The 72089-nt window shown below is 39.5% G+C and overlaps 1 protein-coding gene across 1 annotated transcript; it reads right to left on the bottom strand.

The window, feature by feature from the left end:
• Window positions 1-45598: 45598 nt before the first annotated feature.
• On the bottom strand, window positions 45599-46360 carry LOC133747287 (keratin-associated protein 24-1). The gene has a single exon (XM_062175633.1). The coding sequence runs from the start codon at window positions 46358-46360 to the stop codon at window positions 45599-45601; it is 762 nt and encodes a 253-aa protein (XP_062031617.1).
• Window positions 46361-72089: the final 25729 nt, after the last annotated feature.

Below are 72089 nucleotides of genomic sequence, written 5' to 3'. Positions count from 1 at the left end.
CAATCCTTTTAAGGAACAGAGTTCTCATAAGTTCAGGTCACTTTACATTTCTTAACTTGGTGTACATAGACCTATTAAAACTAAGCAAAGAGGCCGCACCGCACCGTGGCTCAACAGGCTAATCCTCCGCCTAGCGGCGCCATCACACCGGGTTCTATCCCGGTCGGGGCACTGGATTCTGTCCCAGTTGCCCCTCTTCCAGGGCAGCTCTCTGCTATGGCCTGGGAGTGCAGTGGAGGATGGCCCAAGTGCTTGGGCCCTGCACCCCATGGGAGACCAGGAGAAGTACCAGTCTCCTGCCTTTGGATCAGCGCGGTGCACTGGCCGCAGCGCACCAGCCGCGGCGGCCAATGGAGGGTGAACCAACGGCAAAAGGAAGACCTTTTTCTCTCTCTCTCACTGTCCACTCTGCCTGTCAAAAAAAAAAAAAAAAAAAACTAAGCAAAGAAGGTAGAAGCATTATTTCATTTTTAATTAATCTTTGCTAAAGATTACATTAGTCAAGTTATGTTTCTATCAGCTTGTTTCCAAAGCCCAATATGGAAATCATCTTTAAAATGATAAATTACATTCTGAAGCTGTGCATGAAGTAGAGAAAAGTAGGACAAATGAATTCTAAAAATGATTGTAATTTATAATCCATGATTATTTTACTTAGTTTCTCAAAATCTTACCCATTTAAAAAAAATCTACATAGCCAAAGAATTTCATGTTAAGGGAACAGGGCTGTGTCCACTTAAGTACAAGAGAGGACATTTTTCTTTTTTTTCTTGTCAACACAAGTCCCTCAGAGAACATTCTTTTTTCCTTTTTTAAGCCAAGTACTTAATTACGTCCTTGTAATTACTTATCCTTGTCAATTCACATTAAAACAACATAGCTATAGGGATCTTTCCTTAATTTTAGACGTTAGTTAACAGCATCCATTCATGAGCTACAGATCTTGCCCAGTGGCCATTCAGGTCCTAAAGTATAATTAACGTCAAACAAATTTTTTCTGGCCTGGAATGTCATTTGGTGCATTGAATCAATCAACATTGCTTGTGGAAACAGATTAACAATGTAGGTCACATATAAAATAAGTTAGTCATTGGGCCCTTTGGAAGGGTGTGTTTTTCTGAGTACATTCGTTTGGCAGGAAAGGGGTCAAGGTTAAGAACTGGGTGATGTGGGAGGGGTATAGGTCTACCAAATTAGTGTAGGCTGTTTGAATTGAGGACTATTGTCACAAGGTAACCTCATGGAAGCACTTGAGCACCTGTTTAGTATCTTGTGTAAGATTGTTTTATTTCCTTCAGTTCGCTTAGTTAACCTAAATTCTACAGGGGATTCCCTACTTTTGATTAGACCCAAGTATTTCCTGATGACATTTCAATAGCCAGTAGTAGGAACATTGCCTTTTTATAATTGCTAGGACAGAAATTTAAATATTTAAAATGTTTCCCTGACTGTGGAGACTGGAATGTATCCTTGAGAATAGACTGCTCCTTTGTTTGGAGAGATGGGGTGGGGTGAGAGGATAATAAATTTTAATGGGAATTTAGATTAGATAAAAGTAAAGTCTTCCTGGTGAAATTGAGATTCTAGAAACAGAGGACTTGAATCATTTCACATAATAATGTAGAAGTTATCTTTTCTCCTAGAGGAGATTATGTCTCACAACATTGTGATTCCTCTTAGGAAAACTGTTTTGTGCAGGTTTATGGTGCTGAGGGACAGGGAGATTTCATTTTGTATAGAAGAAAAATATTTAGTCCATGGTGGCCAAAGCTGGCTACAACAACAGAACCGTGGATTGGAGTCTAAAAAGAGAAGGTTAAGAGAGTTCTTTAGAGAAAGATGGATGCACCTTGTAAGTTGTTATTTCATTTGTTGATTTTACTGTGTTGCAATTCCTGATATTCCAGAACACACACACACACACTGTTCTTTGTTATGTAGAGACTCAAGAAAATGTAGCTGTCCTTAGCAGAGCTGAATTATATTCTGCTGCTAGTGAGATTCTGTACAGCCTGAAGTGTCCAGAGTCCAGTAGGACTCCCAGACAATTGAAATTTATATTTGAAAGATACCTGACTCTCTAAAACTTTCTGAAGCCTTGGAAGTATAGAATCTTAAGATTAGAGTCAAGAAACTAGCTAATCAGAAACTCAGCAGTAATAGCCTTATTTCACATCTTAATTGCCAAATTTGAGTCATATGATGATGGATTAACTTGAAGCAGAATATCCTCATACAACTTGATTAATTGAATTTAAAAAACTTAAATCTTTTTAAAGGCAGCTGAGTGTTACCATGGCAGCCAGGACTTATGTGGTCAAAATCCTGGAGAGAAGAGGAGCTCATTAGAGTGAAAACAAACTTCTATGTCCTAATTCTGCCCCAGGTATTTGACAGATCATAAGAGGAGTGAACAGAAGGACAAGAAGCTAAGCTAAGCTTAGGGCTGAAAGGTGAAAACACTGAGTTGAGATTGTGGCAATCTTTGAGTTTGGAGACTCCAAATGATATTGGGCACTACTGAAGTGTTCAGTAACTGAGAACCCAAGACCTAGGAGGGAGAAGAAGCACAAGAGAATTGAGGTCAACGGTGGAGCCACTATTCCCCTTCAAGCACTCATCTGTTTAGCAGTGGGTCAAGTTGGGAGATGGACAAACATTGTAGAACAGGTGTTTTAACAGGCTGAAAAGCTATGCTGAACTGCTGGCAGTTCTCATTAGTGAAGAGAAAAACCCAGTGTCAGTGAGGAAATTATCTGGTAAATAACCCAGGCTTTCAGTCAGTACCCTAATGAAGGTCTACACTTTACATGTTATCATCTCAAAGACTAAGAATATTGATGTAGCATTTGTCTACCTATCAGAAACTCCAATCATTGTGGCCAACTGGGGAGTGAACCAGCAGATGGAAGACCTCTCTCTCCCTCTGCCTCTCCTTCTCTGTCTCTGTAGCTCTGCCTTTCAAAGAAATAACTAAATCTTGTAAAGATTCATTTTCAATTCTCTTTGTATACAGAAGATCAGTTTAGTATATATTAGGTAAAGATTTCAACTTTTTGCCCATATAGCAACATCAAGTGAAAAAACTACCATTGGATTACTAATTATAGCATTAAATAGCAATGTACAGCACATTAAAGACAGAGATCCTACAGAATTTTTTTTTCAAAGTAATTAATTTTCTATGCCATTTCCATTTTAACACCAGGTTATTTTTTTTTTTCATTTCCAATTCTCTTTATATACAGAAGATCACTTCAGTATATAATTAGCAAAGACCTCATCAGTCTGCGCCCACACAGAAACGCAAAGTATAAAAATACCGTTTCAGTACCAGTCGTAGCATCACTTGGCTTTAGACGACACATTAGGGACAGATCCCACATGGGGTGTAAGTACACAGTGACTCCTGTTGCTGATTTAACAATTTGACACTCCTGTTCATGGCGTCAGTAATCTCCCTAGGCTCTAGTCATGAGTTGCCAGGGCTATGGAAGCCTTTACATGAATGGAAGGGGAAAGGGAGCGGGAAAGGGGAGGGTAGCGGGCGGGAGGGAAGTTATGGGAGGGGGGAAGCCATTGTAACCCATAAGCTATACTTTGGAAATCTATATTCATTAAATAAAAGTTTAATAAAAAAAAAAAAAAAAAAAAAAGAAATAACTAAATCTTAAAAAAAAAAAAAAAAAAAAAAAAGGTATGTCACCAACAGAGGCTGAACCAACAAGGCCTCCCCTGTTTTGGACTGGGCACCTCTAGAGTCATTAGCCAAAATTAACCGTTTTCCTTTATAAAGTTAAGTTCCCCTTAGTATTTCATTACAATAATGAAATCTGACTAAAGAGATAGAAATATGAAGATAACTGAATATTTTTCCGGCACAAAGAGGATACTTTGTAGAATAAACAAATATCAGGAGCTGAGGAACATCTCAAGATAAAAAATTCTGGCAATGTAGCATTTCCTGCAATTGTTGAATTAATTGCTGACATTTTCCCACTTGGAGTCCTTTATTCCATTTAATCAATCTATGGAACAGAAATGCAGTGAAAGATAATCTGCTTTCCAGGAGGCTGATTATCCATTGCCTACCTCCTGCTATCTACCTGCCATACATGTGGTCACTCATTATCCCTTAAGGGAGAACTGTGGAAAGAAAAAGGGGAAAAGTCAAATTGGTTAATGAAGCGGTCCTGACTAAAGGTTGGGTAGTGGGAGGAGGGTGAGACTAATGGCTAAAAAGAGATTGTTAGATTTAATGAAACGCTTCGTTTTGGCTTTCCCAGGACTATATGGTGAAATGGCTTTAATTTGCTTTTTAATAGTGTTTCATTGAACACAAACTCTTGTATACTCAATGTAATAATTACAAGTTTTAATGTATAGAATATGCTAAGGAAAATAATGCTTATTTAAAATTTATGCTTGGATTCCATAAACAAATGCAAAATACGAAAACAAAAACATTACTTTAAGAAGTCAGTTTTACAACAGCAAGCCATTTGTTAACCAACTTGATCTCATCATCACATGTTGTACTTGGTTTGAATTGTCACATTGTGCTCTATAAATATGTACAGTTAAAATAATAATAATAAAAGATGCCATGAAAAACAAATGTCATTGATAGTCATTTAAAACTACCAGTTTTTGAAACAATCAATAACTTTCCTCATGTGAACTGCCTCCTGGATCATTCAACTTTAAGCAATATCCTCTGGAATGGACAACACCATTTCACTCTCCTTTTGCAACCGTAGTTATATTCAACAAAGATGTAAGAATGTTTGAACTAGCCTATTGACCTGTCTCTACCGTTAGTCTGTCTCTGCTACTTTTTATTTTTATATCTGCTACCAAAGTCATATTTATAACAGTTGCTTGACTATACCACATTTATTTCTCAAACTCCTTTGTAGCTTCCCATCAAAGACCAAATAAATAAGTTTTTAACACTGACGTATTTGTGGGGGTTCTTCAGAGAAACATAACCAAATATACAGTCTTGTGTCACTTAACAACAGGGACATGCACTGAGAAATCCACATTCAGGCCATTTCATTATTGGGGAGCTGTCATACCATATATTTATAAAGACCTGGAGGGTATAGGTCAGTATAGGCTCTTTTTTATTTTTTAAATATTTATTTGTTTGAAAAGCAAATAGAGAGAGGAGGAGAAACACACAAAGAGAAAGATCTTCAATCCATTAGTTCACTCCCCAGATGTCAATCCTAGTTGAAATCAAAGCCAGGAGCCAGGAGCTTCTTCTGGATCTCCTATGTGGGAGCAGGGGTCCAATCACTTGAGCCATCTTCCATTGTCTTTCCAGGCCATTAGCAAGGAGCTGGATAAGAGGTGGGGCAGCCAGGACATCAACTGGCACCCATATGGGATATTGGCACTACAGGTGGTGGCTTAACCTGCTAGGCCACAATATGGCCTCATGATACAACCAAGAGAATCAGCAAGCACAAAATATATGAGGTTGGTGCTGGTATAACATGGCATACTGTTTTTCAGTAAATTAACTTGTAATTAGAAGGAGAATACTTTAAAACAAGGGTAAAAATGTAACATAGTACATACAAAAGCCAATCACAAACATTTATTAACATTATCAAGCATTATGTACTATAAATAATAATATGTGCTGTATGTATATATGACTGACAGAACAGTAGTTTTGTTTGCACTTGCATCAGCACAAACATGTGTAATATAGTTCTCTATAATGTTATAAAAGCTGTTATGTTACTAACCCATAGGAATTTTTTAAACTTCATTATAGTCTATGAGACCACTATCAAATCTGAAGCCGGACAACCAAATTATCTGTAGGCAGTGCATGACTCTGGATAGACAGACATAAATACACAGACAGACAGAGATAGATATATGCTTATAGGAAGGTACATTATGAGGGACTAGTTTCTGCCTTTATGGAGGCTGGGAAGTCTTATGATCTGTCATCTGCTAGCTGTAGTGTCAAGAAAACTGCTTCTGTAATTTCAGTCCAAACCCAAAGGCCTGGGAACCAGGGCTACCAACAGTATGAGTCTTAGTTGGATCCAAAAGGCTCAAGGACTAGGAACTCCAACTTACACAGAATCAACTACGTGGCTCTTCCTTTACTCTCTGTCTTGTTCTTCCTAGTGGAAGAACTCCAGTGGCCACTATGTCCATCTAAGGGACACAGAAGTCCCACATGGAGTCTACCTCTGTCCCCTCAGCCTTCAGCAGTCCTTTTTATAACATCACTTCTTGAGCTTCTCCCAGCTTTTAGAGTTGCTTGGGCACTGGTATGAGTCTGGTGGAGAGCTATGTTGGGCCTGTTGAACCAGAACCTTCTGCACCCTCTTAAGCTGGAGGTGAACTCAAGCATCCAGGCTGCTGAAACATAGAAGAAGCAGAAGATCAATACCTTTACTAACAAATTAGCCTTATTTATTAATAAAGTGAGATTCCTGGGGCAGGAGAACAAGATGCTGAAGATAAAGTGGAACCTTCTGGAGCAGCATAAGATAGCTTAGGACAATAACGACAACATGATATAGAGCTACATCAGTAACATTCCTTGCAGGTGGATATCATGGCCCAGGAGAATCTAGAATCTATGGCTGGAGTCAGAGCTGACAGTGTGCAGAGGCTTGGGGAGGACTTCAAGAACAACTACAAGGATCAAATCAGCAAGTATTCAAGGATGAAGAATGAATTTGTCTTTATCAGGAATAAGGTGAATGAAACCTCCATGAACTGGAGTTTCATCTTGAAGGGCTGACTGACAAGATCAGTTTCCTCAGTCAGCTTGAAGAGGAGATCTGTGAGCTGTAGTTTCAGATGTCAGATATATCTGTGTTCTATCCAGGGAAAATAGCTACTCCCTGGACATGGGTGGAATCAGCACCAAAGTCAGTGCTGAGTGCAAGGACATGGTCAACTGTATTTGGACCAGACAAAAAGTAGGTACCACAATTGTGTAATGCAAACAATGGCTGGAAGAAGGGGGATGACCTGCATGAAACAGAGGTGGAGATCTCTGAGATGACCTGGAAAATCAGCCAGTTCCAGGCTGAGACCAAGGCCCTCCGAGGCCAGGGGGCATCTCTGGATGACAATGAGCAGCATGGGGAGTTGGCCACCAAGGATTCCAATGCTAAGCTAGCTGAGTTGGATGCCACCCTGCAGCAGCCCAGGCAGGACATGCTGCAACAGCTGTGCTGATTCATGTCAAGTTGGTTCTAGACATCAAAATGACCACTCACCATGAACTGAGAGCAAGGAGAGCCAGATGGAGTCTGGGATGCAGAACGAGGTTCTATACAAAGACCACCAGTGACTACTCAGGAAGGCTGAGCATAGCTTACGGAACCTCTGGGAGACTTTGGACACAACCATGGCCTGACCTTCTTCTGGTCCAGTTTTGGCCGTGGCAGAAGCTCTGGTTCCTTCAGCTGCACCTAAAGCTATGGTTATGAAGAATATCAACATCCGTGAGGGGACACTGAGTCTTCTGGTAATTTGTCCAAGTGGCCACTGCAGTCCTCCCAGCTGACCTCTGTCTGACTTATAGTTCCCTGCTGCTTCAATGTGAAAAATCTTGGTGAAAATTTCCCTTATCTCCCCGGTTAAGACAGTTGCACTGTCATCATTTACCTCACAAGATTTCTTTCCTTTCCTGCTTGTTCCATCTTTCACTCCCCCTCCCCCTCTCTCTCACCTTTTCTTCTTTCCTTCCTATCTCTATAGCTATCTGTCTCTGTCTCTCTTTTTTTAAAAAGATTTATTTATTTATTTGAAAATCAGAGTTACACAGAGAGAGGAGAGGCAGAGAGAGAGAGAGAGAGAGATCTTCCACCCACTAGTTCACTCCGCGATTGGCCACAAAGGCTAGAGCTGGGCCTATCCAAAGCCAGGAGCCAGGAGCTTCTTCCAGGTTTCCCACTCAGGTGCAGGGGCCCAAGGACTTGGGCCATCTTCTACTGCTTTCCCAGGACATAGCAGAGAGCTGGATTGGAAGTGGAGTAGGTGGGACTCGAACCAGCGCTCATATGGAATGCCAGCACTGCAGGCAGCAGCTTTACCTGCTATGCCACAGCACCAGCCCCATCTGTCTCTCTCTAATATCTTCCCTCCTTCCTTCCTTGCTCACCTACTTAATTAAATTTACTCATTAATATATAATTACTTGCTAACATATTTTTGTTTCAAAAACATCTGTGAGTTCCTTGCAGCAACAGGTTTTGTTAGGAGATTTTGTTAGACTTTTAATTGAGAGAATAGGATTTAATTTCATAACATACCAGGAACAATTGCATTCAACTAATGGTTGAACCCTCTGAATCCTACAAATGTTAGTATTATTATAAGAATACAAATTACTATAACTGGGGGCTGCAGTTGTGGCACAGTCGGTAAAGCCTTGGCCTGTGACACCAGCATCCCGTATGGGCACTTGTTCATGTCCTGGCTGTTCCCTGCCAATGGCCTAAAGAAAGGAGCAGAGGAAAGCTGAAGTGTTTGGGCCCCTGCAGAGACCCAGATGAAGCTCTTGCTCCCGGCTGCCATTCTTATTGTGGCCATCTGCGAAGTGAACCAGCAGATGGAAGATTCTCCTCTCGCTCTCCCCTCCCCCATAAAGCTGACTTCAAATAAATAAATAAATCTTTAAAAAGAGAATAAATATTGAATTACTATGTGATAAGCTTGTGTGAGTAAATATTCAGTGTGCATTTGGGTGTGTAGAATTTGAACAGTGATAAGTATTTACAATATATAATTATATGGTCCTATACATTATATGATAATAAATGCAAAAATTTAAAAATTTATGATTCTTTTTTCTGAAATCTAAATGCTAAATTTGTTTAAATTAAATGCATATATGGTGTGACTCAGTTATATTCTGTTTTATATTATCCTAAATTTGATTAAAACTAATTCTTTAATATTTCTGCAGTGGATTCAGTGTGTGGGATCAGAGATAAATCAAATAAAGCTATTCAGGCTTCATCAGATTTTTCTCATCATACTTCGTAGTCCACAAGCTAAAAACCAGAGCAAAAGCTACACACTAAGCAATAGAATTTCTTTGCCTGAGCCTGAATCTCAAAAACAAACACATGTGTTTATGAGTTATTTCCAAGGCTGTGTAGAAAAGCTAATAATTGCCCCCTGGTGGCAAGATGTGTGTACCTTTACGAAAACTAAGGCGTGATTACCTTCCTAAGAGTGTTGAAAAGTTTTCATGCCTTTCGAAAGAGATCATAGACGCAGAAAAACAAAGCATGAAGCAATTTCCCAGGAATTCATCCTGAGGGTTTAAACTCAAAGTTACTCTCTCTATTCCTGGCTGTTTTGTTTTTTTTTTTTTTTTTTTTTTTTTTTTTTTTTTTTTTTTTTTAGATTTTATTTATTTATTTGATAGGTAGAAAGGGAGAGACCAAGAGTAAGATCTACCCACTAGTTCACTCCCCAAATGGCCACAACAGTTGAAGCTGAGCTGACCTGAAGCCAGGAACCAGGAGCTTCATCCAGGTCTCCCACACAGGTGCAGGGGCCCAAGCACTTGGGCCATATTCTACTGTTTTCCCAGGCCATAGCAGAGAGCTGGATCTGAAGAGGAGCAGCCAGGACACAAGCCAGTGCCCATATGGGATGCCAGTGCTGCAGGCAGAAACTTAGCCTACTACGCCACAGCACTGGCCTCTCTGTTCTTGGCTTTTAATCCTGATTCAGGTATTCTGATTACCTGCTCAAAATGATGGGGCCAAGGTTGGGAGCAAACAAGCTTGGGAAAGCACAATTGTAACGGCCTGTCAAAAACGCTGGCCACAACACTCGATCAAATCCTGTTTTCCTGAATCCCAAACTCACAAGTAGCATGGAATTCAGGATCACAGAGAATTTAATTAGGTGCTCCTCACAATTCCCAAGACATGGTTGGGTCCTACTAGCTAAAATTTTCAGTAGCTACTGAATTATTTTTGCTTTACTTTTCAGTTGGAAAATTATCAGAGAAAGCAATATGTTGTCCAGTAGTGGTTCTCAACCAGAGTAATTTGCTCCTCCCACAGCAAATTTGGCAATTTTCACAACTTGTTTGTGAAGCTGGTAATCCGAAGAAGAAGAAGAAGAAGGAGGAGGAGGAGGAGGAGGAGGAGGAGGAGGAGGAGGAGGAGGAGGAGGAGAAGAAGAAGGAGAAGAAGAAGAAGAAGAAGAAGAAGAAGAAGAAGAAGAAGAAGAAGAAGAAGAAGAAGAAGAAGAAGAAAGAGAGAGAGAGAGAGAGATCTTCCTACAACTGGTTCATCCCCAAATTGCTGCAAATGTTGGGGACAGGCCAGGCCAAAGCCATGAGCCCAGAACACCATGTGGGTCTCCAGGCTGTCCCCATGCTGTCTTCTCTTCCATTCCCAGGCACACTAGCAGCAAGATGGGTCACAAGTGGAGCAGCCAGGACACACACCTGCTCTGATATGGAATGCTGGCATCACAGAGATTAGCTTAACTCACTACACCACAATGCTAGCTCCATCATTAACAATTTTCAATTCAAGAAAAAATATTCAAGTTGAAGTTTGAAAAAAGTATGCTCCAATTGCCACCACAGATGTTGTCTCTACTGAAATCTCTTATATTTGTGCCAAGCTTCCTATCTTTAGGTGCTCATAACGTCACTGGTGTCCGAGGAGACAGGCCGTAGCAGGATTTTTCACCAGTACTGATCAAATTTTTGTCACTTGCACCCCAGCATGTCGCACAGTCTATTATGGAGGTGTTCCTTTTTTTCTTTTCTTTTTTTTTTTTTAACAGGCAGAGTTAGACAGTGAGAGAGAGAGAGAGACAGAGAGAAAGGTCTTCCTTCTGTTGGTTCATCCCCCAGATGGCTGCTACGGCCGGCGCGTTGTGCCGATCCAAAGCCAGAAGCCAGGTCCTTCCTCCCAGTCTCCCATGCGAGTGCAGGGCCCAAGCACTTGAGCCATCCTCCACTGCCTTCCCGGGCCACAGCAGAGAGCTGGACTGCAAGAGGAGCAACCGGGACAGAATCCGGGACCCCAACCGGGACCAGAACCCGGGGTGCCGGTGCCGCAGGGAGAGGATTAGCCAAGTGAGCCGCAGCACTGGCTGGAAGTGTTCCTTTTGATGTGTTCTCTGCTCCTTATTTTTTCTAAGCAACTTGTATATTTGAAAAAAACTTTCTTTTCACAGCAGAAACAAATAACAGAAATTCCTTTCTTTGTCTACACCCATTTAGAAAGCTTTTCTTCATTGCAGCAGCTCATCCTATTAAAGAAAAACGAACAAAATAATAACTCTAGATATTTCATTAACATAAGGACTTATAGTCACAAGCAGTATATATATATATAATATGTATGTATTTTTGCTATGAACTGCTAATAAGATCACAGGGATCTGTTTTATATTTATATATTGAAATTATATAGCCTGGCTAATTATAAAATACACTCTCCTGAAAGCACATTGAATCTGCTGTGAGGACAGAACGTTGATAACAATTTCATTCTTCCCTTTCCATACTTCACAAACCTAATTCCAATGTAAGAGACTACATAGCTACAATATCTTCCTAGGTACAGCATAAATTCAGAATGTGCTCTTATGGATTGTGTTCATTGTCTTGACTTTTGATAGCATTACAATAACATTTAAATCCATGTTAGTTTACAACTCTTGCTCGACAAAGTCATTATATCAGAGAACTCTTACTGGAATGAGTCTTGTTGATCAGAGAACATTGAGTTGGAATGTATTTTATAGGCTATTGCATTCTAAATTTAAATACAAGGAAAACAAGTCAAAGAAGTGAAATGATTTAGGTTACACAGCAAGGTGGAATAATCCATAATTCAGTCCAAAGTTTCTAGGACTGTGTTCCTAAGCAGAAGGGGAGAGACATGAGTTACCTAGATAACACAAACAAATAAAGGAAATAAAATATATTGGGAGGGTTACTTTAAAAATAGGTTTAACACACAGATGCTGAATATAGAATTATAGAGATTGTATTGTAAACACATAATTTGGACTACGATCTAAGTACCTATAACCAAACTATAAATGACACTTCCAAATAGGCATTACTTGGAATGTGAAACATATTATAATATGCTTCTTATTTTAACAGATGTTAAATTGACGTATAGTAATTGTACGTATGCAGGCACTTTCACAGAAAATTAAATTAAAAGGTAAGTTTACTTTGGTGTAAAAAATTTGGAAATCCATGCGTATGAAGAGTTTTCAAAAGTTTACAGAAAATGGTTATTATGAAAAAGTTATGTATAATTTTAAAAGAATTTTGTATTGAACTAAACCTACCTTTTAATTCCATTTCTCAACGAATTAGTTGAAGTGTCTTAATGGTTATGAGGTATAATATGAAATTTCAATAACTGCATGCAATGTATACTGATTAGTCCACAGTAATGACATATCAATCGTCTCACATTGGCTTTTAAGCTAAATTTTGTGAGGTTGCTCACTTAGTTTTAAATACCTAAATGTAAAAAAGAATCTGAAAGATTGTGTCATCTACTCTCTGGTGTCCAATTGTTGGAATGTCCTTGGCTACATCCTCATGATTCATATTTGATCAAAATTGACATTTTGAGATTTAATTATTGTTTATAGCCTTTGTCTATATTCTTGAGGAATAGTGGTTTCTCTAATTATTACTTGTGGAATTCTTTATTTATTGGAAGGTTAAGCTTGTGATTATAAAGTAAAGTGAAAGTACATCATAAAATTACATCAAAAATTAGAAGATAAATAAGAAAAGAAGGAGGCAGGAGGGTAGGAGTTGTTGTGTAGGTTGGGAAGTATCATTATGTTCTCAAAACTGTATATATGAAATACCTGAAATTTGTTACCTTTATATACATTTTAAAGGAAGAAAATAAAAAAGAGGGAATAGCCAACCACTAATATTTTTAAAAAATGACTAAATTTTTCATTTTTGTTTATTTGAGAGGTAGGGAGACAGAGATAAACACAGACAAAGCTCCAATCCACCGGTTTACTTTCCCAATGTACAGAAGGGCTGGACCGAAGTCAAGAGCTGTTAACTCATTTCAGGACTCCTATGAGTGGCAGGGATGCAACCACTTGAGCCTTTACTGCTAACACTCAGAATTCTCAGGAGCATGAAGCTAAAGTCAGGAGCAAAGCAGGGCACTGAAGCCAGGTAATCCAATAAGGGACACAGGCACCCTAAATGCCAGGCCAAATGCCTGTCCCCAGGCACTGCCCTTGCTCTTGGGAAAAGATACATTTGGTTACATATCCAAAAGTCACTCACTCACTAATGTTTTTATTTTAAAATTATTTTAGGGGTAAAGAGAGGTGGAGAAATCTCCTACCTACTGGTTTACTCCCCAGATGCCCACAACATCCAGGATTGGACCAGGCAAAACCAACAGCTGGGAAAAAAAGCAGTGATTACTGGTTTCTTGGTGAGAATTGGCAGGAGTCTGGACTCAAGAGTGGAGCCAGAATTCGAAGCTAGAACTTTGAATTCAGGCACTCCACTATGGGATGAGGGCATCCCCTGCGGCAGCTTAGCTACTGCTCCAAATGCTTGCCCCTTGGAAAGTCCAGGAAACAGCTTAACACAGTGACGGTGGTGAGGCTAAGTGACAGCAAACTCTTGTTCCTTAATAACATCATAATGGTGTTGACTTAATCCTGCCAGCTCCTATCACTGGATTGTACTTGTTGTGAAATAGCAACCCCTGTGGTTGATGCCAGCTTTACATAGTCCACTGCCTGCAGTCACAAACCCTCCAACTAATGTGATTTCCTGTTTCAAGAGTTCCACTCTGAGCCTTTGAGAACAGCTATGTTCAGAATGGATATTATGTTGGTGTTTACTTATTGAGCTGAAAATATCTTCTTCGAGTCTCCACTCACTGATTCTAGGGAAATCTACTACAATCAAATAGTGCAATTCTAGATATCTAATGTTTATGTGGAAAGATACAGAAGTATGTGTAGAACATAATCAGTGTTTGATTTCCCAAAAGACAGTTGGGACACAAACCTTGGGTGAAAATGATGTCAGTCACTGAAGATTAAAAAAAAAGTCCTGAGGATTTAGTAGAAAGATTAGTCTTTAGCTGGGAATCAGAGGATGTTACATAGGAAAGATAGTATGACTTTTGGAGCTGGATCCTCAAATATTTAGCACATGAAGTTGGGAGAGTAGAATGGGAAGGGCAAAAAAGATTTCAATGTTCCCATGAGAGAAGAATGGGCTGTATTGGATCAGTGACAACAGAAGAAAAACCAGATGCTTTGATAGGGAGGAAATTCAGAAAATGTCTATAAAAACAAGGAAGAAATTCTGGAAAGATAAAAAAAGGCATGCAGGGACAGAGGAAGGGTAGGAGGAGGGCAGAAGTCACTTCTGGTATTTCTGATTCTATCTGCCCTGTGAGGGTCAGTGTATATTCTGCATCTTTATAGTAAAATATTTTTACTCTTTTTAAGTAACTCAAAGGTTTCTTTTCCTTATGTGCAATTAATTTTGTCTGAAACAAGCATGTGCAAAATATATAACTATTTATTATTGAGGAGATTTGTTATGTAGACATAAGTATACTATACTTCCACTATGATAAATACCATTCTCAATTATTTCAAAGTATCAAAGTTACCTTCAAAAATGAAAACAAAAGGTTCTTTTATATCCTTAAAGCTGATGTAAATTTAATGCATAGCTCTACATAAGTTTTTGTAAACTATTTTTTTTTAATTAAGATAAACATTGATCACATAGAAGGCATCCTAAACCTTATTTTGACGTACCGGAATATGAAGAAAACAACTGCAGAACCTGGAGGGAAACTTGCCATCTTTTTATAATATTATATTTAAGCATACACATTGGGTGTCATGTATATCATACACATATAAACCCTTCTTTCCAATGATTCATTTATTTTATGTGTACAGATGTATATATTAAGGAAACATTAGTCATATATTTTGGCAGCATTCTATACTTGGGACAAATGGCAGCAAATTGCTTAAAGGAAGTGATACACTATCAGAAATTTTATTAAAGAAAAACAAACAAATTTAATTTAGTAAATTACTAGGGAACTGAATTAGGAGCCCATACTTTCATGATCCTGTGGGTAGTCAAGAATAATAATTCAAATTCTAACAATGAGAGAATACATAGTTTAAATTAAAAGGGACATAGAATTACTGACATTCTTTTACACACACAATACACAATACACTCACAGGTATATGCACAATAATATCCTTCTTTTTAGCATTTTTTAGGTATCTGAGAAGCAGAGATAGAGATAGAAAAACAGAAAGGAAGAGACCTCCCATCCACTGGTTTGCTCCAATGAGCTATTCAATTCAATTCAGCTCTCCCACATGGGTAGCAGAGACACAAGTACTTGAGCCATTACCTGCTGTCTCCTAGGGTCTGAATTAGCAGGAAGACAAACTCATGACTGGAGCTAGGAATCAAACCCAGTAAACTCTGATTTGGAATGCAAATGTCTCAAGTGGCATTTTAAAGGCTTCATCTAATGCCTGCCCTCCTTCTTTTCTTAGTTAACTAATACTTGGCAAAAGCTGTGATCACATTGTCTGCTTTATTGGATTTGCTTTGTGAAGCAGGCCTAGAAAAACAGGGCCTTAAGAAAAAGGAATTAATTCTCTGTTACTACTTTGATTGGTGAGGTACAGGCATGAAGAGTAGTTATTTTTAAATGCTTAATTATTCAGTTTCACCTATTTAAAGGGGGATAGAGAGAGAGAAAGAGGAAGGAAGAGAGAGAGAGAGAGAGAGAGAGAGAGAGATCTTTCATTTGCTGGTTCACCTCCCAAATGCCTGCAACTACTGGCCTCAGTTAGGCCAAAGCTAGGAGTCAGGAACACCATCCAGAGACCCCACATGAGTGGCAGGGTCATCATCTGCTACCGCCTAGTGTATTAGCCTGAGGCCAGATTGGAAGCAAAGGAAGGACTTGATCCCTAGATAAGAGATATGGGATTCCCAAGCATTAACTTAATCTGCTATACCACAATGCCCACTCCAAAGAATTGCTTTTTATTTATTTATTTATTTATTTTTGACAGGCAGAGTGGACAGTGAGAGAGAGAGACAGAGAGAAAGGTCTTCCTTTGCCATTGGTTCACCCTCCAATGGCCACCACGGTCGGCGCACTGTGGCCGGCGCACCACGCTGATCCAAAGGCAGGAGCCAGGTGCTTCTCCTGGTCTCCCATGGGGTGCAGGGCCCAAGCACTTGGGCCATCCTCCACTGCACTCCCGGGCCACAGCAGAGAGCTGGCCTGGAAGAGGGGCAACCGGGACAGAATCCAGCGCCCAGACCGGGACTAGAACCCAGTGTGCCGGCGCCGCAAGGCGGAGGATTAGCCTGTTGAGCCGCTGCGCCAATATATATGAATATATTCATATTATTACAAATAATTGGTAATGTAAGTGGTTAAATTTGTGTCCTTGAAACCAAGTGTAGTAATTTCCTGTAACAAAATGCTTCCAGGTTCATATTGTTAGGTAGGAAGTCAGTTATGAGCTTATGTGTGTGTGACAGGCCTAAAGAGAAGACATCTATATGCATCTGCATCTCAAAGTCATCCTAACAATGTTTCAGGGGAAGCCCAGATTTCACATCCTGCCTGCCCTGCCCCCTTTTACCTGATAACCTGCCAGGTGGAGGCCCTCACCCCTCCTGCTTCCTGCCTGATAAATCTTCCACAATCTCCCAGGTGCAGCCCAGTATCTGCATCTCAAACACCCTGCTCCCTTCCTCAGATCTGATAACATTTGCATCCATAAAGTCCTTTGTTTCAGACCTTCAAGAGAAGTTTTTCTATTTACATCCAAAAAGCCCTTTGTTCCAAGAGGAGCAGAGGTGGGGAAGCAAGACCCATCTCCTTAAAACCCCCAGCCTCAACTGGACTGCGCGCTCAGCTCTCTGCATCTTTGCTGAGTTGCCCGCCTGGCCTGGCCTGGCCTGGCCAGGTGTACTCTCCACTCACCCATGCAGCCCCCCCCCCCCCCAGTCTGAGGGACTGGGCACTCTCTCTCAGGTCCTGTCTGGAGAGGTGCCCATCCGTCCTTACAGATGTTCCTTCTTAATAAACCTTGCTATTTTACCTCCCACTACTCTCTGTCTCACGCCTGAATTCTTTCTTGCGCGAAGACAAGAACCACGCAATTTCTCCGGTAACAATATCAGCTGAGTAAAGCAGATTTTCTAAAAAAGCAATAAGCAAGTTATTCAGAGTTCTGTACAGATATGCTTTCTATGATACTTGTTGAGGTATGTTTATTTACCATACATTAAAAAGTCAAATGTGTACATTAATTACAGAATTTTAACATAAAGACCTTATGTAGATACTAATATTTTTGAAAAGGAGTATAAAGGTATGTGATTGATTGATTTTATTTGAAAGTATTACTCAAAATATGCTCATGAAAGTCATTTAGAAAGAGTGGTATGATGGGGCCAGTGCTGTCATACAGTGGGCTAAGCTACTGCTTGCAGTGCCGGCATCCCACATGGGATTCAGTTTGTGTTCCAATTGCTCCACTTTCAATTCAGCTCTTTGCTTATGCTTCTGGGAAAGCAAATGGAGAATGGCCCAAATCCCTGGTCCCTTGCTACCAATGTGAGAGAGCCTGAAGAAACCCTGGCTCCTGGCTTCTGCTTGGCCCAGCCCCAGTTGTTGCTGCCATCTGGGGAATGAACTAGCATATGGAAGGTGTCTCTTTGTAACACTGCCTTTCACATAAGTAAATAAAATCTTTAAAAACACCAACAAAAAGAAGTAGTGAGAACAATGATATTCTTGGCTGTAATGTAAGTATTGGTGTAGGGAGGGAGATAGCACTGGCAGAGAGGGGCTGAGGTTTGACAGCCCTGACTGGCCTGAGCAGTAGCCTCAGCCAAAAGGACAGCCTGGATTAAGCGAAAGCATGGTCCCAGCTGCACAAAACCATCACCTTTAGTGTACCACCCCAAACCACCTTCCTCCCTCCACCATTTCTGTGTAGCAGAAGACCACAAACTCTGTTATGTGATTTCGCAACTTGGCATCAGTGCTAAGTAGAATTATCCAATATGGATGCATGCTCTGTCCCCATGAAGACCTTTAGCATGATAAAACATCATGATGATAAAATTACTATGGCTCATACTCCCACTCCAATTGCCTATCTGACACCAAGGCAGCTCCAAGAGTTACAAAAAAGGGCATGGAAATGGGCAGTACTCCAGTTCCACCAAAAACTCCAACCCCTTTGAACACAAAATTTAAACCCCACCCAAAGCACTACCCCATACACCTCCAGATCATATAAAAGAACAGCCACAATCGTTGCTGGTTGTAGCTGTCTTCTAAGTTTTCCTCCACTGCTTCCTGAGTGTGTACTTTCAAGTTGCATGTAAATGAATCTTCTTTCTCCGCCTGACTTCATCTACTTTGTCTCCACCATGAATTCCTGCCTGTATTGTAGACCAAGAACCAGGACCAAGCCCAGCTAGAGGTCATCCCACAACAGTTTGGGTAAATCTTACTAGCTTCTTAAGGTAACAGTCTATTTCATTCTTCTATTTACTAATGACAACTGATTACTTTGATCTTTCTCTGATCATATCTCTATACATTAGTAGTATTTCTAATGGAACTCGATGGAACAAATTCCCACATCTTAAACCACTAAATTCCCAGCTACTCTTTGTTGTTAGAAATATATGAAGCCAGCTGGCGCCGTGGCTCACTAGGCTAATCCTCCGCCTGCGGCACCGACACACCGGGTTCTAGTCCCGGTCGGGGTGCCAGTTCTGTCCTGGTTGCTCCTCTTCCTACCAGCTCTCTGCTGTGGCCCGGGAGTGCAGTGGAGGATGTCCCAAGTCCTTGGGCCCTGCACCTGCATGGGAGACCAGGAGAAGCACCTGGCTCCTGGCTTTGGATCAGCGTGGTGCACCGGCCGCAGTGTGCCAGCTGCAGCAGCCATTGGAGGGTGAACCAACGGCAAAGGAAGACCTTTCTCTCTGTCTCTCTCTCTCACTGTCTAACTTTGCCTGTCAAAAAAGAAAAAAAAAATATATGAAGTCAACAAAGTGAAAATAATAATAGCAAATTGAGTCCAAATCCGCATTTAGAATCTTTATGGCCTAGGAAGCTGGCTGGAGCACACAGTGCTGTGAGGAACTGCCCATTTTAGATAAGTCTGGGCTAAACAGTTCAGAGCACAAGTTTATCCCAAGGTTACCCAGGTACCATTTCCCTACTTCTTAAATGTAATTTTGGTCTGCAAGATTTCATCCTGAAGCCAAGGGAAAGAATATAACCTGCACAATCATTTTAATTCCCTCATTTACGTAATGGCGGTCATGGTACCTACAGCATAGGACTATTGTGTGGAAATGATTAAATAATAAACAAAAAGTATGTTGGAATTTGGTAGAAATTCACTTCATGGTATTTTTAGTATTTAGCATGAATATGTAATCAGTAAATAAGTTTGCTTTTTAAAAGCAGGCACCTAAATTTCCCACCTTGGGATTGTTTTATCCTCACTACAATGCCTAATCAATAGGCTTATCTGTCACAGTGTATTTTGAATTTTTTAAACTTATTTTCATTGTATTTAGACGGAGAGGGAGAGATAGAGAGAGATAGAGAGAGGGAGGTATTTTCTGTCGGCTGATTTATTCCCCAAATGCCCACAATTGCCAGGGCTGGACCAGGGCAAAGCCAGGAGCCTAGAACTCAACCAGGATCTCCTACATGTCAAGCAGGGACTCGAGCACTTGAGCCATCACCTATTGCCTCCCAGGTTGTGTGTTAGCAGGGAGCTGCATAGAAGTGGAACCAGAACTCGACTCAGGGTCTCTGGTGGGGGAATATGATCATCCTAAGCTGTAACATAACCACTGTACCAAACACCTGGCCTTCACAATATTTTTCACTTTCATTTTATTGGAATGATTTATGTAATTTTGCATATCTTTCAAATTGTGCATATAGTCTTTTATCTGGTTTATTTATATATTCAAGATAACAATTTTAGGTGTTCTTTAGAAATAGCAGAAATCTCAAAAATGTGAAAAATTCAATCTGTAATAAAGTTTTATTAATCTTATGTTTATTAATTGATCTTTGTAGCTAAAGACAGCATTTGGTGATATCTGTGAAGTTACACCAATAAATATTTTTGAAATTGCAAAGTATGTATTTTAACTTCTTTAGGGAAGAAACAAGTGAAAAAAGATAATACCTAATTTCAAGGATATTTTGGTAGCAATGAGGGTGGAAGGTCTAAAGAAACACCTATGGAAAGCTGGAATGCAAGATGAAATGCTGCAAGTGGCAAATGAAGATTCAGGTAAAATCAACTATCAACTCGAATACTTAATTCATCTTGGACATTCTACTTGTACTCCTTATAAAAATTCTTCTATATGGGCATTATTAATCATGTTTTACATAAAAATATACTAAAGCAGATAGAAGTTAGGGAATGTGAAACTCATACAAACAGTAACAGGATCAATATTTTAACCTGAGAATTTTAAATTTTAATTCCTCCATCATGTCTCCATTATCACACACTACATTCTGAAAGGGTAACATATAGGAAGAAAGAATTTATTCTGATTGCTTTTGGCCAAAAGATAACATTTGAAAGGCAAGAAGAAAGTAGAACAAAGATAATAGTTTGGAGAAGTCTCCAAGAATGAAGAAATACAAGGAGCTGTATGGTGGAAGGCATGTTTTCATGAGGTGCTAACTTAGTTCATATTTGGTTCAAACTCAAGGCAAGTCACTGGCACTCTCAAGGGTTGAAAAGAGATACATGAAAGGAAAAGACGAGACATACTTACTAGATTATTAAGAAACAAGCATGAAACAGAGCAAGTATTCCTGAAAGTTCCTACTTCAAAAATGGAATAGTTCTCTGTTCATTGCATAGAAGAATAAAACAGATTTGTATCAATCAGCTGAGATTTATTTTAGAAAGTAAAGAGCAGATCTAACTAGTAATTTTAGTCCCCATAGACTCAGGTACAAAATAGGTCTTCAACAAATACATACTGAATGAATTAAATCACCAAGACATAGCTTTCCATGCTAACACATTTAACAAATTGCCCTGTGTTTCTGTCTGTAAATGATTTGTGAGGTCAGCATTTTAGAGGTCTTTGTATCACAAACATTTGACCATTGTCTGTAGTATTTTTATATCTATAGTTCTGAGTCAAGATGAGGACTACAATTTTGTGTTCCTTGTTTCCACTGTCACCAGTTTGATGTTCTTAGAAGTGACATGAAAATATAAGATTGAAGCAGGTGTCGTGGTGCAGTAGGTTAGACTATGTGTGAGATACCCACGTCTCTTATCACAGTACAGATTCAAGTCTCAGTTATTCCACACTTCCAAACCAGTTTCTTTCAAATGTCTGTGGGAGGCAGAACAGGAGAACTCAAGTACTTGGGTTCCAGCCAACTCATGGGACAACTGGATGGAATTCTTGCCTCTGGGATTTGGCTTGGCCCAGCCCTGGCTATTACAGGCATTTGAAGAGTGAACCAGCAGATAGAAACTCCCTCTCTCCCTCTCTCTCTGTCTCTCTGTATCCCTGGCTCAAATAAATACATGAATCTTTAAAAGGAAAAAGAAGGGGCCAGTGCTGTGGTGTAGAGGATAAAGGTGTCACCTGCAGTGCCAGCATCCCATATGGGTGCTGGTTTGAGTCCCGTCTGCTCCACTTCTGATCCAGCTCCCTGCTATGGCCTGGGAAAGCAGTGGAGGGTGGCCCATGTCCTTGGGCCCCTGCACCCATGTTGGGGATTCGGAAGAAGCTCCTGGCTCCTGGTTTTGGACTGGCCCAGCTCTAGCAGTTGCAGCCATTTTAGGAGTGAAGCTGTGGATGGAAGCCCACCCCCACCCCCCTTTCTCTGCCTCTGTCTCTGTAACTCTACCTTTTAAATGAATACAATAAATCTTAAAGAAAAAAGAAAAAAAATCATCAGTAATAGTGTGCCTTTGTCTTGTTCACTTAACATACTACTGTGTTTGGTATATTTGGGCAAAAATATTTCTTCATTCAGGAAGAAAGAACTAAGGAGATGAAGAACCAGAGACAGACAAAAGAGAGATTTTTTAAATATCAAGGCAAAGTCATCTAACCTGGTGTAAGGTAAATTTTTTTCAAGTTCTAGAAGCACAGAATAAAACAAACAAATGAACAAGAAAGCAATGAATAATTTCTAGTTTTGCAGTTGTTGGTTCATCGTGAGCTGTCACATACTGCGTGTCTCCTTCCTCATTTTTTCTTCTCCAGCATCAGTGTCCACCTACTTCTGCCCTTGCCCAATTATTCCTTCTCAGGGATGATTAAGACGCAGCTAGGAATAACTTACAGCTATTTTGTCAAATTACTGATTGAATTTTAAGGTGATTTTTACACTATTAACATTTTTGTATTGCAATGAAAAGTTGAGTCTGTAGTTTCTTCAAAAGAAAAATAATTTAACAAGGAAAAGACTCACCAGAAAGGAAATTTTGAATTATTTATAGCCGATGTTTTCTATCAGTAAATCACCACACAACATGAACAAATGGTTTCCTGTAGGTACAGTTTCCCTTTTCATTAGAAATAGGTAACTAAGACCTTTCAACCTTTGTCACAAATGAGTTTTTCTAAATATTTGTATTAACTTCTTGAAGAAAAGTAAAAGTCTATTAAATAACATTAATAGCTTTGTTCTGATACTCTGAGATTTCAAACATTTGCAGAAAGCAAAAAGTACTGAAAGAAATTAAATGACATCATAGATCTCATGAATAGCCACAACAGAGATCTAGGATGATCAGGATTAGGAAATACTTTGAGATGTCAGATACTAAACCAGATACATCGAGGTAGACATTATCCACTCTATGGCAAGATAGGTAATCTATACACTATGCCTACTATTGGGGTTTAGCAACTGTGGAGGTTGGAAGCTTGAACACATCGATGCTTTAATTAATTATTGGGTTGCAGATTTTTCCTCAGGAAAAATACATTAGAATCTTGCCAATCATACATGGATTTAGTACTGATTAACTTTAGTTTTAATCATTTACAATTAAAATGATGCTAGCATTCCCTTTCCAGCTTTCAAAACTTAACAAGAGAAATTCTTTAAAGACTACATCCCTGAAGCCTTTCACATAAATGTAACCTCTTCCCACAATGAACTGAGCCTTGCTGTGACAAATCCCTCCTTGCTGAATTTGATTTATGTAGCTCCCAGCCTGATCTCCGTGCAGGCGCTGGGCTGGGGCTACTGAATCTTTTTTGGCATGGAACAGGTAATGATCCTTCCAGGACATTTAGGAGTAAGAACAGTGCAAAAATAAATCAATGTCCCTGACCTTTCTCTCTCCCTTTTTTGGCATCAAGCCTTTCACTCTTAGTCGTCATGTTCCTAGAGAGTTCTAGAACATGGCAGCATGGCCCCTTCATCAAATCAGTTGTCATGTGAACAGACTGATGCACAGAAATACTTCCAGAAATGAAATGTTTCCAAAAAATGAACATAAAAATCCTTAATAAGCATGCTTACTGCCCAGTATTAGATTCTGCAATGACAGCAAGTCAAAAGCAGAGATCTCGGCAATATGACTCTGAGAAATTAGCTTAATGTAATCACACACTATTTAAATTTTTTTCTCAGATATATTATTTTACAACTAATGTTGCCTCTGGGCAAGAATAATGAGAAAAAGGAATAGAGCAAACATGGTAGGCTGGATGGTGAGAACTATTTGTTCTGGCCTTATATTGAAATATCATTTATCAGAGTGATTTAGCTACCAAACCCATGTAACATTTTTAGAAACTAAATAAAAAATCCCTACTTTGCTTCTTCCTATGCTGAGAAATATTGCACTGTGTGAACGTGATTTCTGTACAGACTCTCCCTCCACTTCCCTATTTGCCCCGTGGTCAGGTCACATTCTGGTGCTGGGCTACAACTTCTGTTCTCTGCATTCCATTGCATCCATCAGCATGCCTGTCTATTCTTTCCATTTTCCTTTTATTTTATCATTTTGCAAATGAACACACTCTCTGACTCTACCTGAGGAAGGAATATACAAGTTGATAAGTTTTCTCATCAACTGTAGGGAGTAGTCCAGCTTAGCTGGACTCAAGTTAATGTGTTGTTTGCGAAAATATGCCATACTTTTTATTGTTACTCTTTTATAAGGTTAATAAATTATAGATATTAGATGGTCAACATTAGTGTGTACCTTATGATTACCTTATTATGGCATTTACTGTTTTCAGTTGTGAAATCAAATCCATCAGACGCGAGGGCTGGTGTTCAGTGTAAAGCTTTTATGACCTGGCCTGAGGGTCCAGGAGGTTTTACTACTGTACTTAGGCACACTGGTTTACAGCAGGGGTGGAGTCTGCCAGTTAAAATGACTGCAATTTGCAGCTTCTCCTCAAAAACTAACTCATGGAGAAAATTCCAATCTCCTATGGCATTTCCTTTGATTGTCCTCCCTTGAAACACAAATTGCCATTCACCCAAATGCAATGCCTTAAGAAATAAGTTAGGTATAAAGCTTCCATTGCTAATTCTTGACAATTTAATAATGAAGGTGAAACAGAACCCAGTGCATCTCCCATGGTTTAATAGCTTCTTCGTGGCATGTAATTAAAATATGCCTGTATCATTAAGCGACATTGTGAGACTTGGGTGGATTCTGATAAGTACTTTGGGAAGGGAGCGCACAGAAGGAAGTCATACGCAAACACCATAAAATATTTTAAGACAGGCAATGTCTAGAATGACAGAATCATTATATCTGAGAAGTGCAAATGTTCATTAAATTCAATCTTCTTGTTTTACTGATAGGACAACCAGGGCCAGGATGACCATATGATAGTTGGATATCTTGATCACACAATTATATAGTGGCAAAACCAGAACAAATGAACAGTCGTGTAACCCTAGGTCTGGTCTTGCACGATCACGTGATACTTTTCCAGTCCTCAGCCAGTGGTATGACTTGACAGCAGCGACAGCCACCCCATTTCCACTTCCCATAGACACATATGCTGTGCCACCAGCCACAGTGCCATCCTCTAAATAGCCTCTAGATTTTATACTGAGAAACTGAAGGATTACGCACTCAAAAAAAAAATTGACTTTGTATTTTTTAAAGTTGTTGGCCTCAATGACTTGCTGGAGTTTCGGTTCAGCTCTATGATCTTTCTCAAGATGGCAAAATGAACAGAGCCAACTGTGGGGTTGTGTGTTTGGCACAGTGGTCAAGACACTATTAGAAACACCTGAATCCCATGTCACAGTACCTGGGTTTGTGTGCTGCTTCTATTCCCCATTCCAACTTCCTCTTATTGAGCACCCAGTGAGGTGACAAATGATGGGTCAAATAGTTGTGCCCTTACAATCCACGTAGAAGAACTGGTTTGAGTTCCTGGCTCTCAGCTTTGGCCTTGGCTGGCTCAGCTAATGTGGGCATTTGGTGTGTGTGTGGGGGGGTGAACTAGAGGATGGGAACTCTCTCTGTGTCTCGCTTTCCTTTGGTCACTGTGCCTTTCAAATAAAAAATAAATTAGATGTATATCTATGGAAACAACAGATACATTTCAAAAGCAACTCTGTTTCTAACAACTCTGTTTACTGATATCCCAAGACCCCATTTTAGTAGTGATTTTGGTAACACTCTGACTTTAACAGTTTTTTTAATATGTTATGTTGACATTTCTAAAATTTATTTTCTGAGTTAATGGCAAATATCTGAAAGTTTCCGTGTATATAAAAATTATGGAACTTGGTAAACAGATGTTGAATACATGGACTGTTGTCTTGCAATCACTGGGAATAACAGAACTTCAGGACTTGGAATTCTGTGTAGAGGTCTGCTGGTGCTCTTGATTACCAAGAATGATAACCAGCCCTGGAATCCAAAGAATAAAATTGGGCCCCACATTCAGATTAGCAAAGAAGAATTTGGGCTGTGTTGTGTCTGATGTAACTGTCATCACCTGAAATCGCTGTTTCAGTGTGTGCCTCCTAAAAGAATCCCTCAGGAATCATGTGTACGAGTTTCTTGTGGTTGAGCCACCCACTACACCTGCACATACATTTTGGTTAGTTGTTTTTTTTTTTTTAGACTAATGAGTTATTACTTCTGGAATAAGAAGATATAGCTTTCTTGAAAACTATGACAACTATTTCTGTCAAATAGAGCTATCCTACCAGTTCACTGGAACACTTGTGATCTTATATTATACTTCTATTAATATTTTATTACAGTATTATATTTTGCCTGAAAGCAATAAGAAATGTAGCTGTTCTGTGCCTAAGGCTGGATTGCACTGTTATGCTTCAAATCATTGTTCTTATATTTCAAGAGAGGCAAGAAAAAAAAGAAGTGTTCTGGCTAAGTTGTCCCTTTTTAATACACCATTTTCTAAGTTATGGCGGTAGCATACTTGCTATGATTATTATACCCAAGTGTTAAGCATAATTAAAACTGAAGATGGAATAAATATGTTTTTTAAGAACAGTAGAGGGGCCAGTGCTGTGGCCTAGCAGGTAAAGCCACCACCTGTGGTGCTAGCATCCCATATGGGTGCCGGTTCGAGACCCAGCTGCTTCACTTCTAATCCAACTCTCTGCTATGGTTTCAGAAAGCAGTAGAAGATGGCCAGATCCTTGGGTCCTTGTACCTACATGGGAGACCCAGGATTAGCTCCTGGCTCTTAGCTTTGGATTGGCCCAGCCATCTGGGGAGTGAATCAGTGGATGGAAGACCTCTCTCTGCCCCTGCCTCTCTGTAAATCTGCCTTTGAAATAAACAAATAAATCTGTAAAAAAATAACAGTAGAACAGTGATTTCTGAATAAACATACAAGTTTAAGAATTATGATAAAAAGGGATGTATGTGTATACATATCTATGCACTAACACAATTATTCACAATTATTCAAAAAGTTAGCATAGCTATTGTCTCTGTCTACTTACAAGGTAATCTTAACAAGAACTTAGAATTTCTGCTAATGGTAGCAGAAATTCTAAGTTTTTCATGACCTCTCCAGTTTGAGGATTGTCTATTGAGTTTCCTATTTAGTGATTCCCTTATGGGGACTGGAAGTGAATCTTTTCAGAAAAGATTTAGATAATCCTCTTTACCTCACCTCCCTTCCCCACCCATCCCTTCATATTCCCTCTTTTTTTTTTTTTCTATCCTATTCCTTCCACTCCTTTTTCCCCACTCCTCTCTGAATCTATCTCCCTCCTACCCTCTATCCTCACTCTATTTCCTCTGTCATGGTTCCTTATTGATTGTGGTTACAGATGCTATGTGTTTTAAGGTTGAAATTAAGAACTCTGTAGACATAAGATTTTTTGAAATTTTTTTTACGCATTTATTCCTATTCTAGACCATTTTCCTCAAATCCATACAATTTCAGGAATATAAGTTCTAAGCTCTACAAATTTCTCCCCCAAATATTTTACTTTCATTTAGATACAAATTTTTAAAGAAATTGTATTTATTTGGCTTTTGCTAAGAGGTAGAGAGAGAAAGAGAGAGAGAGAGAGAGAGAGAGAGAGAGAGACTGCTGCCCACTGACCCAAACTCCCAAGTGCCTACAATGACCAAGGTGGGCCATTCCAAAATCAGGGACTAGGACTTCAATCCTGCTCTATCAAGTGGGTGGCAGGGACTCACCCTCTGCTTCCCAGGGTCTACATTAACAGTAAGCTGAAATGGGAGTGCAGCTTATACTCAAATAAGACAGAAACCATTATGGGATGTGGGCGCCCCAAATGATATCTTAACTGCTGGACCAAGCACCTGCCCCAAGATTCAATATTTAAATATTTTCTTTTGTAGTTATTACCCACTCTTTACTCATTTCCACTCACTTTTTTGCTGTATATAGTATAGAATTCATGTAATTCAGTATTTCATGACAGTGTCCTAGTAGAAAGTAAAGGGATATGTGCACTGAACACTTACTGTTCTTGGGATATTTCCTTTAGTTTCCTCACATTAGGGCATCAAATGCAATGCACTTGGCACAGTCTGATCTTAGAGTACCAACCTTGGGAAGCTTATAGCATTGTATTGGATCTAAAAGATTTGTTCTCTCCTCATGAACTTCTTGTTTCAACATCCATTGCTTCTCCTCATGACATTAGTCTCTGAAAACATAAGGGCATATCTACATTCTATCAAATAAATATTTTCCAACTTCAAATTCAATTCACTTCCTAAGTGTAAAAGCCACAACGGGAAAAATGTGTAACATCCTAGAGGGTTACTGTATGATTTTCTTTATACCATAAACATTTTCAATAATTTGCATTCAGGTCATGTTGCATGTTGCATATGTTCAGTAATTAGGTATTCATTAGGAGATAGAAAATCCTCCTTAAATGATTAGTTTTGTGACCTGTTATAGGAAGCATGGTGTTGGGGTTCTGAAAAGATACCTCTTGTTAATAACTGGGTCCTGAATGTTTAGAAATTGAGAGAAATTGTGCACAGAGAACACATATATCCCTTTATTATTGTTAGATGTTAAGATGTAAAATTATCTCTGCTAAAATAAATGGTCTTGTTATCAGTGAACCCCAGAATTAGACAGACTTGCCCATAGCGGGGTAGATCTGTTGAGAAGGTGCTTCCCCCAATGGAAAGAGGGGTGGGACTGAACATTTGTAGGTGGGTTTGTATAGGAACAAAAGGAGGGGAAGGTCAGAAGCCAACTTAGTTTTCCCACATTGTTAATCCTCAAGTTGTCTTTACCTCCTCAGAGACTGAGTGAATAAATGAGAAGAGAGATACCAGAAGGGTCCTGATGGGAAAATCATTCATATAGGAAACAGTAATGAGGAAAAGACTGCCCTGCAAATACATTGAACAAGACATGGAATCTAGATTCTGGTTCTAGCTTCCTCCTAACTAGCTCTTGTACCTTGAATTGCTATTCTCAGTGATATCTTTACAAGAAAAAAAAAAGGTTGTAAAACTGGTTATGTGAGAGGATAGCTTCATGTTTCTTAAAGATGTATTTGTTTGAAAGGCAGAAAGAGAACAGAGGGAAACACACACACACACACACACATACAATCTTTCAATCATTGGCCAGAACAGTCCGAGTGAAGGCAGAAGCAGGGAACACCATCCTGGTCTCTCCTATGGGTGGCAGGGGGCCAAGTACTTGGGCCAGGCTTCACTGTCTATCCAGGTTCATTAGCAGGAAGCTGAATGGGAAATGAAGCAGCCACGATTTTTTAAAGGAGCCCAATATGGGATACTGGCATCCTAAGTGGTGGCTTAACCCACTGTCTACAATGGAGGCTCCATCATCATTTTTTTTTTTAAGATTTACATATATTTCCAAAAGACATAGTTTTATACACACACACATACACACACACAGAGAGAGAGAGAGAGAGAGAGAGAGAGAGAGATCCTTCATTCTCTGGTTCACTCCCCAAATCTCAAATGGTCTCAAGGGCCTGGGGTAGGCCAGGCCAAAGCCAGGAGCCTGGCACTCCATCCAGGTCTCCCACATGGTGGCAGGGGCCCAAGCACTTGGTACATCTTCCACTGCATCCTCAAGTGCATTCGCAGGGAGCTGGATCATAAATGGAACAGCCAGGACTTGAAATGGCTCCCAAATGGGATCACAGGCCTTGACTTAGCTGTGCTACATGTAGGCCCCCATTTTCATTTTCATTTTTTTATTTTTTAAAAAAATTATTTATTTATTTGAAATTCAGAGCTACACACAGAGAGAAGAGGCAGAGAGAGTCTTCCATCTGCTGGTTCATTCCCCAATTGGCAGCAAATGCCGGAGCTATGACAATCCTAAACCAGGAGCCAGGAGCTTCTTCCAGGTCTCCCTTATGGGTGCAGACAGCAGCTATACCCACTATGCCACAGTGCTGGCCCTTTCATTTTTTTTTTTTTTTGACAGGCAGAGTGGACAGTGAGAGAGAGAGACAGAGAGAAAGGTCTTCCTTTTCTGTTGGTTCACCCCTCAATGTCTGCTGGGGCAGGCATACTGTGGCCAGCAAACTGTGCTGATCCCAAGGCAGGAGCCAGGTGCTTCTCCTGGTCTCCCATGGGGTGCAGGGCCCAAGGACTTGACTTCCACTGCCCTCCTGGGCCACAGCAGAGAGCTGGATAGGAAGAGGAGCAGCTGGGACAGAATCCAGCGCCCCAACCGGGACTAGAACCTGGTATGCCGGCACTGCAAGGTGGAGGATTAGCCTAGTGAGCTGCGGCGCCACCTCCCACCCCTTCATTTTTAAGATGATAAGAATGACTAGCCTGTGTTGAACAGAGGCCCCAAGCATTGTGTGAGGGCATTTTATACCCTGTCTTCCTGAATTTTCAGAAGCCTTCACTCCATAAAATCCTAGAGGATTAAGTGACAGTTTAAGCTTTAAAATCTGTAAGTGGCAGATTATGGATTTAAATTCAGGTTCTTCCATAAATCACTCTGCCTTAGTCACAGCGTGTGAATCTCAAACAAAGAAACACTTGGTGTTTTCCTTCTGGTGTGTCAGTCAATAAATATTTCTCAAACTTACCCAAGATTCACATTTCACCCAGTTCTTGCACAAAATAGAGATTCAAGGTGTTCTCCAGTTGAGTAGAAAAGAATTTAAGAGTATTTTAGAAAAGATGCACATTGGTAGACAGGAGCGGATACTGTCATTCTAATGTTTAATCCCATTCTCAGTGCCTGAGCACCCACTGGCAAATAATTCATGATCATGACAATAAAATTCTCTTGGTCTTAATGGTTTTGTGAAAGAAGCATTTCTGGACCTGGAGTCATTATTCTTTGTTCCATGAAAGAAATAGTTCTAAATTTAGTCATACATCTTTTTTATTTGGAAAAATAAATTTTGACAAAATTCTTTTTTCTTTTAATTTTAAAAACCAAGTTTAATGCAAGTGGATCACCTCATAAAGAATTTAATAGACACTTGAAATGGAGCAGCTCGGTGCTACTGTCACTCCTCGCACTGCCATGTTCATGTTCCAGGCTGCACAGCCAGACCCATCCCGCCATCATGCACCCACACCACAATCAGCAAGGGGGTTGGTGATTACGAGTACCATGAGCTAATTAACATCAAACAAAAATTTAAGGAAACAGTGTAATTTAGTGCAAAAGATTTTGTGCAGCCGGAGAAGTGAATCTCTCAAAGAAGCCCCGGCCTGCCCACCAGATCTTCAGATGGACAACTTCTAGTGAGCCTGGCACCTGACCCCATGCAGGAGATCAAGTACAGAAGAAACCTATGAATGAGAGACCTCGGTGCACAGAATGGTAGGCACTGCCCAGTTGGAGCCCTTTGTGTCTCTTCAAGAGGCATACTTCTCTTGGTAGCTCTCTGGGCCTCTGGTCTACCTGGCAGGGCAGGGTCACAGGGGCCAGTCCCATGCCCATGTGATGACAGTTTGGGCGAAGCAGTGTTCGCCTACTTGCCATCCTCCGGCCCCATGGTGACCACCATGCCTGCATGGCAGAGAGTGGGGAGCCAAAAGCCTAGGGTTCCCTCCCCTGGGGTTTCCCTCCTTGACCGCCTGTCTCTGCCCCCTATCATTTTGCTTATTACTCCCTCGAGGGTTTAACAGTGATCCAGTCATGGAATGACAGCAGCAAGGCCCTGGCATGCACCCAGCATTCTAATCAGTCTGAGCATGTCTTCTTGTTGCCCCTCTGGGACCTCTGACATTGTTTGGGATGCTCAAGAGATGAAAGTGTCAACTCTGGGCGTGCCTCAAAGAGACTGAAGCCACACACACTCCCAAGCCTTTCCAAAATCCAAACTGAAGACTTTCAGCACCCGCCCAGACCTCTCCAGATTGCCCTCCAGTGGAGCCCTGGGCTAATGCAGTTCTGCAGGCTGGGCCCCGGCATGTGTGGCTCCCTGCTGGACTGTGCCTAAGCAATCGAGGTGACCGTGAAGCCTGGCTGTGATTTGGGACCCTCATGGCCTCTCAGAGTGGCAGAGGGCATCTGGAAGCGGAAACAAGACTTAGGCGTCCTAGGGAAGAATCGAATTTGCAGTGGTATAGTGTTCCCCTAAGGCTCCTAAGATCCCTCCATGTCCCAGGTCTCTAGGTATGGATTGTGGAGGGGAAGGTCACACTGAGACTCTGGAAGTGTAGACTGGACAGGTAGGGACCACACAGAGCACCCGAAATAGGGTGAGCAGCTACTACAGGCAGGCAGCCACCCCACCGTAGTGCACACACAGGCAGGGTGAGAAACAGGGAGCCAGTGCCCATGTCCCAGAAGTCTTAGCCCCCCCCCCCCCACACACACATTTTTCTGTGCAGGAACTAGAAGGAAAAAGCCTCGTGTGTACTGCAGACCTGGTCTGTGAGAGGGGGATGGAAAGGAGACAGCCCTGACCGGCCCCACCCAATCCAGAGTAGACTAGATATAGTCAGCGAGGCAGAGTTAAGGCTGGCACCCTCATGTGTCCACGAAGACCATGAAGCACCAGCCCCGCCTCTCCTCGAATCTTGGTCATGAGGTGGAAGTCCATGCCCCAGTGGCTCAGCAGTTGCAGCAGCACCAACAGCTTGAGCTGGAATCGGAGCAGGGCGTGCAGGCAGAAGAATGCAGGCACCAAGAGGCTGCAGCTGAAGTAGAGCAGGAAGTGCAGGAAGCTGTACAGGCAGCGCGTCTGCACATACATTTCCAAGTTGTACTTGGTGCACACCAAGTAGCAAGTGCACACCCGCCCACAGACCATAAGCAGGTAGGTGGTGTGAGAGCACCCAGTGAGGGATGGGCGTGACTGGCATTGGGCTCCAAGGTGGCACTAGCTCGCGTTGGCGGTGGCAGTGGTCCGCATAGGTGTCCTGGGTGCTTAGGGCTGGCACTGGAGCCCCACACCACGGGGTTGACCATCCAGGCTGCGGGTAGGGCAGGTGGACCCCTTTGTCTCTCTGTGTTCCTGCCCCTTGGGGCATGGTGCCACAGGAGTGCAGGCCAGGTACTCAAGTATTGCTGCTGAGGCCTAGCCCCAGGGAAGCTTTAACAAAATTCTTTTTTTATGTTAAATATCAGAATCTAGGGATGGGCATCAAGGTACAGTGAGTTAAGCCACCCAGGAGGGATGCTCACATCCTATACAGGATGGCCTGACTTTGAGTCCTGATTCTGCTTCAAATCCAACTTCCTGCTAATGCACACCACGTGAGGCCACAGATATCGGCTTAATTCCCTGGGTCTCTGCCACTGACATGGGAGAACTAGATGGAGCTCCTGATCCTGGTGTCGCCCCTGCTATCGTGGACATTTGAGAAGCAAATCAGAGAATGGCAGATTCTCTCTCTTCCTCTCCTTCCCCCTCTTTTCAAAGAACTAAAAATAAATTGATAAATTAAAAAAAAAAACAGAATCTAAATGCAAATTCAAAGATTGTATGCTTTTAATTAAATACAAAGAGGATTACTTCCTGCGTTTAGCTAATTCCTCCAGGAAACGCACTAGACTCTGTAGTGACAGCAGTCCACAACAGCATCCATCTTCCAGAGTTTCCATGTCTCCAGCTTGTAAGGCACACAAAACAAAGGCAAGATCTGAGCTTACATTTTCTTCTGATCTGTCAGTGACCTGACTCTACACATGCAGCTTGTTGATGTACAGGGCCCCAGCTGTCAGTCAGATTAAGCTAACAGACAAAAAGAACAAGCATGGTGAACACCCCAAGTGGCTGAAGACCAAAGATAATTCTGTTAGTTCTGAAACAATATGTACACTTATTTGATCATGATTCACCTGCACTTCTGATATACTTCTGAAGCAATCTGGGAATCATGATTTCAGCAAGTGCAGGTGGAGGTGGAAATTCAAACGGGCAGTGCAGTGCTGGGAGTTATGAATAAATATAGAGTTGCATGATCCTGAAATATTCTCTTTCTTTATTGGAACTGACAATATGGTTAACAGAATTGTCGGGTCAGACTGCCACTCATTACAGAGCTCCTGGTAGATGATATTCATTTTCAAAGTCACATGCAGAACACAAACTGGGTCATGAAGAATGTGATGGATACTTGGTGGAGAACACAAAGAAAAAGCTACCTTTAAGAAACTCAATGGAGGGGCTGGTATAGTGGCATGGCAGGTAAAGCCGCCACTTGCGGTGCTGGCATCCCATATGTGCGCCGATTTGTGTCCTGGCTGCTCCACTTCTGATCCAGCTCTCTGTTATGACCAGGGAAAGCAGTAGAGGATGGCCCAGGTGCTTGGGCCCCTGTACCCACGTGGAAGACCCCGGGGAGGCTCCTGGCTTCTAGCTTAGGATTGGCATGGCTCTGGCCATTTTGGTCATTTGGGGAGTAAACCAGCAGATAGAAGACCTCTCTCTATCTTCCTCTGCCTCTCTGTAACTGTGCCTTTCAAATAAAAAAAAAAATCTTAACAACACAACAAAAAAAAGAAGCTCAATGGAACAAAAAGTTTAAAACTCTATCAACTTTCATATTAGGTTTAGGGATCACGGAGATTTTATATGACCATCAGAAAATACCATACGTGGAAGAAGGGTTCAAAAAGATAATAATACAATAATATACTTTCAAGACAGCAGATGGAAACAAATACAATAATAATGCAGTGTACTAAGGCCTTTGATAGCAAACACACTGTGCTAGTTTTATCAACTCTTTGAAATTTTATTATATATATTTTTAGCCATCAAAACAAAACTCTCATGCATATAAATGAAAAGACATTAATCATTCATTAAATAGAGTGTGTATTAAAGAAATCTCAGGATAGGATTTTATTTGATTGATAGCATTTAGAACAGTGGCTGTACATGTATTTCTTTCATCACACTCCTTTCTCTGCAGTATATAAAAGAGAGAATGAGAAAATATAAGATGTGAACTTTCATTATAGTAGGATTTTTAGAATTTTCACAGCTGTGGGAAATGATATTTTAAAAAAAGGGAGAGGAAGGGAGGGAAGTGGGGAGGGGAGAGAGAGAGGCAGAGAGAGAGACCTTCCATTCATTGGTTCATTCCCCATATGGCTGCAACATATGGGGTTGTCCCAGGCTAAAACCAAGAGTCAGGAACTCCACCTGGTTCTCCATGTAGGTGTCAGGAGCTAAGCACTAAAACCATCTTCCACTGCTTTCCCAGGCACGTTAGTAGAGACCTGGATCATAAGTGGAGCAGCCTGGGGTTGGCATTGTGGTGCAGTGGGTTAAGCTACCATCTGAGACACCAGTATCCCAATTGAGTGCTAATTTGAGTCCCAGCTGCTCTACTTCCAATCCAACTCCCTGCTAATGCTCCTGGGAAGGCAGCAGAAAATGACTCAAGTACTTGGGATCCTGCCACTCACATGGGAGATCCTGATGGAACCCATCATTCCTGGTTTCAGCCTGGCCCAACCCCAACTGTTGCTGCCCTTTGGCAAATGAACCAGTGGATGGAATCTCTCTCTCTCTCTCTCTCTCTCTCTATCTCTCTATTCTTCTCTCTCTGTAACTCTGCCTTTCTAATAGATAAATTAATGTTTTTTAAAAAAGAAGAAGTGAAGCAGCCTGGACTCCAACTGGTGTGTGGGGAAATTAGTTACATGATGGAGCCCAGGGGAAGTAAGGTGGGCGGAATCCAAAGTTGTTTACCACTAAAACTGATTGGCTGTGCAACATCAGGGGAGGTAACAAAACTAGTAACAAATGTATAGACATATGGCTAGTCCTATAGAAAGCCCCCCGTAAGGTGAATTTTTAAGTGATTGGTTGGTCCTTAGCCCTGCCCCAATGACTCTGCAGTTTTGTGCTATAAAAGGTTCTGTTTCTCAGGAAGTAAATGAGTCCTTGCTAGACTTGGCTCCCCGCTGCGTCTGATTGTCTCCGGGATCGGGAGGCTGGGGAATGGGCGAGCGGCGCACTTACCTTTCCTCGGACCCAGTCCATCCTTGTACGGGTGGACTAAGACCCAGCATCTGGCGCCCAACGTGGGGCACAAGCAGTAACTTTTCGGCCGAGGCCAAGCGGTCTCTCAGGGTAAGTGAAACCCTAGTATGGGTAATGCAGTTTCGTCCATTATGGACTGGGCCTTAAAGGCCTTACAGGACTTGGGAGAGCCCAGAGACTCAGAGGAAGATGGCGGGGAAAGAGAATGGGCTAAGTTTGATCAGGAATGCAGAGAGCCTGTTGAGGCACGAACTGTTGAGGTAAAAACGAAAGTAAAAGTCGTCACGCCTAGCCCATCCACCCTAGAAGGGCCGGGACCACCCCCATACCTCCCCGGGGCAGAAGCGGCCTCCCCCTATGTAGAGCCATGGAGGGAGCTTTGTGATCTGGGCACTTATGATTGCCCAGGAGGGGAGAGGAGAAATGAGGCAACCTTTGCGGAAGCTTATCCGGTGGACATAAAGCAGCATAGGGAAGTGAACTCTGGGCCAGGGAACCTGCTGCCTCAGGCCTACCCTGTTAATTTAGCTCCAGGCAGCAACAGAGCTCTGGAGTGGTATCCCTGGGAAGCGAAGGACTTAAAGGAGCTTCGCAAGGCAGTGGCAGAAAATTCCCCCTGGGCCCAAACTCTGCTACAACACATAGCTTATCAACCATGTGTCCCTGAGGGCTGGTTGGACGTGGCCAAGGCAGTCCCCGTGAGTTTCCAGTTCATAAAGTGGTGCACCTTCTTTAAGGAGGAGTGCCGGGTGAGAGCCGAAGCTAACCGAGCAGCCCAGCCAGCTATCCCTATTACATACACTATGCTGGCTGGGACGGGGGAACTATTCTCTACGGGGATCCAGCAAGCTGTGCTACCTGCTCCGTACCGTGAACAAGTGAGGCAGGCAGGACTTAATGCCTGGTACAAGCTGGATGAGGGGCCCACTGAATCTCCCATCGCGGGGGTGCGACAAAAGCTGGGAGAGTCATTGCCAGATTTTGTAGCTAGGGTTGAACACAGTCTCCGTCCTAAGTTGCTGGCTGGGGACCTTTGGGATCAGTTTGTTAAAATGCTTGTTTGGGAAGGAATGAATGCTGATCATCTAAAGGCCTGCGCTGGCCTGGGGGAGGCTCATAAATCCCCAGAGGCAGTTAAAACTAAGGTGGAACTTTCAGGTGTGGCGGCAACCCCTAAAAGCCCAACACTGCCTCAATGCACTGCGCCTCCAATTCCGCCCATGTGGCCACCCCTTTATGGTTATTCCCCTCCCTTGAATCGCCCGCCGCCATCTTGTAAACAACGTGCCTACTCAACCCCACAGCCAGTCCTGCTAGGCCCCGACGTGCACAGTCTTCCCCGTAAATGGGGGACCATGGCTTTCTCTGCACTCTCTTCCAGTCAGTGTAGCCTGTTGCACCCTTGCAGGCCACAGCCAGATACTCTAGGGAGACTAGTTCTTGGGCTGCTTTTTTCCTCTCCATTTACAATTCAATGCTGTCCTCACCAGGAGGGAGAAGAAAAAATGCCTTTGGCTACCACTGGCCTTACCTAAAGGAACAAAAACCTTCATCCATTAACCCTTTCCAACCTAATGAGTCTTTATTTGCAGTTAATAAGACTTTTTCTCCAGCACCACGGAAGTCTCTCATTCCCTGCCGCTTTGTTTCAGATGTGTTTCCCTGTCCTAAGCAATGGGCTCCTATGCTGATGACCAGCTCTTTTCTGTGCAGCTGTAGTTAACTTATCTAAGAGTTTGCACGTGTCTTGAAGGTTTCGTGTTTTATTGGATTTGTCTGTCTTTAATGTTTAAGTGATTACCTAACTCTGATCAGATCTACCCCACAGCTTTGATTAAAATACTCAGGTTATACGTGCTAGTTTTTGGCTGAGTGGTTTGACTCTCTAACAGTTTAAATTCTCAAATGGAGTCTAACAACTTTGGGACTTCCAGTAGGATCCCTGGAACTCTCAAAGGATGGGGCTCTAAATTTGTTAAAGTAACAACTGTTTGAGTCAATTCAAATTATGCAAAGTATATTAAAATGTTGTGAATAATGTCAGACCTGTACTGTATTCATGTTCTTGCTTTCCAGCTAGAGTGGCCTTACAAAAATGAGTAAATTCTGTGTATACAAGCCCTTATATTGTTAACTAAAGTAAGCCAATACAGATTGGTTCAGAGAATTAAGTTAATGCCAAAGCCCTTCGGTTTGCTTGGTAGCTCACTTGCTCGGTTTTATGCTTTAAATTTGTTTCTCTTAACGATGAAGATCTTTTCAAAGTTGTAAACATGTACTAGTGTCCATGTTTGCTGTCCAGGAGGAGTTAATAGTGTGGTATTCATTAATAACTCAGTGTCTTATAAGAGAGACTTTTTGAGTTTGTTAGCATGTATTCTCATAGATTGTCCATACATGACAATTCAAGACTATGTAAAAGTAACTACAGGTATAAAGTTTCAGAAGGTGTGAGCAAGTCATGAAAGGTTTTAAAAGGTTTACAACTTTAAAATCGTTTACAGAGTTTTCTTTAAGTTACGTGCTAATGCCAAAATTACATTGACCTAAAGTTGAAGTAAAAAATGTGCACTAATGTTAGTAAATATCTGGAAATGGTCTAAGTCGTAAATCTTGGAATCTGTTTTTGCAAAAACTGTAACGTCTATTTTAACAGTGTCTGCTTAATGGGTTACTCTGCCATTTCTAAAGTTAGGTCCTTTTTAGCTCTGTTAAATAGTTCTAAGTTATGTGAGGATTTTGTGTACTAACTCTTATGTTCAAGGTGTTTATTTCTGGTTTATTCAATAACAAAAAACATAAAATTCATGTTCTGTCAAGGTAATCTATTGTGTACTCTACTGTCTCTGTTAAGTTCAAATTGATGAAAAGCATTGCTAAATACCTTTATGATTAGATCTGGTCTAAAAGTGTTAAGATCATCATGTCTAATAAAGGGCTATCATTTCAGGATGTTAAAAAAATTCTATTCTAACCAGATACTCTAAGTTCTCTTGGCACCTTTAACAAACTTTCTAAAAATCAAAGTTCTAAATTCTCTAAACTTTTGGTATCTTCAAAAGGGCCCCTGGAGATATCAAAAGATATATCTCTCATATTACAGAGATAATAACCAATTGGGATGTTTAAAAGTGCTGCCAAGATGTAAAACGATTCAGCACTCTACTAAAATTCCTCACAACCCACAGGAACAGGCTATGGTGGAAAAGAAAAAAAAAAAAAAAACCATCAATGCCTCAAAAAACAGTTATTAAAACAAAAAGGGGGAGTGGCTACCCCCCATCTACAGTTACATAAGGCCTTGTTTATATTTTAGATTTTTCGAAAGGGTCAAGGGAGTCAAGGTTCCAAAAACATTGGGGACATTTAACCGCTAAACCTCAGATGCTCGTTAGATGGAGAGACCCTCTCACCCGACTCTGGAGAGGGCCTGACCCACTGATTCAGTTGGGAAGAGGATTTGGCTGTGTGTTCCCCATAGGGGAGTTGACTCAAATTTGAATACCGGCCAGAAATATCAGGCCTATGCCCGATGCAAGTAACAACCCACCCAGGGAGCGGTTTGCCCCTGAGGGAGATCCCCTTGTCTTTCCTCTTCCAGAAACGGACAGAGATCCAGAGGCAGGTGATGATGCTACTCTTCACTGTGATCCTGAAGTGCCCAGCCCAGTGACGGGGGATTTGATGACCCAAACGTGATCATCAAAACACTTCAGGAGGACCTGAAAAAGACGAAGAGAACTCCAAGAAAGCCCCCTTTGGATGGGCCTTAATGGACTCTTGCCCTACCTCCTCCCTCTTTTTGGACTGCTTCTCACCCTGCTTTTAATCCTTGCTATTGGCCCATGCATAATGAATAGCCTTATACAGTTTATACAACAGCACATAGAGGCAACAAGGGTAAGACAGGTTGAGGTTCATTACTAGAGGTTGCTAGCCACAAAGGGCTATGATCCCCTGAACTGGAGAAGTGTCCCCGGTGCTCTCCACATTGCCAACGACGGGTAAGATTCCGGATGGACCGGAACAACCTAAGACAGGCGGTGGAGAAAGCTCACCACGCTCCCATAATAACAAGTCACGCGACACCCCAAGACGGGTAAAGCACCCAGCGTCCTGCACCAACCTAAGACAGGGCTCATGGCCAAGCTGCCTGGGTTACCAATGACGGGTAAGGGCAAGGACGGCCAGGGGCAACCTAAGACAGGGACCGCGTGCTAAAACAAAAAAGGGGGAATATGTGGGGAAATTAGTTACATGATGGAGCCCAGGGGAAGTAAGGTGGGCGGAATCCAAAGTTGTTTACCACTAAAACTGATTGGCTGTGCAACATCAGGGGAGGTAACAAAACTAGTAACAAGTGTATAGACATATGGCTAGTCCTATAGAAAGCCCCCCGTAAGGTGAATTTTTAAGTGATTGGTTGGTCCTTAGCCCTGCCCCAATGACTCTGCAGTTTTGTGCTATAAAAGGTTCTGTTTCTCAGGAAGTAAATGAGTCCTTGCTAGACTTGGCTCCCCGCTGCGTCTGATTGTCTCCGGGATCGGGAGGCTGGGGAACGGGCGAGCGGCGCACTTACCTTTCCTCGGACCCAGTCCATCCTTGTACGGGTGGACTAAGACCCAGCAGTGGTGCTCATATGGGATGTCAGAACTGCAGGAGAAGGTTTATCCTGCTACACCACAATGCTGGCCCTGAAAATAATATTTTGAGTATGTAACTAGGGGACTTTTTTCTTACAAAGAAAATTTTAGTCAACATGTAGAAAGTGTTGGTCAATTATACAGTGAAATTTAAGGGAAAAGAAGTTTCTATTATGTATATTCAAGTACTAATTTAAATCAGCTTAGTTCTATAAATCAGCAGCCACTGGAGTTATGGACACAATTTGTGCTTTTTAAAATTAAACATAATATTTTAGCTGAAATTCAACAGGTAAAACATAAATGTTCACATCCTATAACATTCTAGAAGATAACATGCCTTAGAAGATTGAGGCCTACTTAATTTTTCTTTTCAAATTTATTATTATCATTAACTTTTTTTAATTAATTAATTTATTTATTTATTTGACAGGTAGAATTATAGACAGTGAGAGAGAGAGACAGAGAGAAAGGTCTTCCTTCAGTTGGTTCACCCCCCAAATGGCTGCTACAGCCAGTGCTGCACGGATCCGAAGCCAGGAGCCAGGTGCTTCCTCCTGGTCTCTCACGCAGGTGCAGAGCCCAAGCACTTGGGCCATCCTCCACTGCCCTCCCCCCAGGCCACAGCAGAGAGCTGGACTGGAGCAGGAGCAACCGGGACTAGAACCCATTGCTCATATGGGATACCGACGTCACAGGTGGAGGATTAGCCAAATGAGCCAGCATGGCAACGGGCCCATCATTAATGTTTATTTATTCTCCTTTTTTTTTTATTTGAAAATCAGAATATGATGGGGAGAGAGAGAGAGAAGTCTTCCATCTGCTGAATATCCAAAGTCCTTAACAGCCAGTGCTGAACCAGGCAGAAGCCAGGAGCTAGAAACACCATCCACAGTTGGCGGTAGCAACTCAGTACTTGAGATATCATCTGCTGCTGTCCAGGTGCATTACCAGGAAGCCAGATCTAAAGAGGCAGAGGTGGCGCTGCATCCCAGGCACTCTGATGTAAAAGGTAGGAGTCCCAAGTGGTGCCTTAGCCAGCTGTGCCACAATGATCCCTGACATTTTTATTAATAGTTACACGAAGGTATTAGCAATTAGATATTCTACCAGAGAGAAAGAATATTTTAATATATGTATACACAAATATATTTTTGTATATGGTGTGTGTGTTTAGAATATAGTGTAGTTTTTAATTTTATTCTTATATATTATATTTAATATATTACCATAGTGTGTATATATATATAGAGAGAGCAGGCTACAGAACATATATTATATAGAAAAGTATATATTTTTATGTGTCTGATTATACAGAACATGTCACATTTTGTATCTTGTATTTTAATCATTCTTTTTGTATCATAATACTTCTTTTATCATATTAATTCATATGGAACAATGTCTTTCTTCTACACTGCTGTAAAATATTTATTAGTATGATTAGATTACAGTTTAGTTTGTGATCTGCTATTGTGGCAATTACCATTGTTTTCAATTTTTTAGTTTTCAAGCAGTTCTGTAATGAATATAGTAGGTCTCCCTAAGCTACAGGAGATGCGTTCCAAGACCCCGAGAGGACACTTAAAACTGCAGATGGTCTGAACAGTAAATAGACTATTATTTCCTAGATTATAAAACTATGATAAAGTTCAATTCATAAGTTCGGCATGTAGGAGATTAATAATAACTAATAATAGAATAATTAAAATAATATACTACAATGAAGTACCCAATATTATAGCAATGTATTACTGTTATACCATGAATATAATATAATGAATATATGTGTATATAAAGCAATGTATTACACATATTTTCTCTCAATTCTGATTTTCTTCTATTTTGTGTTGCTTGTTTATTTTTTTAGATTTAGTGTTTATAGAAAAACTGAGTTAAAAATATGGAGAGTTCTCATATGCCTCAACAGCCCCACCCCTACACACCCTCTTGCTTAATTTTAACATCTGGATGGCATTTTATATTACCAGGAATATTTTATTTTGATTTTGCCATATTCAGAAACCTTTCATTTAATAGCTATTGCTTATTTGATCATTCTTTCCTACCCGAGGACTTTAATGTCCTGTATTTTTTCCCAATATTTTTGCCTGGTTATTTTATGTGCCCTTTGTTCTGCCCAAACTTAACCACAGCTCTTTTCCAATTTTCCTGTCACCCCTGTCTCCTTTTTTCAGACTTCTAGTCATTTCCTATTCAATCGTAACTTCAGGACTATTTCTTATGTGACGTGTTCCCTCATTCTTCCAGTTAGAAGTCATCTTCTTCCCTTGTTCTGAAGTTCAAATGTTGTTCTTAAAACGATTGAAACATATTATGTTTGTTTCCATACATTACCTATATGAATAATTCTTTTTTTTTCTTTTTTTTTGACAGGCAGAGTGGACAGTGAGAGAGAGACAGAGAGTAAGGTCTTCCTATGCTGTTGGTTCACCCTCCAATGGCCACTGCGGCCGGCGCACTGTGCTGATCTGAAGGCAGGAGCCAGGTGCTTCTCCTGGTCTCCCATGTGGGTGCAGGGCCCAAGCACATGGGCCATCCTCCACTGTACTCCGGGGCCACAGCAGAGAGCTGGCCTGGCAGATGGGCAACCGGGACAGAATCCAGCGTTCCAACTGGGACTAGAACCCGGTGTGCCGGCGCTGCAAGGTGGAGGATTAGCCTATTGAGCCGTGGCACCGGCCATGAATAATTCTCGAGAATAGGAACTGTAACTATTTTTAATGTCTATTTTTATTTACTTGAAAGGCAGAGGCCAGAGAGATAGAGATATAGAGACATGGCGGGGCGGGGAGAGTGCTATTTTCCATCTGTTGGCTCACTTCCCAATTCCCAGGAGAACCAGATTTGATCCAGGCCTAACCAAGGAACATGAAATTCTATCCTTATTTCCCATGTGAGTGGGTGGGACTCATGTACTTGAACCATCGTCTATTACTTCCCAGGATGCACATTAGCAGGAAGTTGGGATGAAAGTGAAATAGATGGGACTTGAGCCAAACACTCTTACACAAAATGCAGGATCACAAGTCGTGGCTTCATCAGTGTGACATAGTGCTCACCCTCGGATTTATAAATCTTAAAGCCCTTAACTTATCCCATTCAATGATTCAAAAACTAGATTTACAATTAAAGCTGACAGACAGAAAGAATTTTTGTTTAGTTTGGATAACATAATTCTCAGCTAAGACACAAAGAGCTATTTTCAAATACTTAAACACCTATCCTATGTTAAAGGTATTGAACTGCTCCTATGTGGACAATAGACGGTTGCAAAGGACAGAGATATTTTTCTTAACATAAAAAAAAAAACATTTTGGCAAGTACAGTTCTGTGAAAACTGAATGAACACATACAAGAGTGATTTGATGGCCAGTGGAAGTGTTGAAACTGAAAGAGTATATTAATACTTCCTCAGAAGTCTTTTCTATGCACAGTAAGCCTACTGTATACATAAATAAGCTACCAACCACATTTGCCTGCTTTGTAAATTTCAGTTTTGGTCATTGATTTGATATTGGTGATCCTACCCCAATCTACCAATCTACGGTTATACTCATCTTCAGGGACCATAACATTTGTCTTTAAATTAGACTTGCTTTTTATTTACCATAAACCTTAGGATATCTATCATGTTATTTTTACTACTAAGATAGATGGTTTAATTTCTATTTTTTGATGAAAACTTAGAGGTTAAATCACTTTTCAAGGGATTCAATATTAAATCTATTCAATTGCCACGCCTTACCTATAAAACTAATAAATACACATGCTATGCAGTATAATATGCATAAATTTAACGCACAATGCACATTTTACTAAAGTTACTCATTTTGCAAATATTCCTACCAATTTCCATGTGAATATCAGCCACAGACATTCTAAAAGAGACACAATTAATATGTTACAAACAGAATAAAATAAAATTAACAAATAAAAACCCTGGACTTCAAAGCCTATCTTCCTTACATTTTCTGATTTAGATTATAAACTAAATAGCAGAAATAACTTCTCATCAGTTATGTATGTTGTTCTGCACATGGATAAACTTTAGTGAATGTGAAATAAGGCATAAGGAAAGCCATTCTTTTCAGATAGAAATGTGTTTATTATCCAAGAACCAGGCATGTTTCCAAAATCAAAATGCAACAATTCAGCGAAGCTAGACTAACACTAATTATGAGACAGCTATAAAAGTATTTTATTATTCTTGTTACAAACAATTGGTGTGCTTTATCTTCTTCCTAGGCTTTCTCCTAGGCATTCAGGACAAAAGTCAAGAGCCGGTTGATCCTATGTTTTATGGCTTCTTTGGAAGAAATTTGCTGAAGTCTTCTGTTTTTGAGTTCCAGTTGGTCATGGCTATTTGCACTTGGTTTCAATAAGTCAGTAGGGAAAGGATGAAAAAGCACAGTTCATTATGTTTAATATAATGTTATCTCTCAGCTCATTAGCAAGGTGCTAGTAAGGCAGCTGAAAAAAGTATTGATTAAAAGCCAAACCTCCTGAAAGAACTGGCATTCTAGAATAAGCTCTGAAACAAAGGTGTACCCATCCATCAAGGAAAGGTAGCTGATGATCATACTGGCAGGTAAGGGACAATGATGCTTACAGTAAGAAGACCGGCAATGGATATATTTCATGTGGCATCTCCTCACTGACTCCAGAAATATTACTACCTATAGGATCAGACTTTAACACAAAAACTATTAACAAAGCAATAGAATACAAGCTAGCAGGTGGTAGTGGCTATGGTTATCAATCCCTGGAGTTATATATGAGGCTAATATGATAAGGTTCTTAAGATGCACAAGGTAATTTGTAGAATTTTAGAGATTCTTACTTCATAGAATTGGGCAATTTCTAGCTGCTGTAAATGCTTTTTGCTGGTCAGTAGCAATTCAGAGGTCTGCTACCACTGCATAAATATCTCAGAGGTGGAAAGGTACTGGGTACACAGCTCAGAGATGGCAAATTTCTACGTAAACAGCTCAGAGGTTGGCGCCTTGTCAACCCATAACTCGGATATTGGCAATTTCTCACTAAGTAGCTTTGGGGTTGGTAACTGCTGGCAATATAACATAATGGTGAGAAGCTACTGGGTACAAAGCCACGATTTTGGTAGGATCTAACCCCCAAGTTCTCCAGTCCACAGTAATTTAGAGGCCAAAGACTCCTGTGTGAGTAGTTAAGTTGCCCAAAGGAAGTAGAGAAATGGCGAAGTGTCTGGCAGCCTTTGGATACGTATTGAGTGGGTGGGTAGCAACTGGATACATACCCCTTAGCTTGAGTGCCTGGGCAGCAGCTGGGGGTAGGTCTGATACTGGTGATTTCACAGGCAGTGCTGACCTGGCCTGCTGATGGGGAGCTGCAGGGCCCACAGGAGTTTGGCGGATCACAACTTGTGTCGCAGGTCGTGGGCTCACAGCTCGGAGAGTTGCAGCTTGGTACTTCACAATAGGATTCTTGGCTTTGATCCAGGAGCCAGAGATCTCCTTGACAGCTACTGGGTAAGCAGAGTTCAAAGGCAGGGCTTACTTCTTCAGAAGAAAGAGGAGCAGAAGTTGTTACCGGAATATAACAATGTGTTCTGTAGGATGTGGCACCGCCAAATGCAGGATAGCCTAGAAACGACATGGTGCCCGACTGCATGTCAGTGTTAGCTGGACAATTATGGTGCGTCTGTGGCCAGGGACATTTATATCTTTCCTTGGAATTCCCAGGAGCCTCTCTCTCTTCCTTCTCTCTGTGTTATTGTGGGAAAAAAACACAGTAACATCTCATTAACACTTTGTTTAGCCACAGCTGCTGATGTCTTCACACTCATAGAAAAGTCAACATTTTGTTTCTTTGAAGTATCCATCATTGCTACTTTAACACCACTGGTCATTCACCATATATAGACTATAGCTTTGGCAAATAGTGATTTCAATGTTAATAGGTGAACTCTCATCTATCATTCAGCAGTTAACAAGAGTTCATGTGTCCATGGGCTTCAGCAGCATGGTTATTAAAAGGCTAACAAGAGTACAAGTAAAACAGGAACATATATTTACCCAATTTCTGGCAACTGAAAATGACTGCAGAATTTCATTCTATCCTCTGAAATAAGTTCCATATTTTGGGCTTCTCAACCTTGTTACTCACAAGAGGGGATAAAGCATTGCCCTATTAAAAACAAGAATTGGGCTGTCACTGCAGCTCACCAGGCTAATCCTCCGCCTTGCAGCGCCAGCACACTGGGTTCTAGTCCCGGTCGGGGCGCCGGATTCTGTCCCGGTTGCCCCTCTTCCAGGCCAGCTCTCTGCTGTGGCCAGGGAGTGCAGTGGAGGATGGCTCAAGTGCTTGGGCCCTGCACCCCATGGGAGACCAGGAGAAGCACCTGGCTCCTGGCTTCAGATCAGTGTGATGCGCCGGCTGCAGAGCGCTGGCTGCAGCAGCCATTGGAGGGTGAACCAATGGCAAAGGAAGACCTTTCTCTCTGTCTCTCTCTCTCTCACTGTCCACTCTGCCTGTCAAAAAAACAAAACAAAACAAGACAAAAAAAAACAAAAAAAAAACAAGAATTGATTTCCCAAAAAATGTACTACACTCTTACCTGTGCTAGGCCATATGCTAGTGGCAACTTCTCGTACGATGTTTTTGGAGATTTCCATACCCAAGACTTACAGCAATCCCAGTGAACTCAGTGACCCACACTGGGATAAAAAAAGAACTTGCTCTCATGGGTCAGTGGTTGCTAAGCAACCAGAGCCTCTATGAATTCCTTTTCTTGAAGAGTTTCTGCAACATGTAATATCAAAGACCAGTTTCTCAAGATTGTACTTTCCTAGTTGACAGATTATATAGCATGTGTTCCATTGTCTCTGCTGTAACTCAATTCCTATCAGATATATATTTTCCTCATTTTCCCCCAGCTAAACTTTACTTTTGATTTGCTTTCTTTTTCACATAGACTGCATTTCATCCCTGTGTTGAACAATGCAGTTATTTTTAGTCTATGTCAACAAAAGAGAATGACTGTGCTTAAAAATTTTATTTGAATAATCTATATGATTCTTATATGCACTGTATATTTTTAATAATACTTTGAATTCCTTAGGGTGAATGCTGAAGTAATTTCTTTAAGATTTTCATTTAAACTGCAGATGACATTGTGTTATTGAAAATATATATATTGTAAGTCATATTTACAGTTTCACTGAATTGAAAATAGCAATGTGTTTATTAAAAGTGATAAATTCAGACAGAGGACAGTACTGACTGCTGCAGCAGGATGAGATGAAGGGATCGTGGGAAAATTCACTGTCCTTACAGAAGACAGTTAGATTTCCCTTGAATTTTACTGCTTCTCAAATGGATATGTAAAATACACAGTGATGTAAACCTACAGAGCTTCTTCAAACTATATTTTTTAATCTAAGTTTTACCAGTGCATCTCAGTATTTATTCTGTAAAGAAGGTGACAATAAGCAACTCTTCATTGAACATATTTAGTTGTCTTCTAGAATTTGTCTCAGGTGAATAGGGTCATGGTTAGGGAAGTATCTTTTTAGCAAATTGTTTACCTGTAGGGAGCCTTGTTATTTTGCGCTGAAAATTTCAGCCTTGAGGTAGGAAAATAGAAAAGAATACACACAAGGCAGCTGGAAACCAACCTTCCACTAAGTTATCAAATCTGGGAGTACATAGAAAAGCTCAGAACCCAGTGGAACTTAATTTCCACATCTCTCTGTCACACCACTGTTACTTCTGGCTTTTTACTTCAGTTTCCTTGTAGCAGGTCTGAGGAAAAACAACAAAACAACTGAATAATTCAGTCAGTTGTAAAGCCCATATGCTCCCTTTCTATCTTAGCACTAAGTACAAAGATATAGATAAGTGTAGATCCAACAAATTAAGGTAGAACATTGTATAGCATAACTCATATTCATATCATGAGTTTTATAATGTATGTAAAATTTTGGTACAATAATATTCTAAACAAGTGGATTTGCAAAGGCAGAATTAATTTAACTCATCTCACTGCTTTTTAAAACATTTGAATTAATATAAACAGAACAGATTTCATGTATTTAATAAGTACAATTCTAATATAAGCATACTTACCTCTCTACTCCCTCCATCCCCTTTCTTTATTCGTTTTTTTCTTTATTTTTTGATTTGCTTTTATGTTTTCTTAATGACTCAGTACATCAAACTAACATGTATCCATGCCCCCTATTCACACCACTATTTTCTATAAATTACACCTCTACAGAATTTTCTTTAACTTTCGTCTTCATCAGGTTCATTACAATGGCGGCTTTAGCAGGAATCAAAGACCATTGTTATCTGGGTGACACTGTTCTCTAAAGGCTTCAGAGAAACATAAACCTCAATCTTTTTTCACTTAACTCCTAAAAGGATCATGCCTTCCTTTCATTTCCCTATTTTGAGTGCTTCCCATGTGTGGAATGCTAAATATTGTCTTCAAATCCACCCACCTAAGATGCCCATTTCTTAATTTGGGGAACAAAAATTACAAACTAAAATTTGCTACCTGATATGACAAAAGGAACTTTTTGTGCTTGGTTAAATATATATGTTTGGAAAAAAAAATCTTGTTGGGCATTGTATATACACAAGAGTTCTTATAATAAGGAGACAATAGAGCAATGAGAGAGAAGGTTATGTGACAGAAGAAATAGAGTTTGAAGACACATGTCCAGGAAGGCCAGCAACCTCTACAAACGGGCAGAAAGAGGTAGTGGATCCTCCCTTAGAGATTCCTGAAGGAAATAGCCCTGCTGACACCTTGTCTTTAGGTTTTTGAAGTTGATTTTGGGCTCTGGTATTCAGAACTGGGAGATAATGCATTTCCGTTGTTTTAAGCCATGGAGTAGATTTCTTACAGCAGTCACAGAAAATTAATACACTGTCAAAAATATAGACAAATATGATAGATGCTCTTTAAGTAGCTTGCGGAGTTTATGTTCTAGATGTAGGGCAAGTTTTAAATGCAAGCAATAAGCTTTCTCACCATCAGATAAGTCAGAAAAATACTCATGCAATCTTAGGAATAAGACACAAACTTCTCTTTAATGACCCAGTAGCTTCCTGTCTACTCATTAAAATAGAGTTATGGAACTCTTTTTCCAATTTCATCCAAAGGTTAAAATCCTTAAGGATAAACAGAGAAGATGAAAAAAAAACTAAATTTTCTGGTAAGTGGTTCTTAAAGAAAATAATGGTGAGCAACTTCTAGACTTTTGGGTCACGACAAAATTTGCCTTGCATTTTCTGTCCTAATTCTACTTGCTAATGTTCCATTAAATGATGCAAAAATGATTTCATGCTTTATGAAGTAAAATGCATGCAAATCGATACTGACATAGCAATTGAATTATAAATATTGAGTCAAAACGATTCCTGACGTTAGCAGTACTAACCTAAAATGTTGACCATTTTTATTTTATTTAAGTCAGCGGATAAAATATCATTAACAACTTGAAAGAATGAAGAGTGATAGCCAAAAATCTGAATTTTAGGGAACAAAACTTAATGAATATAAATATTTCTAAAATAATAATGCAAGTTAGTGGAACAATAGGAAACCTACTTTGATTCATGCTTAACTTTGCAGGGAAAGATGCTATATAATGAGATACAGCTGTATTAAGAATTAAACATTTTGAGGCACAGGTGTTTTGCCTTGCAATTAAGATGCCCATATCTCATATCTGATTGTCTGGGTTTGATACGTGCTGCTGAGTTCTAACTCTAGCTCTCTGCCAATGCTGACCCTAGAAAGCAGCAATGACAATTCAATTAGATTCCTAACAACAATATGGGAGACTTGGAATATTCCTGGCTCTGAGATTTAACCCTGGCCTACCTCTGGAGGTTATGAGTATTTGTGCATATGAACCAGTGGATAAGAGAGTTCTGTCTGTGTGCCTGTCTCTCTCTGCCTCTATTTTCCTTCACCCCCCCCTTCTAAAATAAATTCTTGAGTTGGAACAACCAGGATTTGCCTTAACAAGTTATGAGTCACTCTCTTACAGAGCACCATTTAAATATATTTATTAGTGTGTAATCTTGAGCACCATTTGGACATATTTATTAGCATGTAATCTTGAACAATTGTTTTTTCTAAGTACTTCAACAGCACATTCTAATGTAAAGCTAGGACTAACAGCACATAATTTGTAGGACTGTACTGGAGATGGAATGAGATAATATGTGTGAAAATACTTAGGGAAGTGTATGGCATATAATAAATGAGAATTAAATACTACTTTTCTAATTTTTAAAGCTCTAATTTAGGGAATTCTAGCCACCAGTTAGACTAAAACATTATTATTAGTTTACTTTGATGTTGCCAGCATACAATCCTATACTAATCATTGTCTCTTCTCAAATTTTTCACTGAAAATAAACAGTTCTACACTATGTAGTTAAAAAAAAATTCCTTCTTTGGCAACAGATCACTAATGACTCCTCTCATGTAATCCATATTCCTCTGCATCATGTGTCATTAGCTAGCTCCTGGGAAGCCACATATGTAGTTGTTAAGAACAAGGGCTCAATATTCAGATTTCTTAGTTACTAATTCTATCTCTGATCTTCAATAAAGTTCCAAATGTTTCTGTCACTCAGTTTCCACATTGTCAAAAGAGAAGGGTGGTGTTATTTTATTGTAAGTTGGCTGTGAAGAATAAATGACTTAGTCTACATAGAGTAGGAAATATAGTTATGTATAGCTGATGCATATATCTTTAAAATTTATTTGTTCTATTTTAGTTATGCGAAAGGCAGAGAAACAAAGATAGAGTAACCGATAGACAGATAAGACAGACTGAGATGTCCTGTTGCTGCTTTACTCCTCAAAAACCTGCAACTGTTGGGACTGGGATAGGTTAGGGTCAAATGATAAGAAAGGAATTTAATCCAGGTCTCCCAAATGGGTAATATGAATCCAAATACTTCAATCATTATATTTGCCTCCCTCAGTGTACATTAGCAGGAAGGTGGAACCAGGAGCTGAGTTTAGACAGCCAAGACAATCCAGATGCAGGCATCCTAAGTGGTGTCTTAGCCACTGTGCCAAATGCCTGCCTTTATGTAGTCAATATTTTGATGTTAATTTTTATCATTATCATCAATCTGTAATCTTTATTGCCATTATTACTGAATATTATTTTCATATCATTATTGGATCTTGCATAGGTGCACCAAAAATGAAAAAAGGAGAGAGGAAGAAATGAGGGAGGGGTAGAAAAACAGCACAATAGGCTGTTTTAGCTAGATAACTATCATCTACATAAGTTATGTGTGGATCTTAGAAATCCAATTTGGAAAAATTAAGTAAGTTTATAGTAGTTCCTGACATGTATAAGAAAAGTAAACCTTTCAAAGAGGACAAATGTGTTCATACCAATGAAGTTATTACTGGACAAAAAGAGTAGCTTGGGTCTGTGGCAAAGATGGAATCACTTTCCATTTTAAATAAGAAGCTCTAGAATTGAAGATCATAGTCACTGAGATATTGACAACTTGTGAGTGGCTTCCATATTAATATCACTTGGATAAGAAAACTGATATAGCACAGAGGATAAAACATGTTTTTGGAATCCAAGTCATGTGGGTCATTGGACACATGCTTCTCCTATTTGAGTTTTCTTACCTGTAAAAAATGAGGAGAAAAATATCTTTCCATAGGTGTTTTGGGATGTTATTGACTATCTAATGGTACACCTGGCATACTACAGGTGATCAATATGATTGGGATATAAAAAGTTGCTTGTGAGAAGAACAAATTTCCATTGAGTATGTGGAGGAACTGAGTTAACCACTTACATGATAGATACAACAGAGAACTAGATTATTAGCAATAATGACATCCTCTGTGCAAGTATCTATGAAGGAGTAGAGGAATGAGAATGATTTTTTAAAAAAGATTTATTTATTTATTTGAAAGTCAGAGCTACAGAGAGAGAGGGTGAGGCAGAGAGAGGGCAATCTTCTAACTACTGGTTTACTCCCTGGATAACTGCAAAAGTTGGGGCTGTGCTAATCCGAAGCCATGAGCCAAAAGCTAATTCCAGGTCTCTCGTAAGTGTAGCAGGAGCCCAAACATTTGGGCCATCTTTCACTGATTTTCCCTAGGCCATTAGCAGGGAGGTGGATTGGAAGTAGAGCAGCCAGTACATGAATAGGCGCCCATATGGGATGTTGGCATTACAGGCATCAGATTTCTCCAATAAACCATAATGCCAGTCCCCAGAGAATGACTTCTTAAGTTTAATTGTGAGGCAAAAAATAATGTTGCTCTCTCCATCGTCCAAATTAAGGTTTATGGTTAATCCCAAAGGTAGGATGGACATTGCAACTTGCTCTGCTGGATAGTAATTTAGAAGACATATATAGAAGTGGTGTACAATTAGTTCTCCATGCTATTTTCCCTTTGCTTCTACTGGCAGTATTCCCAGAATGAGAATGATGTTGGTGCTGGCATAATGAATGTGTAGTATGAGTGATAAATAGACTATTGCAATTTTAAGCACCTGAGATTTTGGAGTTGTTTGTTAACAGTGGCAAAGCAGTCTATTTTGGCTAAAAATATTCATAATTTTTACTTGTTAGAAAATACAGGTGCAGTGAAATGAAATGGACACTATGAGAAACAGTGACTTGATCAGCTCTTGTCCTGACTATTGATGTACAATGTAAATCTTTATACATTTTAGTATTTTTTTTTTGTTCTAGTACTAGTGGTTGAACTCTGTAATTAACACACAATTATTCTTAGGTGTTTAGATTTTAACTGAAAAGTGATCCCTGTTAAATATAAGAGTGGGAAAGAGAGAGGGAGGAGATGTACAATTTGGGGCATGCTCAATCGGACTTGCCCCAAATGGTGGTTAGAAACATGCCAGGGGATTCCAATACGATCCCATCAAGGTGGCATATACCAATGCCATCTCACTAGTCGAAGTGATCATCTTCAGTTCACAATTGATCACACTGATAGGTCTAAGAGTCAAAGGGATCACACAAACAAGACTAGTGTCTGCTAATACTAACTGATAGAACCAAAAAGGGAGAGAAGGATCCAACATGGGAAGCGGGAGACACAGCAGACCCATAGAATGGCAGATTTCCTAAATAGCACTCTGGCCTCAGAATCAGCCCTTAAGACATTTGGATCTGGCTGAAGAGCCTATGAGAGTATTTTAGGCATGGAAAGCCAAGACACTCTGGGGAAAAAAAAGAAGAAGAAAAAGAAGAAGACCTAAATGAAGGATCTCAGCGAGTGTGATCTCAGTGGAAAGAATGGGGCCATCAAAGAAGAAGGTACCTTTCTCTGAAGGGAGGAGAGAACTTCCACTTTGACTATGACCCTATCGGAATAAGATCGAAGTCGGCGAACCCTAAAGGCTTCCATAGCCTTGGCAACCCATGACTAGAGCCTAGGGAGATTACTGACGCCATAAACAAGAGTGTTAAATTGTTAAATCAACATCAAGAGTCACTGTGTACTTACATCCCATGTGGGATCTGTCCTTAATGTGTTGTCCAATGTGAAGTAATGATATAGCTAGTACTGAAACAGTATTTTTACACTTTGTGTTTCTGTGTGGGTGCAAACTGATGAAATCTTTACTTAGTATACACTGAATCGATCTTCTGTATATAAAGATAATTGAAAATGAAAAAAAAAACTTGGTGTTAAATTGGAAATTGCATAGAAAATTAATCAATTCTTAAAAAAAATATGTAGGATCTCTGTCCTTAATGTGCTGTACATTGTGATTTAATGCTATAACTAGTACTCCAACAGTATTTTTCACTTGGTGTTGCTATATGAGGGCAAACTGTTGAAACCTTTACTTAATATATACTAAACTGATATTCTGTATATAAAGAGAATTGAAAATGAATCTTGATGTGAATGGAAGGGGAGAGAGAGCAGGAGAGGGGAGGGTTGCAGGTGGGAGGGAAGTTATGGGGGGGCATTGTAATCCATAAGCTGTACTTTGGAAATTTATATTCATTAAAGTTTTTTTTTTAAAAAAGAAAATACAGGTGCATATTTAATGTTCAAGAAATATGACATATTCAAGTAGGTTTTGAAAAAAATCCATCCTTTCTACTTTATTCAGGAACTCCTTTTCTTTCTTTAAAATATCTGCTTTATAAAACTGAAAGTCCTTAACTGGGGTTGCCATTGTGGAATAGTGGGCATAGTTGCCATCTGCAATGCTGGCATCTCATATGACTACTGGTTGAAGTCCCGACTGCTCCACTTCTGATCCAGCTCCTTGTTAATGGCCTGGGAAAAGCAGCAGAAGATGGCCCAAGTGTTTGGGCCCCTGCCCCCTGTATGAGAGACCTGAAAGAAGCTCCGGGTTCTTGGGGAATGAACTGGTGGATGTAAGACTCTCTCTCTCTCTCTCTCTATCTCTCTCTCTCTCCCTTCTCTCTCCATCTCTCCCTCTTTCTGTCTGTAACTGTGCCTTTCAAATAAATAAATAAATAAATCTTCATAAAACAAACAGGATAATAAAGAATCTAAAGGTGATATAATCCAAAGGTGATATAATTTTAAGCAAATGTATTTATAAATAATCATTAAAAGTTTTCTTCTTGGTTGAGAACTTATTAATGATATAGAAGCATTGATAGTGGAAATGTATAACTGAAGAAATGAACAATTAAAATCATTTAAAATTTAATCCAGTAAAATGATACAGATTAAAGCAGTGACAACTAGAAGCAGAATGATCCATCATCCTAAGAGCAAGTCATCATCTGAAGGATGAGATTTCTTTACAAACCTGCCAGCCATGACACTGAGATGATATTCAGCATGATTTTCTAAACAGAGATCACCAACTCCCGAAGGAAGACTAAGCTGGTTGTGAACTTATGTACATGTAAGAAACAGATTGGAAGCTATTAGACAGTTCAAGGGTCTGAGGCTTTTGTCACATGTCCTAGAAGTTGACAACTATAGGAAAGAAAGCTAAAAGGGGTGGAAGGTACTAGATACAACATTTAGTGTTTGATAGCCATAATAACAGAAGCTAACTGGCTGAAACAAATAAGAGATAAGTTTGGGGTAACAGCTACTATTGGACAAATAGTTCTGAGGTGCATCATGCATTGATGGTTGGCAATAACAAGAGAGATGTAAATGAATGGGAAAACAGCTACTTGCTCAGCAGTGTCTTGTGACACCATAAGTAGAGGCAGGATAGCAAGAAATTTCAGATTGTGGGAACACATGAAATGATGGTAGACGGAAGGTTTACTACATTGCTTTGAGCAGTTTTTCAAAGTCAAATTTGGATTGGTTGTGCAAGCACAGATCATCAACATATTTCACAACAGAAGAATAAAAGCTTAGTGGATTAAAATGACAGGAACTTGGGAGTGACTTCTAAGAGTGAAGCCTGGAGTTATGAGAATATCAGATGTTGGATAACATGATAGAGTCTGAAGTAAGTCTTTCAGATAAGTAGGAAAGAACAGCTTGTTTAAGTCTATATAAAACTAGAACAGATTGTTTATGTACCTTAATGGGTAAATGTCTAGACTCCACTCCTCATATTTTTGATCAATTTGCAACATAACTCTCCATTAGTTCATTGTTGTGTCACCTATGAAGATAGTTTCCAACTCACCCATAAACTAAATACAGTGAGAATCTTTTATATGTTTGCAGTCATAAGTTTTCCCATTTATCAGTTTGAGAATTGGTGATATAAACACCTGTGTATTTTATCTGCTTCGCTTCTGTTCTTACCTATCCATAATTCTTGGTTAAAAGGATTCCACTTGAGTGAATGTTTATCCCATCCATTCATTATCCGCCAGGAGCAACACAATTAGGAATTATAGCCTTCATCTTTGAAGAAGGGAGCTAATCCTGTAATGCTTGGAGGAAGTGTTGATGTCCTAAAAATATTTTCATATATCAAAGCTTAATGAATTTTCTATATAGAAAATCTCATACCATTTCCTTATGTTTATACTCAGTAGAAAATCTTATTAGTCATGTGACTATACAATTGTCTTTACAATCAATTTTAGATATTATATGTTTATATATGTACATATGTACTTTTAATTGGGGGAGGGGAGTCATGGTGGGAGAAAGAGAGAAAAATATCTTCCATGAAGTGTTTCACTACCAAAATGCCTGTAGCAGCAATGAGATAACTCAGGCAGAGGCCAGAAGCAGGGAACTTTATCCAGCTCTTCCACATGGGTAGCATTGACCCAAGTACTTGAGCCATTATCTACTGCCTCCCAGGATGTGCATTTGCAGAAGTAAGTGTTAGAACCAAGACACCCAGAAATGGGATGTGGATACTCCAAGCAGTGTCTTATATAAGTATCTTAGAGTACATTTTTAAGGAGCAGCATTCTTAAAACTAATAGTTTTCTTCTTTAGAATTTGAGTGTGATTTCAAAAGCCTTGGGAGAATGTATGTGATATTTCTACAGGGTAACACTGAAGATGTACTTACTTTTATTGAAACAAAATCATGCATTCCTATTAGCGGTTTCAAATTAAGGGGAAAAAACACGATAAAAATAGGCATCTACTTCTGCAGTAGCATTCCAGAATTAATAGATAACTTCCCATGAGTCTATTTAGTAAGAAATTAAAAAAATATATTTATTTATTTGAAATGCAGAGTTACAGAAAGGCAGAGGCAGAGAGAGAGGGGTCTTACATCCACTGGTTCACTCCCCAAATGGCAGCAACAGCCAGAGCTGAGCGAATCCAAAGCCAGGAGCTTATTTTGGCTCTTCCAAATGGATGCAGGGGCCCAAGCACTTGGGCCATATTCTACTACTTTCTCAGGCTATAGCAAGGAGCTGGATCAGAAGTGCAGCAGCCAGGATTCGAACTGGTGCCCATGTGGGATGCCAGCATTGCAGGAGATGGCTTTCCCCACTATGCCACAGCGCCAGACCCTTAGTAGGGTATTTTATTCATCATGCAATTAAATAGAGCAAGAGTTAGGAAAGGTTTTAATATTGAATAAAAGTTTTTGAAGAGTGCTTACCTGGAAACATGTAAGGTACAGTTTCTGGCCTTATTTTGGATTCTTCCACCCAAATGTGAATGTTTATAGACATCTATTTTCTGAAATCACTTTCTTCCAGACCAAAGATCTCTCTTCTCAATTTTGTTACAAGTTGATCAAAGATGATGAAGTTGATAATTCATGGAGGATAGTAATGATTCTGAGTAGTCATATCTCATCTCAGAACATTCTTGATGTTTATTTTGTTGGAAAATCTCCTTTGCTCGATAGTCTCATTGTCCCTGCATTGTTTTTTGGAGGTTCTAGAAGGCACACGTAAATCTTTCCTAAGGAAAGATACTGAAAAATACTTGTAGAACTTTTCAGGAAAAGTCAAGAGATTGCACACACCCATGCCATCGAACACAGAGGAAGAGAAGGGAGAGAAAAAGAGAGAGAGAGACACTAGTGAACTAATTTTTATATTATATTTACTTATCTTTTAAGATGTCAATGAAATATGTAATATGGTATAGATGTAATGGAACATACTTCTGAATTTCACCTTTTATATATCATACAGTGGACACAATGTTTCATATCTCACATTGGGAATTTTCAAAGTTGGTATACTGAATTCTTAAAGAAAGCCTGACATCATTTACTCCAGTATGTGACCTGTTGGCAGTAGGAAATAATAGAAGGGATTGGAGTCAGTGAGTGTAGACATAAACCTAAGAAATCTACGTAACATTTTCTCATGTCTTTTAAGAACTTTAAACTATCCAAGATAAATGAAGTCTTTCAAATTCATATATGTGTGTGTGTGTGTATTTCTAAAGAAGTTTCCTCCTCTCACATTGATATCTCCCAACAAAAATATTGTACATGTGTGTCTCCCCTAAATTCCTTAATATTTAGTTCAAGCTTCTTTTTACTTCTTTTATTCTTTGTGAAGTTTCAAATCAAGCGATAGTCAACTAGCCTATAAAATTTCTTCTTCAGCATGTAGGTATGGTATACAGCAGTTTCAAAAAGAAAACAAAAGTCTTTCCTTAGACCATAGTGAAATTAGATTTGGTCTCTAAAATAATGCTATTGAAATGTGTATGTAGTCAGGGAACCTTAGGGACTAGGGGTATCTAACTAAATATGACCCCATCATTAATCATCAGAAATTAAAGTGTAAGTTAGGTGCAGGACATGCAACTGAGAGAAGACTGGGATCATCAATCAATTGCTTATATTTTGATGACAAATGAAGGAGAAGCCCAATACAAATAGCTAGCTGGTATGTGTCCTAATTTACTTAATTGTCATTTATTCTTCTTTTCAATATCTGCAGAGACTCATGATTGTTAAAGTTTAATACATTTCCATTTAGTTACTAGTGGCTTGACACAATAGCCTAGGATCAAAATACTACTGGGAAGATATGTCTTTTGTTGATATGAAATTAATGTAAAATAATGAAAAATTCACCTGAGTGTTCATAATTTCATTCTTACATAATGGTTAATTAACATGCTAAATCTAAATAGAGTCTATAAATCTAATATGTACACTATGTTTTCGTTAGATTTTTTGTAACAAACCCATGTCTAAGATTCCTTATGGCCTACATGATAAAGTCCACACATCTGAACAAAGTTCACAGAATCCTGAGTATCTGGTATCAATCCATATCATCAAACTCTCTTCATAATTGTGTTCCACAATACCCATATTTCGCTTTTATTTAAATGTTCAAAATTTTCTAAAACCCTGGTTCCGTGATCTCAGAGACTTTACACAAGATACCTCCATTTTTTACAATGCCACTCAAAAATGACTGTGTAGTTTTCTTTCTGTCCTCTTTGTATTAATATCACATTAACTCAGAAAATAAAGTACTGATCATAAAATTTGAATGAAGGGAAGTTTTTAACTCAAAAAATACAAAATCTAAAGATTTGTTAAACATTTGTTTGAAAGGCAGAGAGAGAGAGAGATCTTCAGTCCTCTGGATCACTCCCCAAATGACTGCAATAGCCAGGGCTAAGCCAGGTCAAAGCTAGGAGCCTGAAACTCCATACTGTTCTCCCACATGGGTGGCAGGGACCCAAGTACTTGGATCATCTTGTGCTACTTCCTAAGCACAGTAGTAAGAATCTGGATGAGAAGGGAGTAGCTAGTAAATTATCTGGGAACTCAATATATGATGCTGCTCATATGATGCTGCTCTAACAAGTGGTGTGTTAACTTTTTGCCCCTTTACATCACAACATTGGCCCTTACTGTGTGTATGTGTATAAGTATGTGTGTATGCATATATATAATTAATCAATATATGTTTAATATATAATTAATACATTTAATTAATATAATTAATATATAGTTAATATGTAATTGATAATATATATGGTCAAGAATCACTATCTGAGAGATATTTCCTGAATTTATCCATTTTCATGCATGATGCCTTGAACATTCCATTTGATTCTATGTTACTATTAGAATTGGAAGTCATTTTCATATTGGCTTAATTGCCTTGGTTGTTTATAGATATAAGTCAAGGTGATATATTGTTAGTTCCTTATTCATCCTTTCTAGGAAGTAGTTTTCTGTGTTTTATCCTTTATCCTTCCAAATCATTGGTACACTATTGTCAATGAGTATTGTACTTTATTTATTCTCTCTTTAATGTTCTTCCTTTGTTCATGGAGATGTAAGATGCATTTAAAAATTTTCTTTTAACTTTTCTTGAGAGGTAAGTCTACCAGCAGCAAATTCTTACAATTTTTATTATTATCATTTTAACTGTACAAATGTATGACATACAGTGTTTATATGATACATGTATATAATGTATAATAGTTAAGGCAAGTTAGTATTTTTATCTTCTTAAGTATTTTTTTTATTTTTTATTTTTTGACAGGCAGAGTGGACAGAGAGAGAGAGAGACAGAGAGAAAGGTCTTCCTTTGCCATTGGTTCACCCTCCAATGGCCGCCGCGGCCAGCACGCTGCGGCCAGCACACCATGCTGATCTGAAGCCAGGAGCCAGGTGCTTCTCCTGGTCTCCCATGCGGGTGCAGGGCCCAAGCATCTGGCTGCTTTCTCTATGTCTCTCTCTCTCTCTCACTTAAGAAGTTAAAAATACTAACTTGCCTTAACTTTAAGTAGTTATACATATTATTTATACATATTACAGAGAACTATGTGATATTTAAGTCCATATGTACAATGGGCACTGACCAAAACAGGATAATTAACATTTTCCTCCTCTTACCATTACTTTATAATTGAGGAGTTCAAGCCCCTTCATTAAATTTATTCATACAATATATAGCAGATTTTTTTGTGAATTATGACTCTACTGTGCTGTAGAACACTATAAATTATCGGTTCTATTTGTATTTTAGTAGCCATAATATGACCTCCCTCTGTCCTTCTTCTTCTTCCTCCTTTCCAATCTCTAGTAATCACTATTTAACATTCAGGTTGACTATTTTTGCCTCCATAAATGAGACTATATTTTTGTCTCCATACATTTATGACATATTTGTCTTTCTGTGTCTGACTTAATTCACTTAACAGCTTATACTCCAGTTCCATATATTTACATTTACATTACATATAGTTTATATGTATGAAGTTACACTAAAAGTTCATAGAAAATTGAATTAAAGGATAAGTTGATTTTGGCGTAAAATTTTTGGAAATCAACACATCTTTTCCGAACTATTTTCCATGAATTTTCTAAAGAGTTATTTATTTATTTGAGAGGCAGAGTTACAGACAGAGAGGGAGATACAGAGAGAGAGATCTTCCATCTAGTAGTTCACTCCCCAAATGGCTGCAATGGCCAGAGCTTGGCCAATCCGAAGCCAGGAGCCTGGAGCTTCTTCTGGGTGTCCCACATAGGTACAGGGGCCCAAGCACTTGGGCCATCTTCCACTGACTTCCCAGGCCATTATCAGAAAGCTAGATTGGAAGAGGAGCACCCAGCACATGAACCAGATTCCACATGCTGCAAATGGAGGCTTAACCTGCTATGCTATAGGTGCAGGCCCCTTCCACGAGTTTTTAAAGGTTTCTCATATTTAATTTAAATCTTAAGTAACTTGTTTGCTTCTCTTATCTAAGTCTTATTTTTAAAACTTAATGATAATTTTGGTAGCAGCAAATGGTGCAAGATATTAAAGTGGTAATGGAAAAGAAGTGGCTGGTACACAGTAACTATGCTTTGCATGCCTCAACCATTAGTGAACACTAATGTCAGCACTGACCCAAATCAAGACATGGTTAAGGACATCAATGAGGTTAGGCAATTTTAAGTCAAGATGAGCAACTGGAAACCTCGAATTTAAAAATCAACAACTTTATGAAAGAAGATTGTAGTCTTTTAGTTACAGTGCAAGTTGAAAACATAACTGAATATGCTTCGAGGCTGAGTACACTAAAGCCAAAGCATTAAGTGTCATGAATTGTACAAAACAAAGTTACATTTTTCACAGTTTTAAGTTGAAAATTAGACATGGCAGCAGTAAATTTTTTGGATTTTTTTTCCTCTGTTGTGTCTCAGATTAGTCCTTAATCCCGAGATTGTTAGACACTCTACTGATTCTCTATATCAGTCTTATTTCTTATACCATACATGATTATATTACACATTGCAGCCTGTCTAGTAGCTAGGTAAGATCAGACAACTGAATTCCATACTACGATGTAAGATTCCTGAGTGATCTTTGTAGCTACACCATAGTCAAGTCTCTGTCAACTCTTCTGTAAACACCTGCATGGAGGGCTTTTCTGTTGACTTCTTTCCTTTCCCAGAAGTGTTAGAAACACAAGAGTTTAGGCCATGATATATTTGTCTGCCTATTTGCTATAACATTTAACCTATTTATAACTAGCAATTTATGCTGAGACAAAATTCATTATCATTTGAAAGATCCTAATGTCACGCCATGGGGAGCCCTATATTGCATGAACACTTTGCTAGGTTATATTGCTGCAAATGTGTTAATATTTTCAGATTCCTTTACTGAATCACTATCTTTACATATGGGGATTTAAATATTCTCCTTAATTAGTCCAGAGCCCCCATATCATAACTGTTGCACAAAGTAGTTGATATACCTTAATTGAATAACTAGACAAACTAAGGTACACATAAATAATAACACTTGAAAAACATGATTTGTGTGTTAAACTGTGATTTAATTAATAATAAAAAAGAGAAAAATAATTTTACCAAGGTTGAAAAACATTGCATTTTCCTCTTTTAAAAAATAAGTGATAAGAAAAATCATATTAAAAAGATTTAGCATAGAATCACTGGACATAACATAACCCATGTAAAATAAGAAGAGCTTTGATGTGAAGCGGAATGATCTCTCAAAACCAGTGAGCCAAGGTTGTTTCCAGCTATTTGTAATTGTTTTCTTTAATGAAGTTACTGCCAATCACTCAAGGAAGAGGAATATGGACAAAATTTTCTATGGGAAAATGTTTAGCTTATGGGTCTAACAATTGGACATGTAGCTGCAAGATTGACGTTCACAGGACAAGTGACTGAAGCAATGCTGATTGTCGGGAAGAGAGATCAGTGGTTCACAGTCCTAGCTCAATGGTTGACTAAGGCCATAGGACCGGTTATGTGGAAGGTGGCAATTCCAAGGTTGTCTGCAGGATGTTAAATGACAAAATCAATACCACGGATGTGACAGGCAGACAGCTTGTTTCTTGATGGGTTCAAGACACACACCAGAAACAGTTGGAGAGCAGCTAGATGGGCTACAGATACATGTTTTACGAAGAGTTGATTGCAGCTTGTGTGATTCCCCACAGGGCTCTCAGCCATTGTCTTGCCCAGGCTACTACTAGGGAGCAGGGGCCATCTTCACAGATCACCTCAGTGGAGCAGAGAACGGTAGGGTAACTAACAGGAACATGACAAGAGAGAGATGCTGTTTGTTCCAGAACAGCAGTTGTTGTCAGACATGATACAAACAGATCAGGCCTTGATTAAATTGCAGATAGCAAGTTGCTAAAGTGTGAATGCTACTGGCTGGACCTATTGTTTATATAGCTGAGCTGCTGGGTGTTGGTACCAAGTATAGCCCATCCTCCTGCTTATATTTTAAAACAATTTTTTTTTGACAGGCAGAGTGGACAGTGAGACAGAGAGAAAGGTCTTCCTTTGCCGTTGGTTCACCCTCCAATGGCCACTGTGGCCAGCGCACAGCGCTGATCCAAAGGCAGGTGCCAGGTGCTTCTCCTGGTCTCCCATGGGGTGCAGGGCCCAGGCACTTGGGCCATCCTCCACTGCACTCCCTGGCCACAGCAGAGAGCTGGACTGGAAGAGGAGCAACCAGGACAGAATCCAGCACCCCAACCGGGACTAGAACCCGGGGTGCCGGCACCACAGGCAGAAGATTAGCCTATTGAGCTGTGAAATTTTTATGACATCTCACTAAAGTGCTATTCATGTGCCTACTAAGAAGTCCTTCCACCAACTATGAAATATATGTTATCAATGTTGCATTTCTCAAATAACTGTCATTCTGGTCTGTCTGGTATTCCTGACAAATTTCTCCTACAGTATAGGTCAAAATCTTTAGAAATCAAGTTTCCTTGTCAGTCTTGACAATTCTTGAAGTTGCTGATAACATCTAATGAATATGGATGGATGTTTGGTCTCCTAGTAAAGATGGCAGTTAAAATACCTGTGTCCCACATCTGAGAATCTGAGTTTGATTCCTTGTATGAGCTGTTACTTCCAGTTTCTTGGCAAGGCAGACAGTAGTAGCAGCAATGACAGCTCAGATAATTGAGTCCCTGTAACTCATGTGGGAAATCTGTATTGAGTCCCTGCCCCTGGCTTCAGTTGCAGGTATTTGGGGGAGTGAAACAGTATATAGGAACTGTCTCCTTCTGTCTCTCAAAAAAACAAAAAACAAAACCTCAAAAAACCGCACAAGCATTCATCTACAGAATTGTGAGGGATTAATTTATTGCAAATTTTTGCATAAAGCCCACATACATTTAAAAGAATTAATAAGATATTTTTAGAGGCATTAAGTGTTGAAAATCCTTAATTTGGCACATGAACCTTAATTTGCACTCTTTGGAGATATAACCTAAATTCAAAACCTAATTCATTTCTGGAAAATTTGACATGGATATCATTTTCATGCATGTCTTTTCCAATAAAGAACAGTGACCTGAAAAGCTTTGACAATTTTTGCTATTATCCAGAACCAACGAGCCAATGTGTCAATGTTCTTCTATTAGCAAGCAACTGAAGGTATTGGCACATATATTTTGATACATGCTATATACAATAGAATTGTTATCTTCTTAGATGCTTGCCTAAGTGGATTTCAGCATGATATTTCAAATATACAGATGGTATTATGTTTATAGTTTTCATATTTCTATTCTCCAAGGATAAATTTCACACATAAAAAAATTTAAAATAATTTTAAATAATTAATTCTTTTCTAATTATCTAACCAACAATGACGATTTATGATTGATGAGCTTGTGTTGTGGTGCAATAGATATAGACTGCCACAGAGTCTACATCTATTTTTATGTATGTATTTAAGCAGTCATATTTACATGAACCCCTATAATATCAGTAGCACTGTAAACACCAGTTATGATCTTTATATAAACTGGAGTGGAGCAGACTTTGTCAAGCTATAATTTATTGAGGAGGGAGGCAGCTGTTATAACTAACAACATACTCCATCCTCCTTACTTTGAATTTTGGATAGTACTTTTTGTGTCTAGATCAGTCAGCTAACCATTTAATCAAAAATGTAAGTCACAGGCAATGCATTCTTTCTAATTCTGCAATGTGATATTCTCTTGTAATATGTGATGCTCAAACCAATGAAGTTTCCAAAAATGTTTCCATTTAATGTGGGTTTATTCCTTAACTTCTTCTATATCTAACCATAGAATTGTGCTGTTGTGTTATTGGGTAGAAGTTATTCATCATTGTTATTATTTATGTGCACATCTCCATCAGTGGCCACGCATGGCAGAACTAATTGGGCATCCTTGCAAATTGAGTTTTTAATTTTGTTGTAAATTTAGTCCACATGTTTCTTTTATATTCAGCTAGCATGTAAGTCCATATTTCATGGAATAATAACCATAGCTTGGTCGGCGCCATGGCTCAACAGGCTAATCCTCCATCTTGCGGCGCCGGCACACCGGGTTCTAGTCCCAGTCAGGGTGCCGGATTCTGTCCCGGTTGCCCCTCTTCCAGGCCAGCTCTCTGCTATGGCCCGGGAGTGCAGTGGAGGATGGCCCAAGTGCTTGGGCCCTGCACCCCAAGGAAGACCAGGATAAGCACCTGGCTCCTGCCTTGGGATCAGCGCGGTGCGCCAGCCTCAGCGCGCCGGCTGTGGCGGCCATTGGAGGGTGAACCAATGGCAAAGGAAGACCTTTCTCTCTGTCTCTCTTTCTCTCTCACTGTCCACTCTGCCTGTCAAAAAATAATAAAAAAATTAAAAAAATAACCATAGCTTACATTCAAAATACCATATTGATAAGTAGCAATAAGAAAAAAGTAACAAATGAAAATATTAAAAATGTTACTATCTCTTTCCTGAGGCTAGACAAACATAGCAGGAATAAACAAAATAAAACTACTTATACCCCAATTATCTTCTAAAAAGGAGGTGATTTATAAAGAGATTCGTTTTTATTTATTTATGAGCATATTGATTTCTACAGATGTTTGTGTGTGGAAACAAAGTTTGGACAGGGCTAAGTTCCTTTTCATTAGATAATAGGATTTTTGGACCTCCCTTGCCAATTCAACTGATAAAAGACTATGAAAAAAAGAACTAAGAGGCTAGTGGGGAAAAGAGATTCATCGGATGCACTGTTATTTGACCCCAGTATTGAATAATCTTCACAGTAATGTTACTGACACATTCCTTTTGAGAGGTGGTGAAGGGCTATATATAGCTTCTGGGTAGACAAAAAGTAAACCAGTTTCAGCAGGAGTAATAATCATAATTCTAACCAAATTAATAGCATAAGAATTTCATGGGTCATAGAAGTAGTAGAAATTGAAGTTAGTTATAGCCAAATATAAGAGAAGAACAAAATTCTGTCTTCCATTCTAGTCCTATCTCTCAGATCTTTACTTCACAAAGCAAGCAGATACCATTAAAAATCAACTTGCTTTCTCATTTTAACTAGAATTGTTTCTGTGTTTCATTTTGGAGAGTTTAGATGTATACAACTTGAAATTTATCAATATTTTCTTCAGCAATGCATAATTTGTTATCCGTGTTTATGGTATTTTGTACCTCATTTCTTGTATCTTTTATATCTGTGACTTTCCGCTAGTATTTACATCTTCCATTTCTCTATTTAATGAATGATCTTCCCTCTAACTTATTAAACATGTCAGTTCAGTTATATTACTTGTTTTAATGTCCTTGCGTAATTATTCTATCATATTTATCATTTGGTTTGCTTATTTGATTGGGTTATTTTTGCCATATTATAAGTCTCATTTTCCTGCCTCTGCGTTCTTGATAAGTTTAATCGATTGCCAGATATTTTGAATTAACCTATTGTATACAAGTGTGCTTTAAAAAATTCCTGGAAAAATAAAATTAAGATGAGTTTATGTTGCTGAAAATTTTGAAATCTATGCATAGTTTTGTCATAATAATTATTTTTAATGAACCTTTTGAGGGTACTTCATGTACATAGATTTAAAGTTGGCACCAACATATATTTATTTTTTAAAAACTTTTTACTTATTTATTTTAATTTATTTGAAAATCAAGGAGACAAGAGAGAGACATAAGTTGAGCTAATAGAAATGTTCCATCCACTGGTTCACTCCCCAAATGCTTGAACAACCAGGGCCAGGGCAGCCTGAAGGAACTCAGAGCTTTCTCTCCAGGTAGTCCATTCAGGTGGCAGGAACCCAATACTTGAGTCATTGTCTGCTGCCTCCTTATGCATTAGCAGGAAACTGGGTAAGAAACAGGCACTCCAATATGATGCAGTCGTAGCAAACAATGACTCAAGTGCTACCCCAAACACTCACTACAAACTTACCTTTGAACTTTGTTTTCTGTAAAATTTTGAAGCACTTTTGAATATATATATATGCACTTCTAAAATTTTCTAAAGTTTTATTCTGGGACATAAGTCATTTTTGGAAACAATTTAAAATTTTTAACGTTGCATTTATGCATTAGATGGAACTAAAGCAATATTTAATTTAGCATTAACGCAGTACTGAGAGGAAAGCGTTCTGAATCCCATACCAGTTCTCTATTCTGTCTGGTGGGAACATATACTTGTCACAAGCTACCTGCATGCTTTCGGTGTTTGTCTTCCAATTTTTTCATGTGGCCCTCCAGCAGCTTTATGGAGTTTCCTTTTATCTATGCACTGTTCAATATGATTCAGGGAAGCTTTTTGTGAACACTCTGCAGATCACTGTAACTCTTTTCATTAGCTCTTTCCCTGCTGTCTTTTAGAGACTACTGTTATTTTTGCTGAAAATATCAAGTCCAGAACTTGTGTTTCAGATATTTTTTCTATGTTTATGGTCATTTCAGACAGAATAATAAATCCTATCTCTGATACTCCAACTTGTCTGGAAGCAAAAATCCAAATTATCTCATTTCAATATCTATATCCACATAGATAAAAACAGAAAATATACAGAAAATCTATTTATCTCCTATTTTGAAAATAATTACAGATTTAATACTTCATAAACCATTATACTGATATTTCTCCTTACTATAAGTATCTTGTCCTATAATCACTATTCCTATTTATTTTAGGCCTTTTTTTCACATGTGTTCAATCATGACTAAGATTTTTTTTGGATGCCTTTCCAGGAAAAGAAATAAGTTAAATTCCAGGCTTTCCTAGGACAACTGCCAGAGAGAATGGAAATAGATTGCATGAGATCAGCAATACTGAGCAGCAGCAAGAGCCATGTCAAGGGAAAGATTTATTTATTTATTCTAATATGGCTGAATAGGGAAATGATGTATTGATTTTGACCAGGGGAAGATTACAGAAAGAAAAGCAGAAGTGTTTTCTCAAAGGAGAGTTGGAGGGAAGATTGCAATCTAAATTCTTTTTTTAAAGACTTATTTATTTGAGAGGTAGAGTTATAGACAGAGAGAAAGGTCTTCCATCTGTTGGTTCACTCCCCAAATGGCTGCAGTGGCCAGAGCAGGGCTGATTCGAAGCCAAGAGTTTCTTCCAGGTCTCCCACGCAGGTATAAGGGCATCTTCTATTGCTTTCCAGGACCATAGAAAAGAGCTGGATCAGAAGAGGAGCAGCCAGGACTAGAACTGGCACCAATATAGGATGCCAGTGCAGCAGGTAGAGGCTTTAGCCCACTATACCACAGCACCAACCCAAGCAGTCTAAATTCCACAGAAAGAGGAGGGATGCCATGGAGCTGCATGCAAAGAGCTGCCATGTGGCAGTGAGCAGGGACAGCACACATGACTCCCACACCTCAGGGCTGGAGGTGATTCCAGCTTTTGAGAGTGAGATGAGAATAGACTGTGGCAGCCCCTGTACCTGGTGATGTTGCATGTACCTAGTGAACTACACTGACTTTGAATCCGAACTGGAGCCCTAGCTGGGGTCAGGGACCCCTACAATCCATCAGGGGAAAACACAGATATTTTTCACCAATTCTCTTTCCTCCAACAAGGGCGCCCCATTACAGGTGGGAAGAAGGCACCATCTTGACATCAGTAGAGGCTGCTGTGAATATCACATGAGTGACCAGGGGATTTTGTCACAGGCAGCTGGTTCTGGAAATGACTCTGCTCTCTCTGTGGATTGGGTGATTACAAGGTGGAGAGGGGAATCTTACGCACTGTGTGACTGTGCCTTGCATGCTGTGACTGTGGGGGTTCTGTGAGTGCATGATAGAGCATGGAGTGAAGCTAGGTCTTTGGGCAATCACTGTATCTGGCCTCAGAGACTCAGAGCTCCCTTACTGCCTGGGATATGTCTTTGCAGAGGGTACCATGCTTACACTTTGGACTGCAAAGTTCCTTTATGTGGTTCATGCACCAGCATGGGTAAGGTTGTAACCATAGTTTGCTAACCCTGATCATTGATCACCTTTGAAGAGAGGCGGTGAGACTGTGATGATGTCAATAGGTGATCATACTGTCCCTTCTGCTGGCAATAGGGGAGATTTACCACACTCAGCTTGGATGTCACTTTGGATTCTTGCCCCACCCTTGAACATTGACCAGAGCTCCCTGGTCACACCCAGCACATGCCCATAGGTATTCATAAAATGAACAGACACTCCACTAAGCCACAGAGGCTTAGTTCAACATAAAACCCTTCATTGAAAAAAAAATATATTTCCACAAACACCTAAAAATAATGGCAGAAATATAAGAAACAAGAACAAGGAAGATAACATAACTCTCCCAAAGGAACAGAACATTTTAGTATTAGAATGTGAAGATGTAGAGATTGATGAAACACCTGAAAAGTAATTAAAAATAATAATAATAGAATTACTCAGAAGCAATGAGAAGAAACATGAGTTAAAGAAACCCACACATGACACAGATGAAAAATTTTTTGTGAGACATAAATTTTGAAGACAAATCAAACTGAAATATTAGAAATGAAGAATTCAACATGTCAAAAATACAGTGGAAAGCCTTAACAGATTTTTTGAAGCAGAAGAAAAAATATCTGAGATAGGAAGCAAATGTTTTAAATATCTCAGTCTGACCGAATGAAAGAAGAAGAAATTAGAAAAATGAAAAATATTACTTGATATTTATGGGATACTATCAAGCAACCAAATTTATGGTCTTAGTAGTTTGAAGATGTAGAAAAAAAGAATGAATTAGAAAGCCTATTCAGTGAAATAATGAAAGAAACCTTCTCTAACTTCCCTAATCTGGAGAAAGAAAGAGACATGCACGTAGAGGAAATTCATAGACTTCCTAATAGATATAACCAGAAAAGATCTTCAAAAGACACCTTGTAGTAAAACTTTCAGCAGTAAAACATAAATAAAAAATTCAAATATGTGCACAAGAGAAACAACAGATTACCTTCAGAGGATCTTCCATTAGATTCACAGCTGATTCCTACAGGCTATGGAGATGGAAGACATACTCCAAGTCTTAAAAGAAAAAAAAAATAACCTGCCAACCCAGAATACTGTACCCTACAAAGCTTTCATTTATGAATGAAGGTGAAAAAAATCCATAACATAAATTGAAAAAAATTGTCACCATTCATCCAGCCATACAAATATTGTTTCAGGATTTGCAAAAACACAGAAACAGAGAAAGATAGCCATCATTATGAAAGAGTGTGAAGGCAGAAAATCTCCAAGTAAAAGGAAAAATGACAGGGCTAAGTTGTTACTTACCTTTAATAACCATAAATTTAAATGCACTTGATTCTCCAATTAAAAGATATAGAATGGCTGAATGGATTAAAAAACAAGGCCCATCTATTTGCTACCTACAAGAACTGTACCTCATCAACAAATATACATGCAGGCTTAAAATGAAAATATGGAAAAAGATATTCCATGCTAAGTAAAAATGAAAACTCACCGGTTGTAGCCATCTTATTCAGGCAAAATAGACTTTAACCCAAAAACTGTTAAAAGACAAATAAGGGTTCTATGTAATTAATAAGAAATCAATTCAAAAGGATGATATGGCTATAATAAATGTATATTTATCCAATGCCATGTTGCCTGGCTAATTAATACAAATATTAATGGAATTAAAGGGAGATATAAACTCCAATACAATAGTAATGTGGGATGTCAACATCGCACTTTCCTCAATGGGCATATCAACTAAACAGAAAATCAACAAAGAAACAACAAAGTTAATCTATACTATGTACCAAATAGACCTAACTGATATCTACAGAACATTTCATCCCACAGTTGAAGAACACACATTCTTTTCATCAGTATATTTACCTTTCTCTAGGATAGAACATATGCTAGGCCATAAAGCAAGTCCTAGAATATTTGGGATCTGTCCCTAATGTGTTGTCTAATGTGCAGTGATGCTATAACTAGTACTGAAACAGTATTTTTACACTTTGTGTTTCTGCATGGGTACAAACTGATGAGATCTTTACTAATTATATACTGAATCGATCTTCTGTATATAAAGATAATTGGAAATGAAAAAAGGAAAAACTTGGTGTTAAATTGGAAATGACATAGAAAATTAATTAATTTTTTAAAAAATATGTTATGTAAGATCTCTGTCTTTAATGTACTGTACACTCTTATTTAATGCTATAACTAGTACTCCAACAGTATTTTTTTT

The sequence above is a fragment of the Lepus europaeus genome, chromosome 2 (genome assembly GCF_033115175.1).
Source record: "Lepus europaeus isolate LE1 chromosome 2, mLepTim1.pri, whole genome shotgun sequence".
In the NCBI taxonomy this organism is placed as follows: Eukaryota; Metazoa; Chordata; class Mammalia; order Lagomorpha; family Leporidae; genus Lepus; species Lepus europaeus.
Note: the sequence above shows the minus strand (reverse complement) of the source record. Positions and strands in the feature narration are given on the sequence as shown.

Excerpts from the sequence above, each read along its gene's own strand:
- LOC133747287 (XM_062175633.1), bottom strand. The coding sequence starts at position 46,360 with ATGCAGTCGGGCACCATGTCGTTTCTAGGCTATCCTGCATTTGGCGGT.